Source organism: Haemaphysalis longicornis, unplaced genomic scaffold (assembly GCF_048455015.1).
Source record: "Haemaphysalis longicornis isolate Haplotype H1 unplaced genomic scaffold, Haemaphysalis longicornis Haplotype H1 scaffold_5, whole genome shotgun sequence".
NCBI classification, from domain to species: domain Eukaryota; kingdom Metazoa; phylum Arthropoda; class Arachnida; order Ixodida; family Ixodidae; genus Haemaphysalis; species Haemaphysalis longicornis.
In genome coordinates this window covers 157,992,021-158,064,109 of record NW_027526385.1, presented here as the reverse complement: position 1 = coordinate 158,064,109, position 72,089 = coordinate 157,992,021, and the positions used below count along the sequence as shown (strand labels likewise).

At 46.2% G+C, this 72,089-nt stretch overlaps 1 protein-coding gene across 1 annotated transcript; it reads left to right on the top strand.

Annotated features, from left to right (window-relative positions):
* The first annotated feature begins 28,465 nt into the window (after window positions 1–28,465).
* LOC144139977 (dermonecrotic toxin SdSicTox-betaIIB1aiii-like) lies at window positions 28,466–67,131 on the top strand. Its single transcript, XM_077672195.1, has 6 exons — window positions 28,466–28,498; window positions 29,177–29,414; window positions 35,725–35,856; window positions 45,337–45,462; window positions 54,427–54,670; window positions 66,967–67,131. Exons 1-6 carry the CDS (start codon window positions 28,466–28,468, stop codon window positions 67,100–67,102), a joined length of 909 nt encoding a protein of 302 aa, XP_077528321.1. The 3' UTR covers window positions 67,103–67,131.
* Window positions 67,132–72,089: the final 4,958 nt, after the last annotated feature.

Sequence of the window (72,089 nt, the reverse complement as noted above, 5' to 3'; positions counted from 1 at the left end):
CGCTGTAAACAACTTCGCAATTTTTTGCGAAGTTGTTTGAAGCCATTACTGTCCGTTTCATGCTGAAACACGGTAGTCTGTAGCATTTATGTATGCCGGGCCATGCCATTACGCATATTTTTTTTGGTGACTCCGGCAAACAAACTGCTGACTTATTTCGAGCATCGAACCATGCCCGAAGGTTATACTGGCTCTGTACAACTGCCCAATGCTCCGTTTTCTGGTAGACCATGGAGCTTCCCAACATTACTTCCATTTCCCGCGTTTCCAACGAAAACTACAAAATTCATGTGCGCCCTATATATTCCAGAGCCTCCCATGCTCATACTCTGCAAAAACTGTTTTATTGTTCAGTTGTAAAATCGGCAGTGTGTACTGGGCTGAACAATGGGAGCGCTCGCGTTAGCTAAAAAGAATGTCCGTTCATTAAAGTTTGAAACCAAAATGGCAGGACCTCATTATAACTCGTTCCTCAGATTTCACGACAAAATTCCAAACGCAGCAATATTTTGCCCGACTTGCACACAACATGCCTAACCGCAAGAGCATGATCAAACACCACCGTCTTTGCGTTATTAGTTTTTTTGCCAAGTTTAAAGTTGGATACAGCATTTAATAGTGAACTTTGCAGTAACGCGCTCTACCTTATCTCGGAGTGGTACCTACACCTAAAGTGGGTGGCAACCCCAGGTAAGTTATTGGATAGTACACGCCTTCAGGCAGAGAATATGGCATTTATGCACAAAGCATTGAAAACTTGGCAGAGAATAATGCAACTATTTCAGTACACGAAGGGGGTGCTCATTACAGTAGACTCTACATTTGAGCTGTGCCGAAATGTCAACCAGATTCCTTATGTTACAGAGCACCAGCTTCTCATGTCCGCCCGGAGTCCTGATAGAAGCTACTAGATGGACTGCGCTAAAGACTCAAAATAGAAGCAGAAATTTTAACTGACATTGCCTGACAATACCGGTGGCTGAATTATTCCGCTTTGCATGAGGGCTAATGCGGCCATGTTTGTGTAATTTTCGCAGTTAACAGCGCTGTTGTTGTGCTGATGTCTCTGCTGGGTTCGTATTTGCCAAAATATTGCTAGTGATATAACCCTTCTTGTATGGATAATACGTAGCCTCTCATTTTTAAAGGTAAGGCCTGCGGTACACATGACGTAAGTGCATAGGTTCTGGTAGACTGCACAGAATGAGCTCCATTGGCCTTACAATGCAAGCTGCTGTACGGGCGTAGAATGCTTATACGCAAAAAAAAATTGTTCTGCATTTTGGACAAGAACAACTAAACAAAACAATCTCATTCTTACGGCCTACGCCATTTTATTGTGGGTGTCACAGTCATCATACCCCAAACGTTGAAATAAGGCAAGTAAAAACATGTAACTATGGCAATTTAGTGCATGCCTACACAAGGTGCCCCGTGCGTGCAGTATACGTCCCTTATCACGTGCATAGATTTCCACCACGCGGCCTGCGGATTTTCGCCCAGTTTGCAACTTCATCTGGCACAAATATCATTATAATCAACACCAATGTCATGAGAGAGACAAAATACAATCTTGTTCAGTTTGATGGAATTGGCCTTCTGTAACTCACACAGATTCCTTCCACGCACAGACGTTTTCCACAGAAACCAATGAAACAAATATGAAAAATTTTCAAAGTTAGAGCCGCAGTGACGTAATATTGGCTCGAGTTATGTATATATAGGCCAGCAGTAAAACGTAGTTGTGAGTGTGTTAAGAGCACGTTAGAATTCAAATGATAGGATCAGTGTAAGCCCCCCTATAATCGCGCAGTCATGTTACTTGGCGGTGGACTATGTCGTTGGGCGCCAATCGTACACACAAGGTCCTGTAATGTCAGAGAAATCGTTGGAAAGCGGGCGGGAAGTCACCACTGCTTCATATGTTGTTCTTAATACCTCGATTATTCCTTTGAAGTTTGCGATACAACCGGTATCATTATTTTAAGAACAATGCAGTCATTTTAATGAACCAAACATGTGTTTAACCTTCATAGACTTGAAGGGCGCTTGCAAGCTACTACGCTTTTTTTTCTTTCGGGTGAGGGGGGAAGAGGCGCTTAAGAACCTTAGCCCATCCCGAAAAAAAATCCTGGCTACGCGCCTGTTGAATATGGTTCCGTCGTTTGGAATCTTCACAAAGCATGCGACATTGAAAAATTAGAATCAATACAAAAAAAGCAGTCCGTGTTATCTGCCGAAGGTATGACCGCAATTTTTCGCCTTCATCTATCTTCTACCTTTGCGTTTAACTCCATTACCTGCTCGGTGCCACTCAGAATGCTTAAAATTCCTGTAAACCTTGATTATTTCACCGCGCTTGCCGTTGCTTCTCAGGTATTTGCAGCTTGCAACAGCATCCTCTGTACACACCACAAGCCAACATATTACTCCATTTCACCCCAAAACTAAATTTGTTAAAATACAGCTTTTTTCCTTTGACTATTGAGCACTGGATCGCTGTACCCAGTGATACTCGCGGGCTCCCTTTATATCAATTTCTGAGTGCAATATCAAACGCGTGTTAGATTTTTTATGTACTCTTAATTTTCTTGGTCATGCCTTTGTTCATTGTGTAATTGTCTAGTATTGTGAACCAGACAATTTGTGCCATGCGCCCGTGTTTTTGTTCATGCTTTTTCTCACTTCATCATTTGTATGTCCACACCTGCAATAGCCCTGAAAAGGGCTGCAGTATGTGTATATAAATAAATAAATAAATAAATAAATAAATTAATTAATAAATACACAAACAAACTCGAAGCGGACCCAACTACGCCTATACCTTTACGGCTCACCTCGAATCAAACTTTCTTGAGAGTGAAAATTTAAAGCCACTGTACTATAAAAAGTAGATTGACGACATATTCGTGATCTGGGAGCACGGTGACGCGGAACTCGTCAACTTCATTGAGGCATTTAACCTAGCATATCCTAGTATTTCCCTTGCTCATTCCCAGTCGAAACACCGTGTAAACTTTTTGGGCGTCACCGTCACTCTTTCCCAAGATAGGCTTCAACTTAAACTCTACTGAAAACCGACAGACACGCTGCCGTATTTGCCCTTCCAAAGGAGCCGCGTCAGACACTGCAAGACAGCAATACATTATAGCCAAGCGCACCCTTTTAGGAGAATTTGCACAAACCAAGGCGATTTTGACTCAAACCGTCGAGAACTTAAGACCGCCCTCCTAAATAAAAAATATCCGAAACAAGTTATCGACGACGCTATTCTGCCATCCAAAAGTTAGACCGTAAAGAAATCTTTTAGAAAAAAAGCCCCGAATGATAATGCGCAAACAAACTTAGTTTTAACCCACTCAGCCTCCGCTCCAAGAGTGTCAACCATACTAAAAAAACATCACAATATCCTAACCCAAGTGAACGGTTAAAAAGTATGTTTCCCGAACCACCAGGCCTTGTCTACGGGAGTAATAAAAATTTAGGCGACTTTGTTACTAACTCTCGTATCAGCCGACCGGAAACTACTGGTTGCGTTCCCTGTAATAAACCTTGATGCAAAGTATGCCCACACATGACCACCCCACAGCGTGCCACTAGCACGGCTTCAGACTACTACGTAAATATAAAAGGCAACTGTAACTGACACTCCGCTTATGTCGTATCCTTTCTCGGGTGCAGTACTTGTAGGCAACAATATATCGGCCAAACGTAAACGCCCTTCCCTACGCGGCTCAATAATCACCGCTCTCATGCAAAAAGTTGTCCTTATTTGCTTCTGTCAAGACATGTGAACGGTCCCGATCATGCATTTAAACATCTGAAAGCAACAATTTTGGAATCCGCTTTTAAAACTCATAACGACCGCGAGGTTCGGTAATCTTATCTCATTTATAAGTTTAGGTCAGCGACCCTTCGTATCAATGAAAGTTACGGGAAGCTAACCTGCTGATCCCTCGAATAAAACTGGCGAGCTCATTATTTTTTATCACGTTCATTAATTTGCTTGGTCCAACCGAATTTACTTGGCCCAACCGTGGGCCATCAGGCATTGGCCAACCTTGAAGACGTTGGCCCGGGATCGGCAAAATAGGTTGGGACGACCATGGGGATTGACACTGGCCTCCGGCAGGCCAACCTATGGCCCCAAACGTTGGTCCTACCTTATTGGCCAACCCGGCCAACCTCGGGCCACAGCAGGGCCGCATTTGTTCCGATGGCGGATGGCCGTCGGTTCTTCATCGGCACCACCATGGCACTTCTTTTTGCTCGCTAGTATAATAAACTACCAATAATAATTTCTTTTTTTTTACCAAGGCCAGACTGGTAGCTGGTGAATGCAATATGCAGTGTTCGCAAGTAAATGACGAACAAAACTTTCCGTTTAGCATGTTTATTTGTGCAACTTTGAAATGAATGGGCCCACGCCCGCCAAGCCGAGACTCCACGAAGGCGTATTAGATCTGTCTTGTTCTTGCACCTTTTGTTGGAGCCTTTGGCTGCGACTTCCCACCCGGTCTCGAGCACCAATGAGCCATCGCCTGATCACAACGTTGGTTGCATGGTGCGACACTTCGCGGTGGTTGGCCCTCAACCAACCTGCAGATTCAAGACATTTCACAGAAAGCATTTTTCTTTAGTGTCTGGTAGGCAAAAAATATTTTATGCACCCCAACTTTACCCAGAAGTTAGACGTAATCAGAAACTAGCTCCCTCCGGCAAAATAATCGATTTTTGGGCAAGTTGGTATATCGCTGCTGAAAATTTCCAGGTGCAGTGCAGAAAATATAAACACAACAAAAAACGCAGAATATTTGGCTTTACATTTACTAAATACCAACAGCAATTATTCTGTCCGCCTAACTCCAACCTGAATAAAACCATCTAAATGAAGCAACAGTCACACTTACAATTTCCTTAAAGCCAAGCATGGATAACAACAGCAATGTGTCAAGGCAACGCTTAGCTGATGTGCCTGCCCCTGTGCTGCAAGCTTTAGGAGACTGCCGGCGACTGCATGCATTATTTATGGTGCTAAACAGGTGCAACAGCCCGTAGCTACCACCATCCCTTACTGGCCTTAAAAGTTCAGTAGTTTGTTTTTGGATAGAACACAAGATATTTTGAGGGGGAAACGCTAAGTGGCTGAGGAATACCAATGGATTATAGTGGACGAATGTACTGTATGAGATCACGACCAAAAAGTCTTAGCAACTTAGTCACTCTTACTGTACGTCTTCCTGCGCGAACCATGCACTTCCAATTCACAAATGCAAGTTGCATCGCGATTCTGTGTCATTCGGTTGGACTAGACTTTACGAAGCCAACGTGCAAACAAATATTCCGTAGCTAACGACAGACCGTGTGCATAAGTAAAAACTTCACTAAATGCAATAGACTTGCTCGGAGGAGTCATACAAGTAAATTAACAAATACTTGGCGCCAAAAGCATTTCTACATGGTGCGAATTTCGCCAGCGAATTCACAACTGCGGCATCGTTCCTGCGGCAAAACGATCTATTCTCGTTGTTTTGTCAAAGTGCCAAATGTTTGAAACAGTCAGATTTCTACCGTGAATGCCGCTTGACATTTGGCAATTCGTCGCAGCACTGAAAATATGAAAATAGTTTGTTTTGCGCACGAGCGGCGCCGCAGTTGTGAATTCGCTGGCGACATCCGCACCATGTAGAACGGGCTAAACGTGACACCAACAAATGCCCGAAAACGTGAATCCTGTGAATCTAAGACACGTCCAGAACCGAAAACGAAGCAGACGTCAAACACTTAAGGCCTGTCAGTGAGGTAAACTAAGCTCTCCTCTTGAGTCTCAGGATTTAATAAAGTTTATCCCTCTAAACAGGTGCTAAACGGGTTTTGTTGTAAAGGAACAAAAAGAAAAAAAAAATCGTAAGGCTCAAACGGGTTACAGCGCAATCGTAACCAATCCGCAGAAAATATAATGCTCCGGAACCACCTCAGCTTCTAGAGATTTCGCCTCCGAGTATTATATTGATATGTGCGGTTATTTTAAGTGAAAATGAATGGGAAACTAACCTCAGCAGCAATAAAGAGGGACGCGGAAAGAACTTCTTCCCGCGACCGCGGATTGCTGATGCGGAAATGCCAGTGACGCCAGCGATCGGCGCGAGAGATAGTTGTACCAGATTAAAGGGACACTGAAGTGATTTGTAAACAATGCGGGATTACGAGTGCAAATTGGAGTCTGGAGTCCCTAGGCCCTGTTTCGACCACTCTGAGCACGTTTACGCGAATTTATTTAGTAGAAAAATCAATTCGAAAATGCTGACCTCCTCTTTGAACTCTCTCCCATTTTCTGTGGCGTTTTCGTGTGACGTCAGCAGGAGAGGAGCTGGCAATTGGCTGCGCTACTGCACGGCTCGCCGACCTTCCGCGACCGAGTCAGTCGACCGAACGTTTAGTCCGCCGGCCGCCGACGGGTCGTCGCAATTCGCTCGATCAGTTGAAACTAAGCCACAACACGTTTGGGAATGGAAGAATGCGCCTTTCTTTACTTCGTTAGTTTGTACACTGTATCTAGCTCCAAGTCAAGGTCGCTTCACACAAGCGCTGCACAAGCGCACATGCGACGCTTCGCTGACTGGTACGCCAGTAGGAAAATATAAGGCCTCTTGAAGGGGGAGAAGAGTCAGCGAAGTCAATATAGGTACTAAGGAAATAAAATCAACTGATATATTTACCGTACAGCGTAAACCTAGGGTGCGGGAAGCACTTTTTTGCGCTGGGCGAACAAGCACAGCGGTCCGCAGCACGACTACGCATCTGCGAACGCTTTTCCGTCTACGAAATGCAATTCCTAGACGGGAGCTATTGTGGAAGCTCGGGGGACGCTTACTGTACGAGCGCAATACAATAAATAGTCACCTAAGCTGCTTGAAATACTAAAACTATATAAAAGTGTAAACTGGTTCTACATTATATACCTTATATTTCGGCCGCCTGCTAGCCCCCGCCTGCGGCCTAGTTGTCTAGAGTGCTAGGTATGACGCCACAAGTGTTTTGCCAGTCGCAAGTTCGAATCCTCCCTGGTACCTGCTTTTCTTTTTTTATAAGTTAACTTTTTCGTTTTTCGCCGATGTTTTCTATACTGACTTCATCTTTTTTTTTTTGGGCCGCAACGTTCATTGCTCCACGAACTAGTCCACAGAACTCGCGCACGCTGGCACTGGCGCGCTAGCGAGTTCTCGTTGGCGCCCTGTTGCCATAAGCACCGACTGCTTGCGGGCACAGGCCAGAATCAACAGATCCTTGGCCTGGTGCGAACACGCTTTTTACGATACAGGCATGAGTGATGAAAGCTCCAAATATGGAGGAAAAGCGCATGTATTTGAACGTCTGCGGGGATGCGGAGGGCGTTCATGCACTGCGTAGGCCTCAGCTAGTGAATGCTACAATTCCAAGCCGTCCTGGGAGGCTTATCTTATGCATTTTACAGCCGACAACATGGCAGAAGCGCGTCACTACGATTACTGGGATATTGAGAATGCCCATCCAACGACGCCATCGGATGTCAAACATGTTGTTTTAGAGAACCGAAACCGAAACTTGTTTGATTGCTAACCTTGCGCATCGTCCAATCACGGTGCCCCCTCCTCCCAACGTCACAGCTTAGTTGGTGCGGCCGCCGCAAACCGCGCGTGGCAGTTTTTCTTCTTTCGCGCTTTGTAAAATAATTACCGATTTGTCAACCGGATAAACGATGAAAAGTGTGCTAATTTGAGCCAGTCTACGCAGTGCAAGCAAAAACGGGAGCTTGACAAATTCACTTCAGTGTCCCTTTGAGGCCGTTGCTACAGCCGCTATTTCCACCGATGTTCTCGTATTTGACAGAAAAAAAGATAAAAATAAAAACGTCAGGTTTTATTTGCAGCTATTAACTATTTTGCATGTATGATGTATGGAGGACGAAAGTCTAATTTTTAGCACCAATGTTTACACCATCAAATATGGCGTCGCATTCTGCACGGATGAAAACCGCAAAAAAATAACCTTCCTAAACTTTTCTTTGCGCCACCACCAGTATTTGAAGCGTGCTACTATTTCAAAAGAACAAAATAAAGCCTAAAGGCTAGTGAATATTTGGGGCTTTGCTTGTGGCGGTTGTACATGTGGTTGGCCGCGTAGCTGCCCGAGGTAAGGTTAACTTCTCGCTCTTACACGTGAAGCACCGTGAAAAAACTGAAGAAAAACGACTGAAGAAAAACGGCCAACCTAAAGCCCGATTGGTTGGCCACAGACCACAGCCCAACGTTTGACCTGGACCGGCAGGCCGACTCCATTGGCCACCGACCAGCACCCGTTGTGTTGCCAATTCGGCCAAGGCTGCTTGGGCCTTGAGTTTCCCATGAAAATTCGCACAAACGCTATTCCGCCACTAAACAGTTTCACTTTCATTGTCCAGTAGCTCATTCGGGCCTTGTCAGGAAGTACAGCAGCTTTATTAGCCTAGTCCGCCTTGACAACGCGATCTCTCTTTGGGAAAGAGGTCGTATTCCGCCTCCCCCCACCCCCCCCCCCCCCCGCCACTTTGCAACATTTAACCCTTCGTGATTGGTGCACCCTACCCATTTTTCTCCCATCCGTCAAGCAGGGCGCACAAAAAGGCGACCTTCTTTTGTTGCCTGTATGTATCCCTCCGCGCCTGACTCCCGTTCCAGTAATGACTCCTTTGCATACATTTCCCTTCTCTTTTGAAACCACATCGTCGCAAGCTGTACGCGCACTTCCCTGGTGTATGCGGGTGCAGGCCACATGCAGGGCTTCCCTACATCCTGTTCGGTTGCTAGCTCATTGTGCAATGCTCTTTTGTGTACCGCATCTATTCTTACCATCCGTGGAGGGCAATCGAGGGCGATTACGACTCAACACATCCAACGAGCCAGTACATCGAACGTGCCACTACATCCAACGTTGGATGTGTTGGCTCGTTGGATGTAATGGCACGATGAATGTGTTGACACGCTTTTGGATGTAGCTGCACGTTGGATGTAGTTGCCGCTGTATGTGATGGCGCGTTGGATGTAGTGGCACGTTGGATATAATGGCACGTTGAATATAGTTGCTAACCCTTCTGAAGAGGAAAGATGTAATGATGGCTGCGTCGATAGACCCATGACCCCTTCTCTTCTCATTGCTTTGTTGTGTACCCCTTTGTCGGCGGGGGCAGTGAGTGGCAACCCTTTGTATCAGCCTAGCCTGCGGCTTTTTACGCGGCTTCAGCGAAACAAATTCCTGTCCTCTTCCTGAGCTTCGGGGAGGGTCTTGGGTGGGAGCGGAGGGCAAACCCCTAGTGCGCTGCAGTGGGGAGGCGGCTTTTCTTACTACCGCTGGCGCATTCTTCTACGAGTTCGTCCGGAGCTGTGACCTAGATCAGTCGCATCAAGACTTGCTCCCGTGGCCGTTTCTGAACGCCTGAGGATTTCTGAGGAACCTTCTGAAGAACTTCATTAAGCAAATATGTTGGACAAGTTGTTGCATTATTATTCAAAAAATAGAGCGCGACTTGGACAACGACGGTAAAGAAGGACGACGGGACAAGCGCTCACTTCCAACTAACATTTATTGAGGCATCGTATCATATTTATACATGAATCATCAGGGGCATGTGCACGCGCTTTCGGTACACTACATGAAACGCATCAACCAGATAACATGATCACAGCCTGTTTTTCATAGCTAAAACGCATAGAGATAAGATGCCCTTTCGGTATAATATTAGTGAGCGCGGAGCTTGGCAGTCGCATTTAAGCCGGTTTTTAAAGAGGCATCTCGGTAGCCTTAACATCGACGGCCTATTTATCACCAAGAATTCTCTTGAAGTAATAGATTATATTAAAAATGACTACTGGGTGTGGTTTGCCTTTTCTGTTGACGTTGAAGATTTATTCTATTCTGCGCCGCACTCAGAACTGTTTTAGTCTGTTAGGCATTGCATTGATGTAAACGGCGTGGTCAAGTTCCAGAATTCTTGTGGTATGTCGGTGGATTGTTTTATGTGTTTGTTTTATTTTTATCTGGACGCAACATTTGTTTCTTTCGAAGGACGCACGTATATATAGAAACAAGGTATATCAATCGGGTCATGCGTTGCGCCAGCCTTATGCAATATTTTTCTTGCTAGTGTTGACAAGGACTTGCTTTTAAGTTTTCACAAGGATGTTGTTCCGCGTGTGTTTACATATGTCGACGATTTTTTAGTTGTTTAAAAAAAATTGTTCACCTAACTACATTGCAACCGCAGAAGGAATTTTAGAGAATTTTAGCCGCCATGGGAAGGGTCTTGCATTTACACACGAGGTTCCCAGTGATGACATCCTGCAGTTTTTAGATATTAATTTTAAGTTTTCATCCGACCATGTTTGTTGGGTCTACCGCCCGCGTGCCCGTAAACAGCTTCTGGATTTTCATCATCTCATTCAAAGACTGTTAAAAGCGCCATAGCGTCTCTGGTTTTAGAATCTGCACTGAAGAAGTCCTATGCGCATGCTGTTCAAGAGAGCTTTGACTCTCAACTGAAGAGACTTCTGTCGGTCGGTTACCCGAGCTATGTCTTGGTGTGTGTTGCGGAAGCCTTGCTGCGGAAAGCCAAAGGCCAAGTAGGTGCGAAGCGGCCAGAACAACCTAAGGCGAAGCTTGTTGTTCTGCCCTATATAAATAGAGTTACGCACAACCTGAAGAAAGTGGCAGAACGGTAGCAAGTGCCGGTGGTGTTTTCTGCTCCACAAAAACTTGGCCGCCTGTGTGCGCAAATTTCCGGCAAGCCCAAACCGAAGAAGTGCGAAAAGAAGCATGCCAAGCGCATTTTGCCCTGTGACGTAGGGGTAGTCTACGAGATACCGGTTTCATGCAGGGAGGCCTACATCGGCCAGACGGGCAGATGTGTGAATGACCGGGCACGCGAGCATAGTTCTTCTCTTAACAATGATACGCGCGCGCATTTACCCGCGCATTGCCAAGATTGCAGGCCTCTCAGTCCTTTGGAAAAATGCGGAACTTTCTTTGAGCAGATTAGAAGTCACGGCAGGAGTGATAATACAGTGGCGAGGGAGCTCTTGGAAGCGTTTTATATTAAACAGAAAGGTGACAAGTGCGTCAGCCATACTTCTGTGTTTTTGCGTGCCAGCGAGTTTGAGATTTTGAAAACGTCAATTTGATCATGTTATCTGGTTGATGCGTTCCATGTAGTGTACCGAAGTGCGCGTGCGCATGCTCCTGATGATTTATGTATAAATATGAGACGATGCCTCAATAAATGTTAGTTGCAAGTGAGCGCTTGTCCCGTCGTGCCTCTTTACCGTCGTTGTCCAAGTAGCGCTCTATTTTTTTAACCTTCTGAGGATTTTTTTTAAATCTACACCCTCGCCTTTTTAGGTTTAGGTCAGCGACCCTTCGTATCAATAAAAAGTTACGGGAAGCTAACGTGCTGATCCCTGGAATAAAACTGGCGAGCTCATTATTTTTTATCACGTTCATTAATTTGCTTGGCCCAACCGTGGGCCATCAGGCGTTGGCCAAAGTGGCCGACGTTGGCCCGGGATCGGCAAAATAGGTTGGGCCAACCATGGGGATTGACACTGGCCTCCGGCGGGCTAACCTATGGCCCCAAACGTTGGGCCTACCTCAATGGCCAACCCGGCCAACCTCGGGCCACAGCAGGGCCGCATTTCTTAGAGTGCCATCGGAATTCCGATGGCGGATGGCCGCCGGTTCTTCATCGGCACCACCATGGCACTTCTTTTTGCTTGCTAGTATAATATACTACCAATAACAATTTTTTTTCTTTTTTTTTACCAAGGCCAGACTGGTAGCTGGTGAATGCAATATGCAAGGGACCCAAGTAAATGATGAACAAAACTTTCCGTTTAGTATGTTTATTTGTGCAACTTTGAAATGAATGGGCCCACGCCCGCCAAGCCGAGGCCTACATCGGCCAGACGGGCAGATGTGTGAATGACCGGGCACGCGAGCATAGTTCTTCTCTTAACAATGATACGCGCGCGCATTTACCCGCGCATTGCCAGATTGCAGGCCTCTCAGTCCTTTGGAAAAATGCGGAACTTTCTTTGAGCAGATTAGAAGTCTCGGCAGGAGTGATAATACAGTTGCGAGGGAGCTCTTGGAAGCGTTTGATGTTAAACAGAAAGGCGACAAGTGCGTCAGCCATACCTCGGTGTTTTTGCGTGCCAGCGAGGTTGAGTTTTAAGTGCAATGCACTTCTTAAGCGACCCTGAACCTGCGTCCACCAGCGATGTCCGCGCACGTGGAAATGGGCGCGCGCAGCCTGGCCGCTGAAATGGCACATACCCACGTGGGGGATTGGCCAAGAATCTCCTCGTCTTCCTTGGCAACGGGGGGAGATGGGCGCGCGCTGCCTGGCCGCTGACATGGCACATACCCACGTGGGGGATTGGCCAAGAATCGGGCGTGAGAAGGGCTAATGCACCCGCTTAAAGGAGTACTGACACGAAATTTCAAAGCTGAGATCCGCTCTAGCAATCAAGTACAACGACAACACAACTAGGTGTCTGTGAATAAATGCATCTTTCTTTCTTTGTAGTTGTGTGTGTGTGTGTGATCTCTCTTTCGCGAACATTACCGAACCGCGCAAATTCAACTCGTGCATTCGCACTTTCACATTCTTCCCCTCGGGGAAATGCGGGGAATTTTTTTGAAAACGTCAATTTGATCATGTTATCTGGTTGATGCGTTCCATGTAGAATACCGAAGTGCGCGTGCGCATGCTCCTGATGATTCATGTATAAATATGAGACGATGCCTCAATAAATGTTAGTTGCGAGTGAGCGCTTCTCCCGTCGTCCTTCTTTACCGTCGTTGTCCAAGTCGCGCTCTATTTTTTGAACCTTCTGAGGATATTTTTAAAATCTGCAACCTCGCCTTTTCCATTCCGTTGTCACCCACGTAATTTTTTTTGCACTTCCGCGCGTCCTGCGAAAAAAATAGTGCCTTTGCACCCCAAGTGGGTTGCTTTGGTAAACCGAAGCTGCAGCGCGTAATTAGCGTCAAGAAGGGCACCGGTAGCCCGATCCAAGGGCGAGAGATTTGGGCGAGCTCCCGCGCAAGCAGGCGCAATGTACGCTCGTTGCCAACTTCCCGTGCGTCGAGAGGAATTCGGGAAAGACAGGTGGCTGACCCCCACGGCGAACGCCCATCGGGACTCGGCAGCCCCTTCGGTCCAAAATATCGGTCCAAATTAAAAAATTACGGATTTTAAGGAGCTTTCGGTGCATGAACATTTAAATGTGTGTCTTTCTTGTTTTTATTTTGATTTGTTTCTAGACAGGATCTCCAAGATCTATTTTTTTAAGACGTCATCTGTGCTCTTGTGATTATTTGACGTCTACTTATGAATCCGCATAATTTCAAGCGAATTCGCACGCAAATATTTCTTAAGGATAGTTTCTCAATCCTCTTCATTAGCTTGCTTTTCACTTAAATGTTATTCATGATTATTTAATTACTTTAAGACGTATATTAAATTTTTTTTGAGTAGCGAAGTTCTTTTTACAGAAGTACTGAATGTGAGCCGTAGAAGTACTAGTCAGCCGTGATCCAACCTCGCTCAAATTCGGGTACGCTGCTCTGACGCGCATGATTGCTGCGGAAAATATTTCCTCCGTTGATAAGCGCTCTGTCGTGCTCTTAAGCACAGTAAACACCTAACTTATAAATGAGAATGCGATGGTTAACGCTGCAGTTAGAAAAAAAAAATCAGTCGGAATTGTAGCACTAAATTGTTACAAAAGTCGATGTTTTGTTTCTTACAAAACCCAGTCTCTCAAAAACCCGGCTGCACCACCTGCCGTTTTCACGGCGGCACTCTAATTAGGATTGATTAACCGTAGCGGGGCAATTATTCCTCGTACCAAACAACAGGTACACGTGCAAGGAAAGGGGTAGCGTAGATCACGCTGTCCGCTACGCTAAAACACTCCATTCGCGGAGTTCAGTCAGACTGCGTTGAGATGAGCCTAGAAATGTAGTTATGTTAGGCTATACAGGGTATTACGCGCTGGAAGCAATGAAGCGTTGGATGTGGTGTCGCATTGGATGTGCTGGCCGAAATTGGATGTAATGACACAGCTTTGGATAAAGTTCCTCGATGGATGTAATGGCACGTTGGATATAATGGCTCGCTGGATGTAATGGCACGTTGGATGCAGTGGCCAAAATTGGATGTTTCTGCTGGTTGTATGTAATGGCACGATTGATGTGCTGGCACGTTGGATGTAACGGCACGAAATTGGATGTTTGTGGTCGTTGGATGTGATGGCACGATGGATGTGCTGGTCCCAAGTGGTGAAGGGCATACCCAAAATACAGTCTTCCTGCATGCTTTTATGAATCTGTCCGAACCTGTCTCCCCACCGACTAATTACCTTATTGTGTACATTCCCCTTTTTTTTGAAACCGCAGTTGTCCACGCATCCTCGGTACCTGAACTTGCATCCTATAGCGCGTGCGTTGCCATGTCGTCGTGCAATCTTGAGACCTGCCTTGTTAATTCAACGCCTTTTCTCTCTCTGGTTTTTTTGTAATTGTTCCACGGGCATAGCCCGACTGCACGCATGCTCTCCCTTTCCGAAACATCTTTCTCTCCTTCTAACAGTTTTCTCCGCACAAATACATGAGAAATATGTTAAAAATGTTTGTGGAAGTAACATCATGTAGGTGTACTCTGATAAAGGCAAGTCCCATTACTGCTACGTGAGTAAAACTGTTATTCGTCTTGGTGTGTATCGACTGTTTACTTATACTATATATTTAGAGAGGGAAAATGAGGGGCTCGTTGAATGCAGTAGGTCATTTGTTGGCGTTGAAACAGGTACAGATTTTTCAAACAAAGAAAGAAAGAAATTGGAGAAAAAAATTACACCATCCTCCCACGTGGGAACCCTGAGTGGATGCAAAGCCTCGGAGTAGTAGCGTGTTAATTGGTTAGAGTAAAGTCACGTGTAGTAGCGTATTAAATGTCTTCTTTATTTATCGAGTAGTGGGGAACCTTTGGCAGCTTCTCGTTCTCGAAGCGAGGAATCCGCTGTTCGACGCTGGCGTTTCGAAGCGTTGTCATGTTACCAAACGCCATGTGGATCAGCTACTCGCCGCTGCCATTTCAAAGCGGCTTCTCGTTCTTCAATCGAAGAATCCTCTGCTCGACGCTGCCGTTTACGTTCGGCGTCGCGAGCTCTCCTCTGTGCAGCCTTGTCTTCAGAGGCACGAAACAACGAGCCGAGCGGCGAGGAGGAGAGCGGCGTTATCCCATCTGGTTAGGGCTCTTGGAGCGACAGTGTCGCTGGTGTCTTCCTGAGCCGGCACAAGACGAGCCGAGCGGCGTTATCCAACGCCACCTAAAGGAGGTTTCAAGGCCGGGAGAGGTGGTTTCCCCTTGATTTGCTACCAAGACAGCAGCAAAATCGCAAGGAACAATGGATAAGATTGCGTGAAAATACGCCGAAGTGGGGTGGAGTTTTGCGTGGCCACAGCCTATCTGTATTGGCTCGTGCCACCGTCTGCGACATGGTCTTCGATGCCAAGCTATGCCTCGTACTGCAAACAATAGAGTGTTCGCGCGTTACGATGCACAAATTACACGGTATTTTCTCTGCGTGTATTTGAGTTCCTCAAAGGCAGAGAACCAGCGGTACGAATATCTCGGAGAATACTATTGGCAGTGGTAGCATTATGGAACTTTTTTTTGCGGCAACTTTTCGGCAGCATGCGAGTGATCCTGTTCTTCGCACACATCCGCAAGGTCTATTAATAGGTGCACTACCGCAGTTTGTTCTTTCAAATGTGGACGATAGTTACACCTTCAAAGGTTACCTGAAGGAAGCGGTTAAATCTCTAAAATTGCTCTGTAGCAGCTTTTATCTCTATTATATTTCTAGTGTTTCAAGAAAATGTCGATCAGAAGATTTAAAAATGTTCTTTTCCCACTCTCGCTGGACCCAACTACGAATTGCAGTGACCCAGGGCAAGATGTGTCGCGCCAAAAAATGGCAGTCCTAGTATGCATAACAAACAACTTTCTTTTCAAAACTTTATTGGTAACTGCCAGTCAAAACATAGATGGCTGAAGAATTGTTGTTCGTAGCATGGAGAACAGTTTGCCTTTTGTGTCGGAAACAGAAAACCATAGACCGCGTTTTCATAGCTGGAATGCAGTATTTTTAAAGCAAAGCTTAAATAACCTAGTCGAGCCGAAATTCGCCGTCACGAGCGATTTGGTCTTCGTTTGGCCGCAGATGCACCGTAGCCTTGGCAACGCATCACATGACTCGCCACGTCCACTGCCGGCTTGGCGCATGCGCTCTCCACAGCTGATTCGCGGCATGACCACGCGACTCGTCTCGCGCCTGGCTAAGAGAAGGGTCGGGTTCGTCTAGTCAGTGCGATCTCCGTTGTGAATGAGAACCAGGCCGGGCCGTCGTGTTTGAGCTTTGCGCGGGAGCTGGAGGCTTTGAGTCGTCGCCAGCAAACGCCGTCTGACCACCCTGCGGATATCGCCTGGCGATCTGCTTCACAGGAGAGGGTCCGGAATTCCAAGCGCGAAGCTAGCGTCGGAGACCGAAGAAGATCCACCCGTTCGGCGTAGTCTTTTAGTCTGTCTAAAGATGAGTGTCCACACAAGCCTAACCACTGACATATCTAGCTACCGGCCTAGGCACAACCATTACACTTGGCTTAACGACAACTGTACGACTAAGTGTAGCCATTACAGGTAAATCAAAGTTTAACCAAGTGAAACGAAGACTTAACCCGTCTAGACCAAGCTTTCGTTTGGCATATCCCGGGTTAGCTGGGCTAAGCCGTCGCCATTTTTGGGGAACGTAATTAGGCAGGCACAGAAAAACGGCTAACCCGTGACACCGCATTTATTCTGCCTAATTCCAGTCGACAAACATGTCAATGTACCGTACTGTCGAATAATGCTTGTGGGCCTACATGCCACATAGCGAGTTGATGGCAATGTACCGTACTATCTATTAATGCTTGTGGGCCTACACGCCACATGGCGAGTTTATGGCAATGCGCCACCGCCATGATAACGGGGAAACATTCGGCAAGTACTTTGCTCAGAATGTCAGTACGCTGAAAGATGTAATTTATATGCAATGGACGAAGATTGTGTGGTTGCCCATTTCGGGAGAACTGCCGGTTTTCGATGTTTACAATAGCATCCACAAGCAAAGTTTGTTAAGCGGTTTTTGAACCTACACTGACGGTTGGGATTGTTCAAATGCTCTAAAGAGAAAAACGGAGCTTGCACAGTTGCTAGAGCACTGGGCTGCTAATGCCAGACCCGAGTTCATATCCCATGGGATCACACATGTCTGTTTTATGTATTTACTCTTTAAAGTTGCGGCCTGTTTCCTTACAGACAATAACAACGACGGTTTTTCGCAGATTGGGGCAGCTAAAGCGTTTGCCTTAATAATTGCCTAAAAACATTTTCGGGCACATTAACAGCTATTTTTCGTCGGTAGCAACAGCATTAACTCCTCCGCGTTCGTTCGCCTTCCGAAGACATTTATCAAAATACAGAACCTGGCTGAGGGCCAGATAAGTGCTTAGAAAAGCCTCGAGCAAGAGATATCGTTGTACTCTAAGTGTCACTCTTCGTTCAACTATGATATAGCGTTGTGCTCTTTTTCTAACCCCTATGCCGCTATGTTATACCCATTTACGGGCCCTTAGGGTACTCAATTAAAAAAACTGAAAATGCTCGTCGTAAACAGCCACTGGGCAACGGCTAAACACAAAGGCATTTGTAAGAACCCTGAGTCTGGCTATCGGCCAGGTAAGTGTTTCAAATACTCGTCGCAGACAGGCACTGAACAACCATGTTAACTCAAGCCAAAGGAAACAGTGTGCAAAGGAGACAATTACCGATACTGGCGGCGGTTGGCGATAACATGCGTTAAGGAAAAGAGACCGCTCGCCACGAACAAAGCAGAAGCAGCTTTGCATTTGTGACTCAAGGAATCAGGAATGGCGAAATGAAGTGTGCCGTTTGACCCAGATTGAAAGATATGTTGACAACGTTTCTGAAACCCTTTCCGAGGGGCTACCCTGAAAGGATAAAAACCCCGTGGTCGTGCAAATAAATGCAGTTTGTCGAAGGTGAGTAGTTCGACCGGAGATTCAGGGATGAGGTCAGATCCTCGACGCTTTGTTGCTCCACTGAGAAACCGCAGCAAATGAACCTAGTAGCTTAAAGTGCGTTGTTGAGCTGGTTGATGATTAGACATTATAGTTTTTAACTATCCAGGAATTTGACGAAGGCGAAGACAGGACTACTGCGGTGTGTCCTGTCGGTTCTTCCGTTATTCCACTGTTTATTTTTGCGCAGTTGAAACCATGTTGTATAAACATAACTAATTAACGCAGTCGTACAAATCTCCTTTGTGAAGGTAACAAGAACGCCAGTCAAACGAGAAACCAACTTTATCAGCGCTAAGCCGGCGCTGAAACGGAATGAACGAGGTCGACCCGAGAGTCTGCTGAACAAGAAACCGGGAGAAGCAGCGCGGAAACGGAGTACGCATCTGACAAAGCTGAACCGTCACTACAATATCGAAACGATGCCGGTCAGTATCTTGTTTGATTGTAAGTTTGCGGCTCGCCGTGATATCTTAAGGGGCGCTTTTTGCACAGCTGCGATACAATTGATCAGTATCAAGGATCGCATGGTGAACATATGTACCTGGACGTAAACGTTTTTGTGACAATGTATTCCGCAGAGGTCAGCGATGTTTGTGTCTGTCGAGAACACTTAACTGTAGGTGTTTGAGGATCCGTGAGGCATAATCAACGAACAAACTCTAGAGAAACAAAAGTAATGTCGCTGTCACGCATGGTGCAATGAGCACCGCTGATCAGGTTATACGCGACCCTTCACGTGGTTAAGGAAGCTGTTACTCTGGAGTAGCCGCCACGCTACCGATTACCATAAAAAATCTGGAGTGCACTTAACTCTGCTTATGTGTCTTGAAGACAGCGGGCTGGTGATACCCATTCCAACTTGCCTAAGGGGTAACTTCATGCAGCGACGGCGACAAGCGAATTACACGAAAAACGTAACTCAGTGGGTGCAGCAAACAGTGTGGGCGACAGCAACAAATGAAAACAATACACTGGCATCAACTTCTTCCGTCGCTGTCGCTCGTCGGGGTCGCTTGCTGCTGGGCCGGATGGTGAGCTCGCTGGATCGCTCACTTCTGACCGGGAAAAAGGGAGTGACGGCGACGGCCCTTCGCTGCCTCGGTCGTCGCCTTCGGCGGCCTGCGCAAATGGTTTTTCGCTCGTCGCTGCCGCCCACACTACTAGCTTGCTGCGGCATGTGGCGCGCGGCCCTTTTCCTGATACATCGTATTTGCCTTATTTTGCTTTCATTTGCGAGTGTTTTGGCGGGAATTACTTCGAGCGGCTTCTTTTCTGCTACACCGTGTTTGTGTCTTCTGTTACGGCGGAAATTACGTCAGCAAGCATACTGCTACCAACTACAGCTTCTATAGGATCAGGGTTATGCGCGGCTGGTGTGCACCTACCGCAATCATGTGCCATCACATTCGGTTTTCACGGGGGGCGCATCATTCTTCCAATTTTAAGTTTCCAATTAATTGTTTTGTGAGTTTTGTCAAGCGGGAACATCAGCCCCTCCGAGTCTCAGATTCTTCGCCAATCCCTCAGTGGGTTTGTGCCACAAGAAAAGAACAGCGATAACTTTGGTACTGCTGGCAACGTGCGCAGGCAACGCTGGAGGCAACATTACACAGTGAGATGTCCAAGAAGTGCACTCTTCCGGCAGTGTACGAAGACATGTTCTATGGTTTCGGGTTGCTTGCAGTACATAGATTTTAACAGCGAAGCTGGTGAACCAATTGTTTACTGTATGCTGTCTGCAGTTTCAAGAATACAAAGAAAATGCCGAGGGCTCATGCACGCTTGCCTCGAGCGCCTGTTCGTCAAGCCACGCATACCCACTTAGAAAGGTTGGACAACATTGGCCAGAAAAAGTTCCAGTGTTCATCGTATCGTGGCAACAATTGCTCGGAACGACAAAGATGCCATAGCGTAAACGCCCCTTTTTCATTCGCGCTCGTGTCGTCGTGCGCATGCGCTCTGTACTGTAGAAGAGCCCTGACTTGAATGTAGAAGCTGCTGAAGGTTTCCATTGAATCCTTATAGTGCGGCAGTAATAGGCCGCGCTTCGAGAGGCTCAGCGGTCAAAGCACTTGCTAGAGACGATAAGCCGCGCTTGCAGAGTGATGTACGAAAACGTTGACCAAAACGACGAACACCAGAATTGTTCAACATAAGGTCATTGAAATGCCATGCCGCCGACGTCAACCACGACACCACAACGATACTAAACTCAACTTTGTGTGCGTCAATGATCACCGACAACAGCTTCGCCGTTCAAGTCTAGCCCGTGAATGCAAGCTTCTCTAGTTTTTTTCCGTTCGATCCGCATGGCATTCGGTACCTCCCAATAGAAAACTAGGAGGGCGTACAGTGCGATCTCATTTGATTGATTGGTTGTAGGATTTAACGCGCCGACGCAATGGAGGCGATGAGGCGCGCCGTAGTGGAGGGCTCCGGAATAATTTGGCCTCCTGGGGATCTTTACCGTGCGCCGAAATCTCGTGCACACGGTCGTGTTTGCTTTTCGCCTCCATCTGCAGTGCGATCTGCTAATGGTTCTCGGTCTCCACAGTATTTGAAGAGTACCCAAGGAATGTCTTTATGGTGATGTGTGTGGTCGGCAGGCGCGGCAGTTTTTTCGTGAGACTGCGTTGCTGTATGTTGAAACGCTCAAAGTCTAAGAGCCTACGCCTAGAGTAGTCTAAGAGCCTAGGAATAGCGGGTTGGCACGCGTCGAAGCATAGACTGCTCTGAAATCTTTTGGGGCATTGTATTGTGGCATTGTATTGTCTCCTGTTGTCCCGTGTTGTCCCGTGCTGATGTTTGTGAATATGGCAAAGTCCGGACAAAAAAAAAAAAAACAGCGCGGTGGTAATGCATCGCAGTGCTACTGCAAACCAACAGCCGGGTGCGGAAAACGCTACTCACGTACTCTTTCTGAGTTTCTCAATACCGCAATTACTAGCCGACGGGGTTCCGCCGGAAATCCTGCATGCCGGCCATTCATGCGGAATTTCCACAAGCTTTACAGCCTTGACACAAAAAGGGATCCTAGGGCACCCGAATAACATCTTGAAAAAGCCAAGAACACAATTGTGCATTGAGTACGTGTCTTTGTAAGAGTGCGTTGCGAAATGTCGCAGAAAGAAATTTGCCGCGTATCTGCTTGCTTCGCTTCAAATGTCAGGCAGACACATACATGCGGAGAGACCAAAATTTCCCCCGAGTTTTTGGGCATGTGTTCGCGTGTAGACTTGGCACCTTTGACGGCTGCCATGGTCGCTGAAAGTGGAAAACCGACGATTCGCGTTTCGCGCGCCTGGTTTGCGTCGGGTTGCTTCCGGGGGCACCTCGCCTCGCGGTCTTTCAGTAGCCGCTCGGCACATTGATCGGACGTCGTCTGGGCACGCGTGAGATGACGGGGGTCGGCACGCCGGCGCTTCTCCGCCACGACGTCCTCTTTGGCATTTTCCTCGAGTTTTGCGGTTATGTTTTCCCATGTAGACCTGGGGCTTCATGACCACTACAATGGTCGCTCAAGGGTGGAAAACCGCGTGATCTGTCGTCGTGCTTTCGAGAGCTTTGTGTACTCTGCTACAACGTATGCATACTATCCACAGAACGCACCGGCGAAGATGCTTCTGGTTACACGATGGCGTCAGGGGGCAGTGGCCCTGAGAAACACACAGACGTGCGCACCCAGGGCCATTGCCAGGTGGCGCCACCACTGCCTAGGCGTTGTGCTTAGCCCAGAGTCTGCAGTATTCCTTATTTCATATCGCAAAAATCGAGTAGCCACTTGTTTTTCTAACAAAGAAATGCTGCAAATATCACCTGTTAAATATGCGCAATGGCTTGTTTTTGCCTAACAATGTTGACCAGTATGAATATTTGCACCAGATGTAAACATTTAGAAATGGCTTTAAGTACGTAAACATCTCATTCAGTATTTGCCTAAACTTTGGCCGGACGGCTGAATTGAGGGACCCACAGACAGAAGACAGACATAGGGGCCATTGAAATTTTCGCGTCCAAAGAGACCCCAAAAAAAGCTACCTTTAAAATTACCGGGTCACAACACAACCCCAAAGGTAATCAATGGTCTCTAATTGGTTGCATACGCGACAACGATAGAAACGGTGATTGATTGATTGATTGATTGTGGGGTTTAACGCGCCGACGCAACGCAGGCGATGAGGCGCGCCGTAGTGGAGGGCTCCGGATTAATTTTGACCACCTGGGGATCTTTAATGTGCGCCGAAATCTCGTACACACGGGCGTTTTTGCTTTTCGCCTCCATCAGAAAAACGGCCGCCGCGGCCGGGAATCGAACCCGCGACCTCGTGCTCAGCAGCGCAGCGCCTTAGCCACTGAGCCACCGCGGCGGGTACAATGATAGAAACTTAAAAATGGGATTCTTTATTGCGAAGCCGTGTTTCAGCCTGAAGTTTTCATTCATTAACCTTAAGAAATTAGTTTCGTATTGGGCCCAACGCACTTTGGCATAACGGGATTTAGAACACTTCTCTTACAGTCGTCTGAGAAAGGCTGGCGATAAAAAGCCTGGAGTAGAGTCTCAGATCTGGTGTTCGTCACAAAATTTCTTGAAGGACTCGGCAGATATTTCGATGGTATCCGCACAGTAAGAAAGTTAAAAGTGTCTACAACCGTTTTGAGAAAACCTCATGGCGGCATCCTGTCCACTTTACCTGTTGAAACCAGGCTCAAAGATAATAAGAAGTTTGGCAGTGCAGCCTTCTAATTAGAGACGTGTGTTAAAGACATGAATTGAGGTCTACATGAGTAATAAGAGTATGGTAATTACAGAAGCACCGAAGCACGCTTACGCCTATAGCAAATACGTACAGCTTGCAAGAGCGACGATAAAATACGAAGGGAGGCGAAAACGGCGTAACGAGAAAAAAAATAATGAGGACGGTAAGAATTGTACTCAACTGCACCACTGATAGCCTCGACGTATTCAATAGGTTCACCGTGTTTTTCAAGGCATTCAGCTTACTACAAACATTGCTACTTCGTTATTAAAATGGGATCAAGAACTGAAACCCTTCCCGTTCCACCGAAGTATTACACGTTTTGCCAACCGCGTTCTTTCGAAACAGGTTGCGATCAAGTAGTATATTACGAAAGACTGCCTCTTACACCCGTGTTAGCATTTGATCTAGCATCTAGCCTAAAGAACACACAGGTCAAGGAGTGCGAGGTCTGTCTTTATCTTCTTATAAAGGTAAAGGTCTTGCTTGTGCGGGTGACATAGCGTATTTTTGCTGACAGACGTGGTGCTCAAGGTGTCCGCATATAAACCTAGCAGTTACGTGATTTGTTTGTATCAGGCGTGCACGTGGGGAAGACTGATTTGCAAGGAATTCGCAAAACCGGAAGCTTAGGCCAGGCGGTAATCGGAGTGGTTAGAAGCGGAAACTAACGACTGGGACAAGGGAAGGCAACGAGAACGAAGACGACACTTCCATGTCTCGCTGAACCGAACAATGAAGCATGGTATCATGATAGTAGACCAGGTAGGCAAGCATGGTAGGCACCATGATAGTGTGACCGCTTCATGTAATTTTTGTTTTGTTCTATTGTCCCCGCCCTTAGCTTGCGGTTCCCATCACAAAGATGTCAAGAAACACTGAACTCAAAATACAAGGTGCCCTATATTGACTGATTAGCCCCCCGGGAGAAAAAAATGTGGCAGTCTTATGGAGAGGTTTAAAAAAATGCAATGTAGAAAATAGCTAAAACATGAAGACACGTACCGCTGCCAGTGGCTATACAGCGCAACTTTCACCGGAAGTGCTTGAATCGTCTGGCATGAGCAACGTATTTCCTGGCTTCCGCTAGATGGCCCTGCTAGGCCATACTTGGAGCGGCGGTACCACTTTTCGATGAAGGGAGCGTGCGAGCTACGCTTGAGTGGTTGGTTCAACGCCAACATCCGGGGGGCCTTACGAGGACATGTTTTTCTTCAACAAAGCGTCAATGCTGATCACGGGTTTCATGACGGAACATTTTGCTTAGTGGTCGAGAGCTGCAAAGGAAGCGGAGTTCGGGAAAGCACGACTGATTTGACCGAAGCTGACCAAACACCGCTGCTCCTACACCGCTGTTCATAACCGCTGCCTGGCTTGCTTCGGATTTATCGCGACGCACAGCCGTTATTTGTGTGACGGTTCATCAGAGTTTTATTAGCAATTTCTCGGCAATTAAAGCATATTTCGGCACCGAATCAACGCTTAACTGGCTATGGGATGGTAGGACTTTCGTTTGAAACCAACTTGCCGGCTGATTACAGAAGTAGCAGAGCAAGTTGACGCTATAAGAATAAGTGCAATGCTAACAATGGCGGTAAGCCAAGCCTCTAGTAACGGAAAAAAAAACACCTTCGGGAAGCAATTATGAATATTGTAATAAGAGGACACAATCGTTACACTGGGGACGTTTCTGTATTTCTCTTCGGTCTCTAATACGATGGACTCTGAAGCCTCTTCCTCAGCGCCCGCTCTGAGACGTGGTTGCACAAGAAAGTACACCTAAGAATAATATTCAAGAGAACCAAATACGGTCGTACGGTCTTTCAGAGGTAGCGCTCGCTGCCGTCAGAACCACGACCTCAACCCTTACGGCGCGAAGATTACACGCCAGATGTACATAACTCAGGGGACGAAGGCATTGTCGCAACAGTGGCTGACATAATCCCAACAGACTGCGTTAGAGATAATGGTTTGCACAGCGCAAAATCAAATTTAAAGGTTTCTTAACGCCTAGTTTTATTTTTATAGCGCTTTCCGTTCACAAGGCACGTAGCTACGCAGCTCCGAAACGCTGATTTGGCTGTCTTTTCTGAATGGACGAAACAGCTGCAGGAACCGAAATCTGCCGGAAGAACAAATCGTAAGCGGGGAACTTAAGCTTTACTTCTGGGCGAATAAATGCCCCTATCTCTCTCTCTCTCTCTCTCTCTCTCTCTCTCTCTCTCTCTCTCTCTCTCTCTCTCTTATCGCACCAACTTCTAGGCGAATCATCAAGAGCTTTATTTTGACAAGCACGAAGGTCTTCCTCTCTCTTTTATCGCGTGAAGTCCAATCACCGCCAGCATCGCCTGGTGAACTCTACCATTTACGGCATGATAATTAAAGTTTGTCATTCCTCTAAACGCTTGCAGCCTTTCTCAATACGTTGGTCACGTGGCAGTGCGGTGGCTCCGCATGCGAAAGACGTGGGCTCAGCTGATATCTTTGTTCTGCTGCTTCAAATCAGTTCTTTTTTTTGTAGGGTTATCTCGTTGAGTGTGCGATAGCACTTCGAAGTGTTGCGTGTGTTGTGGTGGCCTCCTTTGACTTATTTGTCAAGACTGGATGGCTATGCTTACGGTGCGTTCAAACAGACGCTTCCTTCTACTGCTGATTACTGCATTTCTAACTCCATTGTACCACTTATGAGCTCATACAGAAGCAATAATTTCCACTGACTGCAGGGGTGACTTCTTGGTTAGTTGCTAGCTTTTTCTCTGGAAAGACGGTCGGGCCGACGCATTTGAAGCAGCGAGAACACACAGGAACACATAGAAGAGCGTCTATTATGTTTTTATAGCTTGTCGACGGTGTCGTGTTGTTTTCTCTCGCAGAAAGGCGTCGAACTTTATGGAACAGTTGAGGTTTCTCGGAAGTATTTCTACAAGTTATTTTACCAAGTTCACGTACATTGCAAGTCTTGCCGAATTACAATCGCACTGTATAGTCAGGCCACAAACATTGCACTTTGCCGGTTTGCGAATCGACTTTGGTGCGTTCGCATGCGTGTGTGCGTGCGTGCGTTTATTGACGCGGCGCGTAAGCTTCAACAGAGCACAACGCGACGACGCGCCGTTACACTTTCTCGCAAAGTCTAGCTGATTGATGTCAGGCGAAGAAGACCAAACACAGAGCTGAAGCGCGCGAGCCGGTGCATTCCGTGGCGCTAGTGCAACACCGAGAATGCGGCGCTGTTCGCGGCGGCTGCGTCATCGCATCTCCGACTTCGTGAGACTGCTTCTAAAGACGATAGTCTCGCTTGTGCTATTTTGACGCACAAAGTTTGGTCTGTCTTTATGTCTGTATTGTGTCCCTCGATTCAGTCCCTCGATTCTGTAGTATGTCCCTCGATTCAGCCACCCGGCCAAAGTAAGTTCAGAGGCTGAGGGATACGTTTATTTAGACGCAGCCATTTCTAAACATGTACACCCAGTTGCAGTGTTCATGCTTGTCAACGGATACCTGGGGCAAAACATCAATGCATAAGAGACATTTGCAGTTCTTTATGATAGAATACATGGATACCAGATGTTTGTGTTAGCAAATAGAACACTTCAGCCACTGCATAAAAAATTCCCGTGGATTTGCTAACGGAAAAAACCGCAACACCGACCACGCCACTGCAGTACCGCTAGCGTCACCTGGCAGAGGACCTGGGTCATGTTGAAAACGCATATGACCATGTCTTTACCACGGCAAGCGCGAGGTGGCTCCAGAAGTAAGTAGCCAGTTTTTGGAGGTGCGTTTTGCGTTTCTATTGTACTCGTATTGAACTCTTGGGGCCCTATTCTCGACTGCACAAATTGCCGGCATTTCGCCCATGTTTTTTTGCGTAAGCACGACGTAAGCAATCAGTGACGTGCTGCACTTATAGCTATGACGACATGCAGTGTAATTTGACGAGTCACTCATAAAGATCGCTACCAAGGTATCAGATATTGTGCAAGAAAGATATAAAACCACTTGGCATGTACTACAAAAATTAAGATGGTAGCTGAGGCTGACAAGAAAAACACATTTCTGGAGGCCAAATTTGGCGCCAACACCTCAAGGCGATCGAGCAACGTTGATCCAAAAGCGAGTGAAAGGCGGATGTCGAGGTAAAGAACATCACACAATTTTTTTATCGAATCTATTTATTTCTTTCAATCGCTTTTATTAACATAGCTGGGCTCTCTGCTTCAATGCAAGCTTTGTTGCGTTATCATCTTCCCTGCCGCCACCACCGCCACGCCATCTTCTGCTGCTATGTTACAAGTTTATGGCGTGATCACAGAAAAACACGGCCGCGACCATCGCTTCTATGACACATCAGGGCACCGAAGCACTACGCCTGATAACAGCGGAGCGCACCGATGTCGCCGATTCACTCATTCGTCAAGGTCGACTGAAATCAGCGCTGTAATGAACCAAATAGTCACTTTTCATTGTTATTTTTCTTTCGATTTCGATCATGTGACCCAACAGCTTACTAGGACAAGTATGGACAAATGCCATGCATTGGCCTCTCTTTGTCATGGAGAGGCTTGTACTGCCCTCTTATGTTGCGGTTACGCCAAACAAATAATTTTTATTTTATTGCCAAACATAAAAGCGAAATACTGCATGTTACTTGTATGTTCCATGATCACTGACTTGGAAGCAGTTGAAACTATAATTTGTTTCGGTATGAAACATGCTTTAAACAGCGTGCATGCGAAACTGCGCCTGCTGAAAATTGCCGCACATTTCGCGGCGCCGTAAGCCGGGGCAATTTTTTGCCTTATTTTGCGAAAAAAACAGCCGCCATTCTCAAGCTGTTACGTAACATTACGTCACTTTTAGGCAGCTGAAGTTGCTAATGCATGACGTAATCGTTCCCGCCAACTGTTCAAATTACGTCACGCCTTCCCAGCCAATCACAGAGAGGGTGTGTATTACAAGCAGTATTGTTGTTGAATAGCAAAGACAGGCTTACGTTGTCATATCCACTGCATTTAGTCAGGTTTTTCATTGCCGGCCAAGAATTATGCGCCTTTAGTAACGAGAAATAAGGCAAACCTTAGAACTGGTGTCCGTAAACGATATGAAACGTCAAAATGACGACAGCACACACAACCGCTTTGTCAACCGGCAGTACGTGACCAAAATTGAAAGCCAATCAGCAAAGACTTCGGGAAAATTGCCTGAATTGCCGGCAATTTGTGCAGTCGAGAATAGGGCCCTTGTATTTATTTGTGCATTAGTACCTACATTGTGCGCTAGGGCGTGTGGCACGCGCATGGAGAGAGTAGAGAGGCGTAGAGAGGCGGAGCGCGCTAAAATTGAATAGATTTACGTGAAAGGGGCGGCAGACGGACTATCGTGTTTATACGAGATTTTGACCGAAGAAAGCAGACGCTTAGACAGTTTTTGCTTGCGTGTGTTTAACTGATTCGAATGTGCCCGCGCTCGTTTTGGCCGTTGCAATGGAGAACATAGACTCGCTTTTTGACCAGCCAGTGAGTGCGTCTTTGGGCTCCGCGGAGAAGTTTCTCTGTTCGTTGGAGTTGTCACGTTTTAGTCACGTCAGTCTTCTTGTACCATCGCTTTTCTCTTGTAGCTACACGCATTAAACAAGCTAACTTTTGCTTTTGCCTCTGCCTCGTCGGAATGGAGGCAACTCCTGCAATTCGCTGTTCCAACCGCGCTACCAAGACAGAACAGGAATCATATTTGTAGTGCTTCGCCTCTGTAACAGCCTTACTAGCACCACCCTGAGCACCCAAATAATTATTGTGGTCGGCCCACTGCTCCGTTAGCAGTGGTCCTCTGCCTTTACTTTTCCCTGTTTATTTAAATTGTTCTAAAGGGTCCAGGTACCTTTATTTTTTTGTGAACGTTTAAAGGAAAGACGGCAAGGTCGAGTTTGCTCTATATCTGCAACGAAACGTTTCAATGTGACTAAATCAGAGGGTAATTTATTTCCCCTTTGCCGCGATTATTTCGTTATAGTCGGGAAACTGTCCGCCAATAGTTGGCTCGCAAACCGCCTAGACAATTTTCGATCTGCCTATGGCTTCTGGGGGGACATACGGGTTGATAGCTCATTTAACAGCAATCTTTCCGCATAGCGTAAGCCTTACTGCCCGCATGGTTGCAAAACATACGCAGTAAGAATCTTTGCTTCTTTCTCGCAGAGGGTGTGGATGGAAAGGCGGCCCTTCTTCATTATCGGCCACATGGTGAACTCGCTGTACGATGTCGACGTCTTTGTGAACAGCGGTGCCAACGCCCTGGAGGCAGACATACAGTTTGACGCCACTGGAACGCCCACTTGGGTTTACCACGGCATTCCTTGCGACTGTAACCGTGAGGGCAGGAGGTACGCCGAGATCCCCGAATATTTGGACTACTTGCGAAACGTCACGGACGTCGGTAAGCATCCGAGTCAAGCCTTGAGTACTCAAGTTTGAGGCAAGGCGGAGCATATCCGCAGTATATTTAACTACAGTTCACTTGACACAGAGCTGGGGTGTATAACTGAACCTGCAGCTTGGAGCTGTCGGTGAGATGAAAGTTGTGCAGGGAATTAGATGTGGTACACCGGCCACATGACAGCGACATGATAGTACCAGCCCTGGGAAACGGGAGTAGGGTAAGCAGGCAGTTGAAAGAATAGGCAACCAAAGGTGGAAGTTTTGGCGTAGACTTGTTCTGTGGAAAGGAAAAGTGGTTTAATTTAAGTTTAGAAACACCTTTACTCGGCAGGAGGGGAGAACGTCGAGAGGTTAATCGGACAAGCTTTCACATATCCAATTACTTCGCTTCCTTATGGCAATCACTGTCGACCTACCACTGTACCTGTTTCATCATAGGCGATTTTCGCGATGTTCCGTTCCTGCTAACTTATTTAACTATTGGCCGGGCGGCTGAATCGAGGGGCAGACATACAGACAGTCCAAAATGTTCTCTTGTAAGCAGCCGAAGAAACACTGTTTTTCTTTAAAACTTTGGTAAATTTGGGCTTGGTTTAAATTAGCGCCCAGAGCTTTCAAAATACACTAGTAGCACGCAGCCCCATAGCTGGGACTGGTCGATGGACGCAGCAAACGAAATGTGGGCCTATTGAATGCTTTGGGACCCTGGGGTTAGAAACTTTCCTTTCGGGAACCTACTGAGGCCTACATGTGTGCTTTAAGCGCGTTGATTACGGAAGTAGAAGTAAGGCGAGAACGCAAGCCACTTTTCAATAAATTTATGGAATCATTGCTTCGCGACTGAAATGCAGGCCTGGGCTAGTCTGACGGAACGCATAACGTTACGCTTTGAATTCTAATGCGGTGGTCGGTGCCCGTATCTTTGTGTACAATGAGTGCGGCTTTGTTTTCCACGTCGTCAGGCTCAAGATACCACCTACTGAACCTTAACCTAGACCGAGAACTTAGGCTGTTGGCAACGGCTCGCAGTAAAGTTAACGGAGAGAAGAGAAAATTTGGAGCCGTAACACTACTTTGAAGATGAAGCAGCAGCGGATCCATGTTGGTGGATAATATTGAGCTATGTACGGTGAGTTACTACAGGGGTTGACTGAAGAGATAAACCAATAACTTCCCTGGAATTAATGCTGAATTAATAACCGTATGATTTGTCTTGGGAGCTTCGATAAAACAAGAAGTCTAGCAGTTTTCTACAACTAGAGTACCTCCGTCGATGGCCATGTAGTGACAGCAGGCGGTAATTCTGCAGCGCTTACATATTGACTGTGAACTAACAATTTATAACAAGGAAATGAAAGAAGGAGAGCTGATACAGTCGTCTTCGCGGCTAATTTCAGTTTGATTTCGCTGGAACGAGTGCAAGTGGTTCTTTGTCGACGCGACCCGATGGACGCGCGCATTTTTGGCCAGAACTTGTCGAATACAGTTTCGCCTTGAGTGACGTATCAGGGAAACTTTGCCAGCACGCGCCTCTTCGAGTTTCAAACTCAAGCTTCTGCCTCACTTAGCAGAAAAGCACTCACCAGTTATATCCCGTGCTATGGCAGTTCCAACAACACCTGTGCATCCGGAATTTAGGACTAAGGCGCTACTGCTTTGACATTCACAACATAGAAGCAGTGCTTATAACACTATGAAATATTTCAATTTTATTTCAATTTTAGATGAAAACTGTGCTCTCGATAAAATTGATGGACGCGTAGCTCGGCCTGCCGATGAAATTCACGAAGCTTTTATAGCTGGAAAAACGCAGGTGAAAGTGTTTATTACCAAGTAATATAGATGTCAACGTATTACCGACATTAACGTTTAACGCCCTATCCACGTGCAGCATCGTCGGATCAGACAAAACCAGAAAAAAAAATTACGCCCATCTTCCCGCGAGGGAACCCTGATGTGATGCGACGCATCAGGGGGGAGCGTTTGGACTAACGCTGGTATTGGATAGCTTCAGTCCACACGCTGAAGGGACTGTCGCTTCCATCACGTCTTCATCGGAAGATCTTGCACGAAGGTATCGTCAAGCAAAGTCAAGTGCGAGAGCGAGTACTGGACTGATCCGGCGCCGTGCGCTCCCCAGCGTATATTTCCGCTTTTGAAAGGAGAGGAGCCAGGGGGGTGGGAGGGGGGAGAGTCGCGCGCATGCGCACACATGCGCGCACGCAGAGCAGCGAACCGCACACGCGCAGCTGTTGTTATGATAATGAGACGGAGTGAGAGTACGCACACATGCGCGCACCCAGAGCAGCGAAGCGCACAGGCGCAAATGTTGTTATGATAATGAGACGGAGTGAGAGTGTTGCGCACAGCTGTCGGAGAGAAGAACGGAGGAGAGTTGCGCATGTGCAGTGAGCGTGCGGACAACGCCGCGACAACGACAACAATGGAGGGACAAACCCGAGAGAAAGAGATGCGTCGCATCTAAAATGGTCCCGTATCAGCTCACTTTGCTGCAAATGTCGTCGAAAAACGATAGTGTCCTGCCTACTCTACCACGTAAACGCCTCTCTTCTCTTCCCCTCCCTCTCGATCATCACACAATAAACACGGAAGAGGCTTGCTGAGGTCACTCCAATTTTCACGCATCCCACTGGTCGCGCCATCTACTGGAACTTTCTGTTGCGGTTGAACGTAGAACACTCCCACGAGGTACAGGCTCGCGCGAGCTACTTTCCTACTTTTGGGCCAAAATATGGTTTTCAACGTGTATATTTTGTTCGCTTCGAGGAATTTACACATTCTCTAAGGTCAGGTTTGCACGCACAAGTTACATCTTTAGTGTGGGGCACCTAGTGGTTATAAACCTGTGGGTAACATAAACCACCTTGGAGTCTTTACGCTGGGCCTTGTAGTTCCCAAAAATAATTTTAAAGGCAACGTTTTTAAAGCTCAACAACCCGGTGCATCAAAGTTTGAATGGTTGTTATCTATAATGGCAGACACTGCACAGTCTAGAGCAGTCGTGTTGCCTGGTGACCTTGGTTTGGAGTCGGATGCAAGATGACGTCTATGGAACAGTGACGCTCTAGCTGCAAACATGCGCGTCCGCTGTCTTTAACTTAATATCGTTCCTGATAACGAGGTTACGGTTCGTCGAAATTGACAGGAAATGTCCTAGTATAACTAAAGCGGTACCGCCTTCCCCTTCCTTCCGATCCAGTTTATCCTACTTGCATATCCGCCATTCAACAATTGGTATGGGTCGACCGCGTGTGTCGGATATCGTTACAAAAATGCAACTAAAATATAATAAGAAAATTGTTAATCCCGCTTTGAGTTCAAAAACCTTGTTGGCGATGATTTCTAAAAGCAGCAGTAAGGAGACAGTCGCACAGAATTCCGCAACTTTTATTGACTGCCCGGCGGCGAAACTCGGGGCGGGCGTGGAATATTAGTAGTATCAACACGGTACGAACATTGGTAAATGAAGGGAAACGTTGTTCACGCATTTAGTCACGAAAGACAACTGGTTAAGTGAAGAAAATACTTGGTCCGTACTTTGGATCTGCGCAGTCACCATAACTAAATTACTGGAAAACCTTAACAAGGATTGCACATGGAACGTTTAAGTAATTGGCAGACGAATGCTGGATTTTTCGCTACTAGCTAGCCTTGCATTACATTGCGATTTCGTTCATGTGTCCACATTCTCACCAATCATGAATGTAATAATACAAACCAAAAATGCATTTATCAATCATAGTGGTGATTCTTTTGTCGGGTGGTGAAGTTCTCCCATTACATTGGGCGTAGGTGCACTTGGTATGGATACATAGTTACAAGGAAGCAATAAATGGTATCGTCGACGAAATATTAAACAGCCCGCACCTTTCATATAACAGCCAACACTGTAGAACCGGGCTCACAGAAGTCGTGCACTTGACGACGTGGCATGTAGTGATGTTGAAATACGGCTGTTCTTTCCCATTTGATACCCTGAATGTCAAATTACGTGGGTACTACCGTCGTTTCGTCTGCGAAGGGGGTAGGGTGTGGTGAGCGAAGCATTTCGCATCGAAATAATTTTCACAAACGAGCGGCGCTGTTACGAGGCGCCACGAAGACATGATGACAACTGAAATTTGTTCAGCTTGAAAGAACTAGGACTTGGAAACTTACTTGGCTGCATCCCAGCCACGAAGGACGTTTTGTCAGCCAGAAAACGTCGGAAATATTTAAAAACTTCCAAATGGTCCGCTACATTGATGTAATATGGACAGGAGGGGCGTAATACGGGCCAGAATTAAAAGCATGCTTAGTGTGTAAACTGCCGGTTAGCATTGAAGTCATTAAAGCCCGTCAGCATGCAAAGGAAAATAAGAGACCCCACTACAATCGCCCGATCATGTTTATTGGCCGTGACGAAGGTTGGAGGCCGCCATTCGCAAAAACAAGATTATCTGGCGTCATGGAGAAATTTTCTGAAAGGATGAGGACTCGCCACTGCTACATCTGCACTAACTAGTGTATTTGCTTGAAGTTGGCGATAGAACCTGCACCATTGTTATCGAGACGAGTTTTTTTAGGGCGCAGCCCCTTGGCGGCCTCATCTGTGGCTTTGCGGCGGCGATGGCGTTGTAACCGAGCGAGCGATGGGAAGACAGAAGATTGAAAGAAAGCAGAGGAGGCGAGTATGGCCAAATTCTGAGGGAGGGCGGTTCACCGAAATTGTGGGGGGTGGGGGGAAACAGTATGCTGAGCACGCACGAGGCGCTCTTCCGCCGCGACGCATGGCGAAAGGGTGAGGAGGTGGCGTGCGCTCGACAATGATGAGTGTTCACTTCCTCTTACGCAGTTCCCGGTCCCTTCCTAAGACTAAAAGGGGGCGCTAAGCAGACGAAGACGAAGTAAGACACAAACACTACATACAGGCGCCTGTATGTGGTGTTTGTGTCTTACTTCGTCTTCGTCTGCTTAGCGCCCCCTTTTAGTCTTTCCAATAAGCATGAACCAACTAGCTCAACAAGTTTTGTTAAGCCTTCCTAAGACGCGCTGCGCTAAGCATACGAAGACCAAGTAAGACACAAACACCACATACAGGCTCCTGTATGCGGTGTTTGTGTCTTACTTCGTCTTCGTCTGCTTAGCGCCCCCTTTTAGTCTTTCCAATAAGCATGAACCAACTAGCTCAACATGTTTTGTTAAGCCTTCCTAAGACGCGCTGGCGCACCGAAACTACGTGACATTTGCGCGAGAGGTTTAAACAGGATTGGCAACAACATGCGCCACGGCGGCGACCCGCTGCAAGATAATATCAGAGTAGCGCACGCCGCCGAGCGTTCACTGATGATGCCATCACGTCCTGACACGCAGCAGATATGTGCCGTAACCGAGCAGACTGCGGTTTGCGCTGCCCACGCATTTCGCGTAAGGGAGCATCTTAATCATGAGGTATTTCCTTTAATGAGCCGAAGTTACATTTTGCCTTCGTGGCCCCTTTAATGTTACGATCTCCATAAGTACTCCGTGTGCTGCGCCTGTGCAGCCTAACAGCACTTTTTGGTACCTGAGCCACTTAGCCCTCTTATCTCTTGAGGCGCCATGAAGACAAAATGCAACAAAGGTTCACTATAAACACCGCTCTGTGCTGATAATAACAATATGCATTTTAACGCGAACCCGAAACATATATAATGCGAATTTTAAGAAAAACAGAAAAAGCGGTGGCGACTCCCCGGCAGCTTTCCGGCGATTTCTCTATGACGACGCTGAACCTTGTTCAGGTGACTTGCGGCCGCCTACCTTCGTCGCCTGCGTTCATCCTCCTCGGATTTCGGCAGAAAAAATTATAGCGGAAGAACGACGCAAGGAAGACCTGTGCCATGGCTGCCCTTAGCGGGGACGATAAGTTTAATGACAGGGGTGCTTTTATTATGATTATGATTAATGGCGCATACCCAGCGGGAGATTTAACGACGCGTGCACAATTAACCTTGATTACATGTATAAAAGATTCTCATAAATCAGCTACTCGTTCATAAATCGTTCACAGCTACTAAAACTTAGTAGCTGTGAACGACAGAGATGAGCGCGCAAAAACTCGCCCAGCTTCCCAGGTTGAAAATTCTGTTTCTTAGTATTCTGCGTGATGGCCTTTCAGTTTGCGAAAATATAAATTTTATGGTGTGACGTAAATTTCATGGTGATTCATATACATTGACATTATTATGCTTCTCAAGTAACCTTCACCTTCTTCAATGGGGCTTTTTTTGTCCTTTTTTTGTTTGTTTGTTTTTTGCTTGATACAGACAGTGGCAAGTTCAGGGGCAAACTCAGGCTCCTTTTCCTCGACCTGAAGACTTCGAGCATAACTTCGGGCTATCACTACAACGCCGGCCAACTCATCGCCAATCTTCTGTTTAGGCACCTCTGGAAAAATGGTGAATACGCACTTTTTTGCAGTCGGTTTGAAACGAGAAAATGTTCTCAAAGAAAACATCAAGAGCAACTCATTTAAACACCTGAAAGGAGCGTAATGGCGAAAGTTAGTGGGGTCACCTAACATATCACGCTGCTTCGCATGCGCGTTTTATTGAGATCAAAATTGAGTTTCACCAAAATTGAAATTAAGCTTCGGCGCACTAAACCATACAATCAATCAAAATGTTAATGCGCATGCCGAGAGATTTTAAGTGCGAACGCCGTGCCCTTTCCGCTGGCTTTCGTCTGGGCACCATGATGGGAATCGCTTTAGGTTGATCTTGCCCCTTCCAAGCGACGAACCGTTGCGGCAGTGCAAGCACGCTACAAGTATTCGTTCTTCCCTCACCGCCACCTCAGTTCCGCCGCTACTCGCTCTCCATTGTGCCTTCTCATGTACTTTTTGACACGAAAGTGTTTTATTCCCGAATACACAAACATTACAGTGACGTCGTATCCGTCACGGAAGTTACGCCAGTTCCACGAAGCAAGCGGCCTGTAAAAGATGCACCCCTGCAGACAGGGTCTTCTTGCGGGGAAGCAACGTTTACTACTAAAGTGTATCTTATAGTTAGGGTTGTTTGCTTTTGGGTTTTATATTTTAACACGAAAGTCTTTTATGCCGGCATATACCAAGATTTTACTGACGTCATATCCGTCACGGAAATGAAGCCAGTACACCTTTGCCGAAGCGACCCGCCAGCGGGACGTCGCTCACCAAGCACACCCACAAGAGAGCCGCGGACCCTCAAATCATGCTGAGCTGCAGATTTCGCTGCACATTTCACTTTCGTGTTTTACCGACTCCTATGACAGAGGAATCAGCCACGATTTTTTTCCCGCACTGCTGTCTGCCAATCTGAAGCGTTGTGTGACAATGACGACACAGGATGTCGCAGAGCGCCGGGTTACATCTTAAAGCTCACGTAGATAAATAATCCTGATTTAATCATTGGCTGATATTTTACAGTGTGTCTCTATTTGTGGCAGTTTATGCTTTGTGGCACTCAACAGGTATTGAGTGATTAAAATCAAAGCCGTGTTATATAGTGGTGCTAATGAAATGCATCTTGCAATATATTCAAAACGATGTGCGCGTTGACATTGCGATGGGACCAAAATCATGCTATTGGCGGTGAGATCTTTGAGTGGCGCCCCCTGGCTCTGACGTCGGCTTAGGGATTCGCGCCGCTGTCGTCTGCTACACTCCGCTTGTGAGGGGCAACAGTGCCTCGGCTAGAAATCGCCCGCTTCGTTGCTGTAGTGCGTTAAAAAGCGTATTTCTAGCGACTCAGTTATTTTGCCAGCTTCTGACGCATCTGAATAATTTGAAGCTGTATCCCCCACAAGTTTGCAAGTCACGAAGAGATAGAGAACAACTTTCTTCAGAGTATCGGTCAGAAGATCGTGTGTAACTCGTCCTTTCTTGCTTATTCGCGAGGATCAGCGATCAGAGCTTCTCGATAAGTATTTGAAATGAGTAGGCTTCCCTGCAGTATATGAAGACTCAACAGTCTAATACTACGTACCAAGCAGCGGCCTCTACACGCTCATCGCACAGCAGGAAATAAAGCGGCTTTCTTCTGTTTCTTTCGTTGTTGTCTTGTATCGGATTAATGTTCCTGGCTTTTTTTTTCTGCCCAACGCATTAATTTTTCTGCGCCGTAACCAACTTCTTATTATGAGGTTTCGGGATGTTTGGGAGCCTCACAAAGGTCGTGTGGATATTTCCTTCATTTTGTATGGCATACATTCCCTTCTTCACAAATTGGCTTTCATTACGGCTGCGTGCAAGAAGGTGCATATCCGCAGCGTGCTTTGTTTATTCACATGCAAATACAATGAGAAGGTTTGTGCTACGCCACCGCGATCGCGCCCTAAACAACGTGGTCCAATGTACTCGAAGGCAGCTTTTGTGCTCCGAATTTCTATCTTAATTATATCGTTATCATAACAAACTGACTATCAACTCGAACAATGATGACATGATTACGGTGTTAAAGGCATGATATACTCGCTAACTAACGTAATAAATAGTATACCTGCATATATTACAAGACTCGAAACCGAAGAAGAATTCCAAGTAGCTCTTTATTGCTTTTCAACCCTTCCAGGCGCGAAGAACAATTCCTATTCTACTCGGGATGGCGTTCTATGATTTGAAGAAAATTACTTTTACTCTCTTGTCCTGGATTGAGGACCCGGCCCACTAACCAGATCGATTTAATTGTTAAACAAAGTTTTCCCCTCCTCCCCTTACTCCTCCTCCTCCTCTTGAGTGCAGTTTTCCTATAACGCATATCCGAAGATCGGGAAGATATGGCTATGCAAAATGTTCCGAAATATCCCTCCAGGTGTTAACAAACATATATGTGTTACTATAAATTTAACGAAGACGTGACTCGTTTTGCTCAATAAACCTCCATACTGGTTAGATGCCTGGTATAGAATCAGCGCGCGTGTATATACACACTGGGTGTTTTGGAACTCAACCTACAGTTTTTGCAGTCTATAGTGCATGTCGGCAAACTTTCATGCCTTGAAAACGTAAAGTGATGTGACAAAACGCGTTGGAGCGTTCGGCAAGGTTGCAAAAACTGTTTTACCTTACATATGATTACCGGGAATCGTGATGCATTCTGCCAAAGCCGACAGCCCTGAAGGCCTAGAATTTGTTTTGGTCTTCCATTTTCGCTGTTGTCGGTTATTAGCAGCTGAATGTTCCTTTTGTTCGAATGCTTACATGAGAAGCTGACGCCTAGCTCCGACTCTTCGCGCTCCGCACAGGACCGGCTTCGCAAGGAATGGGGTGGCGCCGGCAATGTTACTCCCGTAGCGGTATCCAAAACTATACTTTAATTGACACCATGAGCTAGTGTATGCGATTTTAAGCATAATATTATGATAAAAAGTTACCCACACGCCAATTCTGGTGCGGACAAGCATCAGACGTTGACCGAGCGCAAAGAAACAGCAGGGAGAGCGATCCTGAGTGAAGCAGACGACAAATGCGAGAATCCCTGAGGCGCCATAGAGTTAATACTACTGACTCTAGAGCAAAAGCTGCCCGGCCAGCCCGTGCATTGAAACCGTGCTACACCCGGGCGCTGACATGATGCCACCCTCACAGCGTTGCCCGCTGCCTTTTTGCCTACTAGAGTTGGCGGCAGTAGTCGGTATTCACCTAGTAACCAACGCATTCCATCATGGCAGCCACCGTTGCTGTGAGTGCGCCGTGAAAACTGCTGTGCACAAACGTTGTGTGAAGTTTTTCCTGTAGTAGGTAGCGAACTTTTGTGCCATGCTGCCGCGTTAGATGCAGTTTTGCATTCTCCGCAACTGAGAAGGGTAGCGCGTAGATTAGCGGGTACTTCGTACGCTCGGAGAGGTAGCTTTTGCCGGTGCGTCGGGGGAGTTCGGTCGTCGCTTCGGAGTTGAGCGGACGTGTTTTTTCGTGCTCCGGTGCTTCGGAGGGGCTTCATTTCGGCGGCCCGTTGCAAGCGCGGGCCCTTGGACGTCGCCCGGCTTTCGCTCTGCTGGTGTGGGCGGTCAAGTGCCAGCTCCCCCCCCCCTTAGTACCCGTCTCCAAAGCGGTCGGGACCGCCGCAGACTTCGCTCTTCGTCGCACCATGCTCGCCTCCACGCTTCACTGTTCCCTTCGAGGTTTCTCGTCTCCCGGACGCAGCATTACGCCAGCCAACAGTGTTTGTGGTGTGTTGTGTGCGACGGAATCGACCACAGTGGAACTACTCTTCTCTACTCTTTCCTCACCTTTCTAATATTTACTTTTCTTTCTCCTATCCTATTTCCGTAACTATTCCCGCTTCCGGACTGTGTTAAATGCAGGTGAGCTCAAATGAGAGCTTAATAATATCCCCATTCCATTTATTTTCCTGCTTCCTTTAAAAAGAAATCACTTCCCCCTGATTGCTTTTTTCCCCTGATTTTTTTTCCTGGTGGCTTCCCCTGTATTCGCGCATGCGCTGTTTCTGTATATATCATTTTGTGTGTGCTAATAGAGTTCAGTTGATATGCAGCGCTAGTCTTGTGTAGTCTCTTCTTTGTTGTCCCGTCTGTACAGCTCTATTTTAACATGTTTTACACGCCTCCCCTCACCCCCCCCCCCCCCCCCCCCCCTGTATGCGTCAGCTGATTGTTTTCGCCATCTATTGAGGTGCTCTTTACAACTACTTGCTGTTCTAGCGAATGGAAGTTCAAACTGGACAACGCTTCCAAGAAATGCATGTAAATGGAAATCGTATTTGTGACTGCACTTTATGCTAAACAAACATGCTTTCTGTGCATGTTCCTGTGCCTGTCTACGAGGCCCCTGCAGCACGTGTGTCAACTTTTTTCTCCAGTTGAAATGCTTTTAGGTAGTGGCCCTTGCATTAGCTTAGATTCAATAACCGTGAAATACCCAAGCCTAATATTGATAAGTTATGTGCATCAAGAAACTCTCTTAAGAGATTTTCCGTTTTTCTAGGTACGCTTAGAAGATTTGTCATTGATTGTATGCTTGGGGACGTCACACAAGGTACATGATTAATGTTGTCAGGTTAGATTAGGTCGCAATAATTCTATTTAATAGCAGCTTAAACAAAATCTCGACAAAAGCAAACCAGAGACTAGAAGATATCATGTAGAACGCGCATTTCCATTCTGGGTTTGTGGAACTATAGCTTTCAGTACTTCCAACTACAAAGAAAGTAGCGCAAGTGTTCATTAGTCGCTGCAGGGCTCTTTACCTTTTAAAATTTCATGCCCCCTCTCCCAGAATAAAGAAAGAGGAAAATTGTGTGAGGAACTAACTATTTCCAGCAAAGCTATGGCAGGTTTAAAGCCAAAAAACAGGCAGGGTTAAAAGCCAAAAAACCTTTTTGAAGAAAAAACAATTTCATGATAAAAAACCTAAGCACTGCAGAAGAGGAAAAGAACGAAATAAACAAATACAAGCAGATGCAGCATAAAATAGCAAAAAATGAACAAAGCAAATGCAATTCTACGAGGCAGTTAGTCACGAAAGCTTCCACGAAGGAGCAGACACTTCAGGAGAAATTTTAAAAAATTAGAAATTATGTACCCTATTTACATTACGTACACAGAAAATCAGACATATTTCAATGGTTTTAGACAAGATGGAGCTAAAGTAGCCAAATCAGTTCTTGCCTTGAAGAAGCAGATTGCAGTGATTAAGAGAGAACAGTCACAGGTGCTGTAGGGGTGTTACCAGTATGCAGCATCCTTCGTTTGCCCATTTTGTCATTTTGCCTGCTTGTTTTATACCTATCTTTTTTTTCGCCCATGGTGCTGTCTTTGTACTGGCCATTTCCACGCCATGTTTTTTTTTTCTCCCGAATTTTTTATCCTTTATTTTATGCCAGTCCTTTCCTTTTCTTTCAAGTTTCCTGTTCCCATTTCCACATGTAGCACAGCCAGCTGGACAGTTCTTCTTCTTTCCTTGGTTAACCTCCCTAGCTTTCTTCTACAGTTTCTTCCTTTCTTTGAAGTCGCACATTAAGTCATCTTAGTCTTGCTCTTACCATCACAAACTTCCCTAGAGGTCTGCTGGTATTACTGGTGTGGAAATAAAATTTGTTGGATAAGAATTGCTTGTACATATGACCCTCTTGCTTTTTCTGTGTTTGTTTTTGCTTGTGATACACGGACTGATGGCATTGCGATGGCCCATTATTTTTGATGAAAGCAAGAATGCTGATGACCACAATCTGAATGAGCATTAGCCAGAACTTTCATAATCAGCTACAGCATTACTGGAACCCAGCTTCGGTGATGCAACTTCGTGATCATCCTTGTTGCTGTGAGCACGCTGAAGCGTGGAAATTCTACAAGGTCTGGTGTGGCACCTTTGTGGCCACCGGTTTGATGTTGGCATAAATGAGAAGGCTGTGCTACACATATCGAATTCATTCGTTCTATCGCGTATCGCATATCGCATTCCTTCCTTTTATCTAGTGTATACAGCTGAAGAACGTCTCCAGATTGCCCTGACTGAACCGATACGTGCAGATGTAACTGTCGCAAATAATAAAATTGAGAATTCAATTTATTGTCCGCTTTCTTACTGACTGCCATATGCAATGCACATTAAGTGTCTGAATACTCTATATTAGCGATTGATAGTCTCATGCTAGGCAGTCTGATTCACCTGCTATAGTTATGTTTGGCAGCTGTTTCAAAATTAACCACTATGATTGAACTAATGAGCGGCAATAACAATTTATAGGTGCGCTCAAATTAATTTACTTTTCAAGGGAGACGTATATCCTTCGTCGTCTTCGCCTTGCACAAAATACATGACGGTCCCATCGCGACCCAAGAAAGCGCATATGTGTGTTACCTCAACACGCTTCCTAGGCGGTTTCTGTTGACAGACAGATTTCCGGCCGAACCCGCAGGCATTTCAGGCAAAACTGTCTGCAGGCGGGGTGGTCCTGATAATTGGGCGTGGACAGAAGTGGCCGTTTCCGTTCATTGGCGAATGCACCCAGGGAAGGACAGAATAATTTTTCTTAACGCCCCACCACACGGGTGCCCATCTCACATGAACGAAGTTTACTCCTCCCCCACCTCCTCTGTGCAGGTATATACATGGGCCATACGAGAGCAGAGGTGCAAGTATGCGTAATTAAACAACGTCGCTGATCCGCCGAATTTAAGAAATGTGTCATGCAAAGCATCAAATATATTCTCGAAAATTTCAGATTGCGTGTTTCAGCGATCGAAGGAGCATGCACCAATCGCACACACCCATACAGGAGATTTCTGCACCTACATTCGGGATTACCTTTCGGCTTCGCCTTGTCCTCCTCTAGAAAACCACCTTATCGTGCAAATAAAGTTACCATTATTATTATTAGCTGGCGGTTGTTTTATCTCTGACTCAAGTAAAACACCGTTCAGTGAAAGTATAACAGCACCCGTAAACAAGAGCCTAGTTATACGGTAGGCATGGTAAAATGGTTCGTACATTTGTTTGTTTTAATTTACGAATCATATACGATTAAAAGGAGCCGATCTGCCCAGACATGTTTCGCGTAACATGATATGACCGGCTGACGGCGAGTTCAAATCGGCAGCAGCCACTACGGACATCTAGAGAAGGTGTCCTTGAAGATAGGCGGCGGCGGCTTTATTCCGTATCGTCGGCAGTCTTCGCAAGCAACGAAGTGACACAGCAGACACTAAGGCGTGTTAGAGTGAACCTTTGTAAATTAGCCCCACACGACTGACGCTCCTCACAATATACCGAAACTAAATTTGGCGCCTCAGCCCGACGTCTTCTTTTTGCTTATAATTTCATTTATTTTTGTTCGTCAAGCATGAATACTTCAAGAAAACTAATAAAAAGCATACAAACTCGTAAAGAAACTCAGTTATTGCCATAAAAGTTGCCTAATTTTAGCTTAGGGCCCTAAATTTGTGCCTCATTTTCAAGAAAAATTGTTAGCCATATCTTCAACTACTGATCTGGCAACTACAGCGTGGCATCATGGCGGCATTCGTGTTTAGACACATTTTTGAGCCAGCTTTACCCGCCTGTGAGGCGCGCTTCGCAGCGCCGCCTGTGTTCGCGCTCACCGCCAATACTCAGCGAATACGTAAGTACGCCAGTCTCATGTGAACTGTTTCGGCCTCTAATTCAAGAAAGAAAAGTATTGTTGTATTGTTTTAGATCCGCAGATCAATATCATGCAAAGAGTTATGATTACAACGATGAGCGAGCTCTATGGGGAGTTATCTTCGCTATTGTATCGGGCCAGTGAAAAGCGACAGTCAAGCGTAATTGTACAGGGGCAAACATCTGTGATGGAAATTGACAGAGTGCGTAGCAGACTGCAAGATTTCGGGCTAAAAGGCCAACTGCGCTCAAAATTTCGCCAGCGTAAAAAATCATGTCATGTAGTAGTACACACGAGTTCTAACTTCAAAACACTGCGTTTCAAACCGGGACGCGCGCGACGCAAACTGCTCCGGATGATTAGCGGTTTTGGAATTGAAACTAAAAAAGAAGGCGGCCATTCCGGGCATGAAGTAGGTGATAAAACGGTAGAGGGCGCACCGGTGCTAGCGGCTGCTCGTAGGAGCCTCAATATGCGGGTAGTAGCGACCAGGTTAGCAGTGTTATTTTCACAGGCGAATTTTCACCAGCGTTTTTACAAGGCTTATGAAGATAAAAACAATTTCGAACTGGCGTTGCTATAGTATAAGCTGAAATGAAGTGCACCGCTGCCAGTTATTTTTGCATCAGAATATCAGCTCCTGGAGCAACAATTCTTGCTACTGCGGGTGAAAAGACAGGCCACAATTTACAAAGGTTTTAGCTCGCATACGATATCGAAACGCAGGTTTGTTTAGCCAGCGCCTTGGCTATCATCCCACAGTTTTTTTCTTTTGACGGGAACGAACTGCACACTGGCGCCGATCAGTCACAGACTGCTTTTGCTGTGTAATTACGTGCAAACAGGGTTGTTATTATTTGTTCAGTAACCTTCACGTCGCTAAACATCGAGGATAGAATTGTAACATCGGTTTGAAACCGCATTATAGGTTTCAATGTTAGATGACGTGCTGCAACGGGAAAAGGTTACCTACCTACCGCGGTTTTCTACTTTCAGTAGGAACATGTGCAGTTGATAACATTTTAGTTTCAGGTAAACGAAATCTATCATTCTACAAAATATAAATCCTTTATTGGGCGATTGAAAAAATGTTATGGTTCTTCGTTTAGGAGAACATTTTCATTAGCTTTCGCACTTCGCGAAGACGACGGCCGATCTTTGTGCGAGGAGCAAGGCTGGTTTTGGTTCGCTTAGCGATTGAAGAAACAATAACAGAGATGGTTATATGCCCGCCTTAAACAAAGCAAGCTATATCGTCAAATTTTTCGAGGTGTTTAGGGATCTGAGGTGGCGTTGTGCCGGCCCTAGTACAGCAGGTATTCCACGTTGTGCTCCAAGGGGTCACGGATTTATAAAGGATTTTTTTTCTGAGTCATCTGCAACGACAACGTGGCTGTTCCGCAATTATCACTTGACGCGATAGGCAATGTTAAACACACAGCGTTTGATATACAAGAAGAAAACGTCACCCTCGTTGTCAACGCTATCACTATGCACGCTGAGGGGCAAACGTGCAGCAGCGCCACGAGCACGAGACAGGTCGGAGCCAATGAAAGTGTTAAGGCGGATCGCACAGCCTAGTGTCCCAAATGGCAAGGTTACAAAGCACTTGTAAAACACGAGGAGGAAGCAAGGTGTCTCTCGCGTTTAAATGGAGATTCACGTTTGCGAATTCACAACCCATATAAACTACCAAGCGTCCTCAGACTTTTTTCGGAAATCATGGCTGAGCGTAAAATTTCTGCATTCAAAACTTTTGCCTGCCCAACTTAAACATTTTTAAACACTATCCTGCAGTTTCGCCCTCGAACGCACTCAACGTTCTTTTGTACGTGGAAAGCCTCGACGCCCGGGATGTTTTCAAGGGAGCTTTAGACACATTCTCGGCGCATCCTGACTCACGATCTTGGAGGGACTGCATCGGTAAGTGGTGGGCGTCTAATGCACCATGAAGTGCATGTCTTCAGTTAAGGGTCCTATGAAGCACGATGTAAACACGGGACTGAGCGGTGATATTCTCACAAGGGCTGAAAACAATATACGTGGTACAAATGCATTCTTTTCCCAGTATACCCCCACAGCCCCAAACGTGTAACACATTCAGTTTCAGTTTCAGTTTATTATTCGTACGAAAATATCCAATGTGTGATAAAATTTTATACAGAAAGCGGACCCAAAGTTTAGCACTGTAATGGGACCCCTTGTGACTTAACGAGTAGAAAATAAAAAATATTCTCAGCAGTAGCGAAAGCTACTGCTGAGCGTTATTCTAAAAACGTTAGTCTGAGCGGTATTCTGCGTTAATCTGAGAACGCGTAATTCTGAGAACAGCGTTATTCTGAGAACGCAGTGAAGTAATACAACAGAAATTATACAAAAAAATAACAGAATAAGTCACAGTAAAATATCGTATACAATAGTTAGCGGTAAAGTTAAATTTAATTCACATAGAAACGGCAAAATATTAAGAATAAGGTGGGAAGGCATTTCAATACAAACCTACTGCATACACCGATGTAGATGAATGTCTAAGACTTTAACACTTCAAAATGTACATACAGGAAGTTAAATGGCGGATGATTGTTCAGATATGTATGATCGCAGTAATGTTTTGAAATGGGTAAGCGATAGTGCAGTTTTTACAGTGAGGGGCAAAGTGTTCCCAAATTTTATGATAGTGAATCGCACAGTCTGTAAGCCGTAATTTGTTAGTACTTTTCGCAGCAAGAAGTTATTGTGTAGTAGAAACCGCGTAACATTTGGGCTAGTTAAATGATCGATACCAATCACATTAAGAAACTACGAGTTCTTACCAAATTATATGCGTTGATTCCCAAGTTGTACTTGATGAGTTCGTCTATGCGTAAAAGATTTAGCTGCAAGAAAAGGGGTGTAAAGCGAGCATTGCACTAACTGTGGGTGGCTATTCGGACAGCCTGATTTTGTAGATGCTGCAGAGGAGTTACATGAGAGCGGTAAGTTAATCCCCAAGACACCATACTGTATTGAAGTGACTGTGGAAGAAGGCGTAGTACAGCGTGCTGAGAGTTTGTGGCGAAAAGTCATGGCGGGCTTTTATTAGGACCCTGATACAATATGCAGTATTGTTTTTTAGAGAGTTAATGCGAAAAGTGATTTTGAGGAACGGGTCTAATTCAACACCTAAAAAGCTGCGGTGTCGTGATGGGTAGATGGCACGTGTGTTAACGTAAACCGGAGAAATGGTACACCGCACTCTGTTAGGGGAGCTGAATATCATATGATGCGTTTTCTGTGGAATAATGCATAATTGTCTTCTTCGCACCAGTCGATGCCATTTTTGAGATCATTATTGAGCTGTGAGGTTAGTATATCTAGGTTTACACCAGAAGCGAAAGCAGTGGTGTCATCACCATATCAGAGGAAATTAGTGATGGTTGATAAACAGTTGGGAAAATCATTAATATAAAAGAGAAATAAAATAGGCCCTAGAATAGATCTTTGTGAAATGCCAATGTTATTAACTGTTGTAGGTGAAAGCAATCCCGATATACTAACTGTCTGTTCCCGATGAAGTAACTGCCAAGTAACTGTAATGGAGGTCCAGTAATGCCATCAAATGTTAATTTCTGGAAAAGTATGTTGTGATCAATGGTATGAAATGCTTTAGTGAAATCAATAAAAGCGATCTAACAAATTTCCCGTCGTCAATTTTGAAATTTGAATTTATCCTGTCTGTAAAAGCAATTAAAGCAAGGTTAGTTGAATATCCAGGTCCGAAACCAAACTGTCGCGGGAATAGTAGGTTAAAATGTTGAAGATACAGACGCTTTTCTAATAATTTTTCTAGGACTTTACTGAAAAGAGACAACGAAGGAGATCGGTCAATAGTTGGGTATTATTGTCTTACTGCCCTTTTTAAAAACCGGAACAATTTTACTTCTTTTTAATTCTTTTAAAAGACTCCGGTCTTGAAAACTAACTTTATAATGTGCACAAAAGCATCGACTATGTAGTCAAGAATTTCTTTGATGTTAAACGATGAAATATTATCGAGACCGGGACCAGTGTTTTGATATTTAAGATTGTGCTACGCACTTCGCTTGGTGACGTGGGGAAGATAAATAGATACTGTGAAACGTGTCGATTGTTATTAAAGTGACGGGTTGTGGACAGGTTAGGATGAACAGAAAAGAATCTGCTGAAGGCATTTGCAATATCGGCAAGGTTAGTAAAAGCATCTTCCTTCTAACGTATTTTAGTAATAGCGGTTTTATCTGTGTTATTGTTCAAGAAAGAATTTAGTATGCACCATTGCTTCCCAACGTTATTGCCAGTTTGCGCTATCTGTTTTTCGTAGTTCTCCCGTTTGGCTTTTTTCAGCAGTACGCCAAGCATGTAGTAGTATTTTTCGTAGCGAGCTTTAAGGGTAACAATAAATGGCTGTATTTTTTTAGTTTTCATATACAGGTTATCTTTCTTGCGCATGCTCTTTAGCACAGATTGTGTTAACCAAGGGATCTGTGGCGAGGAATATTTCTTTCGGCATGATTCGACTGATGTAGAGGAAGATAAACATGTGGTAATAATGGATGAAAACATGGTGTACGCTACTTCGGCGTCCTTAATTGACATTATAGGCGACCAGTCAGAGTAAGCTATTAGGTCCAAAATTGCGCTTTCTTGAAGATTGTTTTCGTGAATCTATTATGCGCAACAACGCATTAGCACAAAAACGTATGATTGGCTGAAGTGACATATTTGATTTTTATAACAAACCGAATGGAGACAAGTGGTCGATCCAAACTTTAGAGACCGAAAGAAATAAAAATTATAAAACACCGTAATAATAAAAAAAACACCGTATACACCGCCCCCAAAAGTGAACACAAAATAAAAAAGCTCAAAAAAAAGACAGAAACACGAATTTAAAAACTCTAAAAATGGACCAACACTATCTGTATATAAAAATGCATAACTTGAGGTGGTAACACATGTAATTGTTGTAATATCGTAAATGGAGATAACTTCTCGAACACAATGATGTAAAACCTCAAATGCAAAAATAGAAAAGAGCAACAAAAACGTTGCAAAAATGCAATAACCAAAAAAAGTTGTACCTTATACACCGCGCCCTAAACATGACGATGAAAATAAAGGCAGCCCGGAAAAGATAAATGGAAACCGAAATAAAAATTATGCAATGAGACTAACCGTTAACAATGTCTCGAACCTACACGAAAACACATAATTCAGAAAGTTATTGGAGTTCATTTCTTTTCATTGGCAGGAAGAAACGAAAGAAAAACCGAGAACAGTGAAGGAAAGCGACAAATTTGGCGACTCATAGCGAAATCTGGATATAAAAATTCTCAATTAAAACTTGGGGCGCAAGAAAGTTGAGCTTTAGCAGACAATTGTCTGAATTTCCGAAAATTTTTATTCGATTATGCACCAGATCTTTTAAGGAGTTATTTCGCTGCCTACGAGGTGTATTGCTGTACAAAAAACAAGCACATGGATGAGTCGCCATTATCGACCGCATCGTTTTAGCGCATTACCTCCGAATAAAAGCCAATCTTGGGCAACTCATGCGAGGCGATTGAAAGCCATAGTCGCATGAACTACAGAAAAACGGAAAATATTAAAACGGGGGCCCACAGTTCGCTCATCGATGCTAGATTGCCACGTATATAGAACTGTTGCTTGCAAACATGTAAAGAGATGTAAAGCGCGATAGCGATACTTCGACTTACACGGAGTGTTTTCGTACGTAGTTGCTGCCTTTCCGATTAATGCTTCACAAGCACTAAAGGTGATCGGTGAGAGGAAGATTAGCCTGGAGAGTTTTTAATCGCCGTGGCTCAGGAAAGAAAAAGGCTCTCTGCACTTCTGTGCATTAAAATGTGAGCGGGAAAAGTTGCGGATGCGGGGTGTTGGTCAGTTCGAGCGAGGAGGAGGCGTCAGTGTCAGTGTTTCAAAATTTTTATTCTGAGATTTGCAAGCCTCCGGGGAGCTCATTGGTGGGACCTGAAGACTGTGGCACCAGATGCAGCACCTCTTTCTCTTACCCTCTCAATCAGTTCGCGCTGATCTTGAGGTAACGAGTTAGTCAAAGCTGGCTCCCATGTCTCGAAGGAATGGAATATGTCATGCTTGAGTTGTTCTCCCCTGACCATAAGCTTGGACATGGCTAGGATGCGCGCAAGAGAGTAGACAATTCCCTTATTTTTGCAGGGTTTTAAGTTAATCTATGCTGTTTCTACCGAACATCTTAACGCACATACATTTGCAGATACTTTTGTTGATTTGTCCTCCACGCAGTTTGTGATTCTTCGGTATTGACACCTCGTTGTAGCCAGTGGGAAATATCGTGTCCCTAAGCATAGGAGGAGTAGGACTAAAAATTTATTTATCCAGCGCTGGTGCTGCTGTTAGGGCACCTGCCCGGTGTGGGGCGTCCCTAGTCCGGGATGCTCTGGCCTTGGCTTGCAGTCCAGACCCTCTCCACCAGTATGCTCTGGGTCCAAGGGATTCGCCTTTTGAGGCAGGCCACCCACTGCGCGTAATAGGGAAGAAGATTCGGGGATGGACCTGGGGTTTGTCGGCACTCCCATACTTTATGGTGCAGAGTTCCGGGTAAGGGACAGAAATTACAGGTGGCCGGGTATAGGGTCGGCTCCACATCCCGAGTTATCTTGGCTACGGATAGGGCTTGGCTACGGATAGGGCACACACATGCAACTCACTGGTATCTGCTCACGAGATCTTCAGGACTCCTGTGCAGCAGGTGCGGAGAGGCCCTATGCGTAGTCCACAAACTAATCACATGGAAGGCACTTGACACAACAGGACACAAACATGCCCCTGGATTATACAGACAACACAATCCACTCCACCCATCATTGTTTTTGGGTGACGATGCCATGGTCCCTGTCAAATGTGTTCTTAAGTATTTGTCAGATATCAAGTTTGTAAACCTAATTTCCCATCACGTGTAATAAAAACTGACCAAATACACCAGCCACCACCATTGTATTTAATTGATTTTATACTTGTCTGAATTACACGTTTTAATACCTAACTTTCTGTGGTGATCACTTTTGGCGCTCTTTGCCCTAGTTGGCTTTGCGCCAAAAAAGGAATCCAACAAGCAAAATCAATCATTGATGTCCCTATAATGCCCGGCTTGCGTCACAGGCATCATCATGGGTATGGAGAGGACCAAGGCGGCCGGTGAGTGTCTAAATCGGTGGCTGCTGGTGCTGAGGAGCTTCTTGGCAGACGCAGTCACGACCGAGGGGTCGCTGCAAATGCCTACTTCCTCGATGTCATCCCCAGCGGCGTTCATGGACGACGGGGTCCATTTTCGTAACTTTCCTCCTCTAGTGCTTCTGCATAATGACCGGTGGCACCGATGGGGGCACTGCACACGAGCTACCACGATTGTCTTCAACTCTTTTTACTCTAGGCCTTACTGAGCGATTTTAGTGTTTACATATTCACCCCCATACATAACGACTGATTTGGCGCTCTTTGCCCTAGTTGGCCTTGCGTCATAAAAATCCAACCATCATCATCATCTGATTACGATTCGTCGTGGCATACTTCCAAGATTTAGTCGCGTATGCTCTCGGGAATTGCGACAATATGCCTCGTTCTCGTTGTAGGTTCGAAGTTCTTTACAGGTGCCGAATGTTTCAAGCAGAATGCAGCGGTGTTGCGCTTCAGAGCCATTTGCACGGCAATATCGCGTACTTCCAGATGGTAGATAATGACGCGCAGCTCGTGAACGGCCCGCTGCTGGGCGGCTAGGGCGCTTTCCGTCACCATTCCGAGCAACGCGGCGTCTTCGACTTAGTCCGTTGGCGGTAGGTCGACAGGGGCGCGTGAAAGGCAGTGGGCGTCCGAGTATTTCCTGCCCAATTTGTAGACTATGGTCACGTGGAATTCTTAGACGCGCAGGGTCCCGCGCACGAGACAGCCAAAAAGGTTCTGCATATCGGCGAGCCAACTCAGCGCATGATGGTCGGTCACCACATTAAATGGCCTGCCATACGCGTACAGGTAGAATTTAGAAATGTCCACATGGTAGTAGGACGCTCTTTCTCAGAGGCCGAGTAGTTTTTTTCTCTTGCTTGGAAAGGCCGCGGCTGGCACACACGATTACTTTTTCGCAACCGCTTTCCTTTTGGACGACGACTTCACCCAGGCCTATACCGGCGACTGTGCGCACTTCTGTTTAGGTGTCTTTGTCTTAATGAGCGAGTACTGGCGCGCTTTGTAGGCGTCGTTGACGTTCGCGGAATGCTTCCCCTTGGGCTTCTCCCAGCGGAAAGCGGTTATTTCTTTCCTCCAGCGCGTGAGTGGCTCTGCAATGCGTGCAAAGTTTGAGGCGAAGCGCTGATAGTACGCGCAGAGTCGGAGGAATCTTTGCACGAGGAATACTCGCTTCAGCGGGTCGGCGTGATCAGCGGAGAAATGGACTGACTTTGCCTGAAGATCAGTAATAGTCCCGTTGTCCGACAGAAAGTTCAGTCCAAGAATTACATCGCGGGCAGTTTGGAAGAATGACAACAGCAGGGTACGTGGTGCCATTTATGGCGGCGCGCGATGTCACGGTCCACTCGGCGTCACGAGCTGGCTTCCTTCTGCGGGGATATGCGGATTATTCCAGCTTTTTCAGATTGGTCGCGAGTGATCCGCTCATCACTGAGTAGCCCAATCCCGTGTCTATCAGAGCCTGCACTTCAAGGGAATCTTGGATAGCCGTACGTCGGAAGTAGTCTTCGAGTTCCTGGTTCGTCGGGGCGTCGTATCACGGCTGGTTCGCATTGATGGTCAATGGCTACGCGTCGTAGTTGTTGTCTTGCTGATTGCGAGATTGGTGACGTCGGGGAGGCGGCGCGCCGTGTGGCTGTTTTCGTGTTGCAAGGTCCCGTCAGAGTTCAGTCCAGACACCTAGCTGTGGTCGGTCGCAAGTCTTGGTATTCGCTGCGTCGTTGCATCGTTGGAGAGTTTTCGACTTTTCGCGGTGGTGCAACTTCACCTCCAGAAGCTACTGCTTTCAGTTTCCCCTTCGTGGGCTGGGGGACCTTCCACGTGCGAAGTAAGCGTTAATGCGGCGGATCGGCCATAGGTATGGGTAGGGCAACGGCGACCGGTTGAAACGGGCAGGGCCGCGGGTGTTCTAGGATAGATACTCGTCGATCTCACGTGGTGGTTGGCGGGGGGAGGGCGCGATTCGTCGACGGAGAAACTTTGAAGGCCGAGTCGCTTGTAGGTGCAGGAACGGCAAATGCCGCCGGTTTCTACGCTGTGGTAGCAGAGCGGTGGTCGGGGGTTCGCCAGACGTCAGTCTTTCTCGGCGTCTGGTTTTGCTCCATATGGAGTCGGCTGGACAACAGTGGACGAAAGTCACTAATAAAAGCCTCATAAAAGTCACCTTTAATTAGGCAACATAAATAAACGGAGGACGCGAAGGTTTTAAATTTTAAGAGCCTATGATTGCAGTGGGCGAAAGTCCATTGTAGATGCCATTGTCAGGCTGTGTACTTTAATAGGCTGATGGCGATGTTATTGGTGATGATGATGATGACAATGAGGATGGAGTGCAGCGTACACCATTTTGCCGCGGGTATCTTTGATCCGCCACGCACTTACTCATTTCGGTATCTCACCGTCTCCCGTGCTGTCCTCGCAGATGGCCATACTGGGTTTCCCTCCATATTCTGCCAGACTCTTCCTCACTGCCTCCTTCACCGCTTCCTATTCTTGATTTATTTCCTTACATAGTTTTCGCGGCTATCGTTCCTTCTTTGCTTTCATTTTGTTTAGTTTCGATGTTATAATCGTTTTAATAATTTTTGTTCCATGTCTCAAATTCGGGTCATATTTATTTTCTTGCTTTTTAGTACGCAGCACTTACACCTCCGTTACTGTGGATTGGCGTCTTTGTCGGCCTCGTAACTGAGCGAACGAAGGAAACTCCCAAGAGAGAAGAAAAACGGAGGAGGAAAGTGTGGTGAAAGCGTGATTGAGGGGGGGTATGCTGAGGCGGCGCCACAGCAGCAGGCAGCTCACTCTGCGTGATGCACGCACATAGGTCCTCCGGCTTTCTCATCGTTGCACCTTTCTCTTTCAGTAAAACAACTCCCCCTCTCTCCTCCTTGTAGCGTTTCTTACATGAACCACGTGACATTTGTGCGGAAGGTTCAAGCAAGATTTACAATAACATGCTTGGCGCCGGCGACGCGCTCACAGATAACGGCAGAGTAGCGCGCGGCGCCGTGCCTTCGCTGATCACGTGATCACTTCGTGAGACGGAGCAGATATGCGCCGTGATCGAGAAGACTGCAGTTCGCGCTACGCTCAAATCTCGCCTTAGGGAGAGTATAGTAATTATCAGCTTTTTATTTCGGTTTCTATTTTCATGGTTTATCCTAAACAGTTACTTTAAATGCATTATAAATATATTTCTTTGAATACTGATAATTGCTTTCCCGTGTTAGAGGCTATTTCCTGGCCTGTCCCCCCATTAGTGGGTAGAACTGATTGATTGATTGTAGGGTTTACCGCGCCGACGCAACGCAGGCGATGAGGCGCGCCGTAGTGGAGGGCTCCGGATTAATTTTGACCACCTGGGGATCTTTAGCCTGCGCCGAAATCTCGTACACACGGGCGTTTTTGCTTTTCGCCTCCATCAGAAAAGCAGCCGCCGCGGCCGGGAATTGAACCCGCGACCTCGTGCTCAGCAGCGCAACGCCTTAGCCACTAGTGGGTAGAACTCACTCTTTTCGCACCTTGACCACCACCACATATTTCAGTAGAATACACGTAGTGGGGTCGTAAAGTGCACCTATTTGTGGAGGGCTCTAAATAAGCAATACAATGCTCTTTTTTTCACAGGCTTCGACTTTGGGGGAATGGATCCCCTTGAAGAAGTAGACCGAACTTTCGCGGCACTTGGTATCTCTGACCACCGATGGGCAGGCAGCGGCAACACCAACTGGTTCGCTTACATGGCTGGCCGGTACGCTCGACTGGAAAATATTGTAGCGTGCCGTGATGGTCGCATGCCAGGGTGTGACTTCGTTGACAAAGGCTACGCATGGACTCTCGATAAAGTATCCAGCATCGCCAGAGAGATCAAGTAAGAATTCTTAATTGTAAAAGATGATGTTTGGATGGAAATATTAACTTCGTCTTAATTGCAGCGAATGTTAGCTCCAGCATCTCCACATTTAAAATTTATGTTTTAACCTCATATTTTTTTCCCGCGCTTTGACGCTGCGCACGTAGAGCAATTTCAATCTGCTGTACTCAACCTGATTTTTAACAAAAACACAAGCACCCACATTTAGCTCTTCTTTTGAACATGTGCTCTTAATACACAAAAATCGCGAGTGTATGCAACAATGCAGGGTAAAAACTAGAACACCTGGTAAAATACCACACAGGCTGTTGAGCAGTTTCTAGAGCCCCCTTAACCAAAACAATAAGCACTTTTTTAACTCTAATTAAAATGCATCTAAAAAACATTACAAAGTGACCTTCCAAAGGGCTCTGCAACAGAAAAATTCTAGCTTACAGGGCAAACAGCCATGGCGACAGAACGGAGGAGGGCATGCTCACAACATAGCACAGCGGATGACAATTGCGTTCTTTTTTTTTTTTTGCTGAGAAAATACGGCCACATTATACATAAGACGCAGACATCAGGACATGGAGAAGTTGAGTGCCGTTTTACTCTGACAATGGGGATGACCGGCAGAGCTGGTGGTGGGTTATTTGGTGGGCCACAAACTCCCGCTCAAACCACGTCGTCGCGTCGGGGAAGCGTTCAGGGGGTTGTTTGCCATGCCGACGTCTTGCGTTTTCCGCCTCCCGGATGGGGGTCCCGACGGACATAGTGCCGACGCTTGGCTTTTGACGCCCCCCGTCAGTGGTCTACTTGAGCCGCGTTCGCGCCCATTGCCTCCTCTTTTTTTGTTCGTAGGTAGGCTTCAGTGTGCAAGACACAAGGTAACGGCCAAGCTTACACCAATATTTTTTAAATCGGCTTCCCTCTAAACACAAATGCAGTGGTGGGAAGACATTTTCCCAGTGGATATGTACGGCTTATATCAAATAATGAAGCGTTGAAGGCGATAAGATAACCGGACGGAGAGAATGTGCCGAAGTGAGGGGGGGGGGGGCAGGAGCGGGCTTGTGTCGGTGAACGCACGCAAAAGCGGGAGCGTTAGACAATGTGACACCTCCCCTGTGAAAGTTAAAAGCAGAATCAAAATATCTGCAAATTGGAAGTGATGAAACATCTTGATGGGGCTTCGTAAAAGGCGAATACACGAGGCAAGGCGTAGTAAGACGAGCAGCTCTAAACTCGCAATTTTATTGAAAGGCAAGCACGTACATGAAATGGTGCCGCCACCGTCGACATAATCTCATGCCGAGGACGTCACCCTGAAAGCATATGAGAACAGCCTGCAAAGATTACGCCGTGGAGACAGGAACTAGATTATAGAGCGACTCAAAAGTAAAACTTTACTATTATGCAGGGCAATTGTGGGTACGCTGACCCACAGCATTTCGTTTCGTCTTTACGTGGTGTTCCAGAGAATTCTTTTGTCAGCTCATCGCCGTATGCAGCATCTTTAGAGGAACTCTCAGTGCAGAGCTCGTTTGCAGACTAGAGCTGAGTAAGCGCGAATATATGACTGGTCCCAGCAGCCGTTGCTCATTGGTCAGAAAATGCCGAATGCGTGGAAACAGCGGTATGGTGTTTCCTACTCACTTTCCGACAATATGATTTGTGACATCACCAGCTGGGAATGTTGAAGCGCGTTAATTGTAGAGCTTGCCCAAGAGTTTTTTTTTTTGAACAAATACTGAAGCAGGTAAATGTAAATATAAAATATATCTATACGAGAGCGTGTCCTCACCAAACGTATTTCAAAATGGCACGACGTTTATCTCACAAAACATTACTAAGCAGGTTTTTTTCACTGCAGCTGCTGTTAAGATTATTTCAGTGTAAGTTTTGGCTCAAAATATTGCGTAGTCATAAGTACTGTTAGAAGGCTTATGCGAACTAGCAAACGCGTAAGCTATTGGCTCTTTTCCCGGTCCCCTAGTCTATATAGTACCAGAAACTAGCGGCCCAACTGGGAGGTTTTTGCCCCGCCTTGCAAATCACGCCAGTTTTTTCTACGGCTCCTCAAAGGTGGAAGGATCTCCTGAGCTCGAAATGCCTTTAAACACTTTTTACGCGATCCCTTTCACGAAGTGTGACATGTTCTTTTGCACCTTGTAAAAATAGAATAGAAGAATGAAGGAAAATTGATTGTTGTAACTATTATTTCTGGACGGATGAAAACATCATGTCACTACAAATTATTTGAATAACAATCTTTGAGTGAAGAAACCATTTCTACCTTTAGCGTTTCCTTAAAATCAGACTTTAACCCTGTGTTAGCAATGCCATGAGACGCGCGAGCATGCTTGCGGCGAGCATTTGTTTTTTCGATCTGATATTTACACAAGGATCGATTTTGCCTACGTCAACGTGACCGCAAGAAAAACTTTGACGAACAACCCCCTGTTTTTATACGTACGCAGGGGACTTCGGCTGAACTTCCCAGATTTTGTTTTCGAACCCAAGAGCAGACAACCAACCTTTATATTTTTGCAAATTTTTTTTTCATCTTGAGAAGGCCAGCAAAGAGAATCCTTACAGTGTAACGGCTTGCTACATTTCTCAGTGCAAGTGGCTGTTTTCCTTCATATGCAATTAAGGCCCCATTTTTTGTTTGAGCCTGCACTAATTATGTCTACCAGCATAAAGAGCTCTTCACGGTCATGCGGGCAGCGCCCTACGCAAGACGTGTCTGTTCTAAACTCGCTGGTTGGGACGAAAAGGTGTTATAAATATTACAAAAAGAGGATTTCCAAGGTGCACAGAGAAGGAAGGAGAAAGAAGCGCCACAGTTTTACGTTATATGTGCGTAACGACAATGTAATACCCATTTTTCTGATCGTAGGCTTTACTCCTAACTGGCCTGTGCATCCAAAATAATCCCGAGCCATCTTCACTAACGTGAAGCCCAGTTAGGGGCGAAGCATGCACTGTATAAGTGTATTCTTGGCGCCTTGGCGTTCTTGCCAACGGAGATGACACCGTTGGGGGGTACAGGTATACAGCTTTGCTGTAAAAGTCTCTTGTCTGTGAAGCATAAAGCTCTCTAGCGTGAGGCGTAAACGAGTTTTCCGGCGTTTTGGTACCGTGGCAAGATGAGACGAACGACGATTACGATGACGACGACAGGAGACGCCAACAGCCTCAGACTCTAAGAGGCTTCGCCCCTAAAAGTTGAGCTTCGAATCTAAATGATATGGTTCTATATCCATAAATGATATAGTATATAATTTCTCAATTGGAAGGGCTGGCGGCAGTTGTGTAAGACTGGAAAAAAGTGTCCGTTAAGAATTACATTTCCTCACAAGGAATGAAACGCAGTCCACGTACTATACCACTTCCAGTTGACCTCGTACTGTCTACTTCCTTCCATATATAATCGCTTTCTGCGCCGCCAATAAATATGTTCTAAAAAATAAAGCTTCGAGCATCAGGTTTACTGTCTTCACATTCAATCTTGAGAAGAACCAATGATGCCATGAGTAACTATGTTTTCAGAACATCGCAATCATGCCGGTATTTAGACTCATTAAAATTAATATATTTCATTCCGGGAAGTAGACTCATAAAAATCAATATCTTTAACCCCAAAGTCAGTGCATGATATAATACGTTTTGCTCCAAAGGGTCCATGCGGACAAAATGCATGTTTGGCTGATTCGAAAGATTGCTTAGTTAGAATTACACCGACATCAGTTTTAACGCAAACTTCACTCAAATAAGCTATATAATTAGGAAAAAAGAGAATGGCCATGCGACCCACTCGCCCATTTTTCCCACTAGAACTTATGACATGTTACGGCAGCTGTGCGATTGGCTGAGGGCGGCAAAAGCAAACGCAAGTTAGGCAGAGCTTATAAGCTTGCAGAACCAGCTATTGCTATTGCTAATCCCTATTGCTAATAGCCATTGCTAATACACATGCATTTTATAGCAGTAAGAATGCTGGGTTAAACAACAGAAGATGCGACAGCCCACGTCCACGTAGAAGCACCAGTGCGTGCTACTGTTGGTACTGCGCGGGCTATACTTGTTATAGCTGCACAGCAGTTCGGCCCTTCGTTGTTCTCTCACAAGACACTGCCCAATTGGCGTAAGTGGCATTGTCTTACGTGAGCCTGTTTGTCGAGCTTACACAATTTTTATATAACCATTACTTCCAACGGTAACAAAAACAAGCCAGCTGAAAATACAATCAGAAACAAAGCAATTGCGGACAGCGGTCTGCACAGTACGGTGGCGTCAATTAGGAAGGTTGACGGTAAACAAGGCGTTCCACAGTGCGTTGCAGACTAAACAGCGTAGTGACGTTCGCTTGAGGACCTGCCCTGGTTATGTCATCGCAGGCGTCACGAAACCCACAGTTGGGCGGCGAATAAAAATATATGGTTAAATTGATTACTTTCTAAGTTAATAAAGCATCGTTTGCTGCAGGACATGCGCTAGTGGCACCATAAAACACCAAATCTTTTGAATAAGACAAAGTTGTATTTTGTCAGCATGGCCCCTTTAAGTTACCTAAACTTATTCGACATGATATCAGTGAAACGTGTTTATGCCGTGCTTAGAAGAAAAGAAATTAGGCTTGGTTAAATAGTTACCTAAACTTATTCGACATGATATCAGTCAAATGGGTTTAGTCTGTGCTTAGAAGAAAAGAAATTAGGCTTGGCTGAGTAAATTAATAAAACAACGTCAAAAACTGTCTGTTCGTCAGACAATAAGCTCATATTGAACGGATGTTGCGTTTTCGTCCACTGCCCAAAGAAAATTGCGGGTTTTGTGTTTTTTTACAGCAGCGGTGTAAGCTTGAAAATTATTTACGTAATTGTAAAAGTCCTACATGCCCTATGGTATTGTATCGTGAAAGCAAGTATTCGCCTATTGTTGGAGTGCTCCAAGTAAAATATCCTCAATTATGGTATACTCGAGAAAATATTTTATTCCAGATGCATCGCTCATCAAGACACCTTTCACTTCAAAGTCGGTGGAATACTTTTAAACAGAAAGAAGCTTATATCGCGATGAAAATTCAAGAATTAGGGCTTCCGATAAAAAAGAGGCCGGCTACAATTTCGTTATTCTATTGCGTTGTTTGCATCTTACGCGGGACGTAAGCGGAACAAGACATCTGTTAGTGACTTTTTTGTTTTGTCTGGTGACTATGAGTGGGATAGTAAATTACACGCGATCCATTTACTGTGTGCTGCACGAGTACTCCGAAGGTAAGTTCCTTTGAGGTGTTAGAGTACGGCGGACACGTAATGACGCAGATTGATTTCTGCGTTTTTTAGAACAGCTGCACAGGTGAAGTCGGTTCAATTTCTTTACTTTTTATTTCGTGTCTGTGTAATGGTCTTCGCCGTTTCTTGTGGCTTTTAAAGAATGTATTCGTATAATGTTTCCCCATATACACCTTCCCAAGTGTTATGTTTCTGTTCGCTCTTTTTTTTTCCCTGGTTAGCACGCCCCCATCCACCCCTCCGGCTTGCAACGCAAGGTTTACCCACACGACACAAAATGAAAATACGTAAATATTGAAACGGCGTTTCTCAGCATTTAGTATGTTTAGCGGTTTCGGCATGCACCTTCTGTGGTAGTTGAAGAACCTCAAGAACTAGTATTGCTTGCTCAAAACTGCTTCAAAATTGAGTTTTGACTGCCCCACAATAACTTTTTTCACGCTCTAAAAATTGCTCCAAAATGTTCATCAGAAAAAGATGGATATTGCGAAAGCCCCCACTCTGCACGAACGCCCAGAGAGGTCACGGACCCTCAGCATCCGTACAGACGCTTTAGTCTTGCTGGATGCTCAGAGACAAACAGCTGGCAAAAGTGCAGATCGAAGTAGGGTGGTTGCGAGACCATTCAGTAATGGAGGGAAACGAGCCTTCAAGCCCGACCACTCGCCCAGTGGGACACAGCCGTGGAAGTCAACCAGTGGTCACCTACAGAGACATACTACCTGCCACCTACAGTAGCGACAGCCGATGGCTCCCACCACGAAGGCAAAGCTTGCGACGGAGTAACAACCACATGCAGGCAAATTTACTGAGGGTCTTTTCCGTACCCCTGCAACCCTACCGGGCGTTATACACGAAGTAGCTTGCCTAGTGTGTCAAAAATTAGCCACCTTCCAGCACGTGATAGAAAAATGTTTGGAGCCATAGTCATCCCCCCAACCTATCTGTTTCTTCCCTTCGACCACTTACTGTCCACCTCCACCTGAGAGGAAGACCTCTAGCAAGTTAAAAGAAGTGAGGTGACGACAGCAGCAGATAAATTCTACTAGAAAGGGAACCGCCTCCCTCCGGTGCAGAGGACGCACTGGAAGCCTGTCAAAGTTTCTATTGCCTACCTTTCATTGCGTTAGTGGTATCAATGTAAACCCCAAGCACACAAAACATCTCGCCACCAATTTTACGGTTGCATGGAAGCGTTTATAGCTACTTTCGTGCTTTATAACAAATAAAACATTGCAAAAAGGTCATTTCTGTTAAGAGCATTTTTTACCTATTTATCGGAAATGAGGTTTTTTACAGTTCGTCACTTATCATGAATACACTTAAACCTGTATGTAAGGAACCGCTATTTAACGAATTCCAGGATTTAACGAAGTTTTTTGATTCCCCATTGCCACCCCCATTGAAGCCCATGTGTTCGCGACCTCTATGTAACGAAACGTCGCGGCGGTTAACCGTTATGTAACGAAGTTGGCGAGCTGATCGGTAGTTGTACTTTGCACTTTTAGTAAAACATCCACCGGAGAAATGAACCAATCTAGCGAATCCTGGTTCTACCGTAAGGAGCCAGCAGCACTGAGGACGTCTGAAATCGCCTAAACAAGAAATTCGTCATTCTGATTATGATGATGATGAATGGAGTGGCTATCACCACCCCTTGGCGAACGTTGCAGTCACTTCTGGTCTTGTTTCTGTAGCGTAAACCTCACACCAGCAGCAAGAGTAACTACCCCTCACGTCTTTTTTTTTTCGCCCGCACCGCAAACTACCGTGCGTTTCCACGTGTGAGCGCCGTTTCGGTTCCAGACTTAAGTTTTGAGGTGCTAGGCCGTCCTGCCGGCGTGTAGTCACCCGTCTCCACTTCTCTCTGTGGTATCGGTGCTGCTTCAATAAAACGAAAAGTGTATTTTCAAGAAAAGCGCACAGTTTGAAAGACGTCCCCGCTGGCGAAAAATAAGAGGGTTGCCGCCTGGTGTAGTATCCCATCTAGGCTGAGCTAACACCCCCTCAAAGAGCATCAAATTCACAAAAAGGCATCCTTTCAGCATAAGGTTGGTTCTGGAAACGCATTAAGGCGCCGAAAATTGTCAAAAGGGAGAAGTGATACCTAAATTACGCTTGTTATTACGGCGGTGAGTGACCTTGCTTCTTTAGAGCGCCGTGTCCTGCCTAGGCTCGTGCGAAAGCAGGAGGCAAAACTCGCGCAGTTCTTCGCTATGAAACAAGAAACCCGCACGTAACGAAAACCCGGGTGTAACGAAAAATTTCGAACTTTTGCCAACTTAGTTACATCCAGGTTTAACTCTAAACATTACCTGCCTCTTTACACTAGTGCTTTTTAGTAGTTTTCTAAGTTGCACTCGGTAAAACTTTAAGCCTCTTTTTCTTTATATCCAATTCCGGAGCAGGAATTTTCTTGGCGCCCTTTGCTGTACTTGGCTTTGCGCTACTAAAACTAATCAACATCTTTTCGGTAGCAGGCGCTTTAAACAAAACACCGAGAGCGAGACAGACAGGCAGACAGACAGATAGATAGATAGATAGATAGACAGACAGACAGATAGATAGATAGACAGATAGATAGATAGACAGATAGAAAGATAGACACATAGGGAGAGAGAGAGAGAAAAACCCTATATATTAAGAATTCACTATGGCTTGCGCTACCATTGGCGTCGTCAGCGGTGGCATATGCGCACCCTGATGAAGTGGCTCTAGACGCGCCCATCCCGCACAGGTGAATGCAGAGCACATCAGAAGCAGAAGGTGCAGGGATAGCTAAGCGAGTGCAACAAGGAACCCAAAGAGCAGGGTACAATGGTAGTGTGAGAAAAAAGACAGGAAAAAATAGCTGGAGAGTGAAAGAAAAAGCCAAAGATTGCATTGTTATTCTACCAGTTCATGGTGGTGCTTTTCCGGAGCGTAGACAACAGTTGACGCCGTCACACGAATAAAAGACATGCGGGCGATTGTGAAGCGAGACTCAGATTTTCGCTGTTATGGTAGCAGGGTAACTCATTTAAACTCAAAAGGTTACGGGCAAATGCAAACCGCCACGATATGTAGCGGGTCGAAAGCAAACACAATAAATTTATATCGTCTACATATCCAAGATAGCGAGGTTTACACAAATTTCTGAAAATACCGCATTTAAAGGGACACTGAAGTGAATTTGTCAAGCTCCCGTTTTTGCTTGCAATGCGTAGACTGGCTCAAATTAGCACACTTTTCATCGTTTATCCGGTTGACAAATCGGTAATTATTTTACAAAGCGCGAAAGAAGAAAAACTACCATGCGCGGTTTGCGGCGGCCGCACCAACTAAGCTGTGTGACGTTGAGAGGAGGGGGCACCGTAATTGGACTATGCCCAAGGTGAGCAACCAAACAAGTTTCGGTTTCGGTTCTGTAAAACACAACCGGTGACGTTGTTGGATGGGCATTTTCAATAACTCAGTAATCATCGTACCGCGCTTCTGCCATGTTGTCAGCTGTAAAAATGCATAAAGATAAGCCTCCCAGGACGGGTTGGAATCGTAGCATTCACTAGCCGAGGCCTACGCAGTGCATGGACGCCCTCCGCGTACCCGCAGACGCCCAAATGTCATGCGCTTTTCCCCATATTTGGCGCTTGCCTCACTCATGCCTGTACCGTAAAAAGCGTGTTCGCACCAGGCCAAGGGTCTGTTCATTCTGGCCTATGCCCACTGCCCGCAAGCAGACGGTGCTTATGGCAACAGCACACCAACGAGAACTCGCTAGCGTGCCAGTGCCAGCCTGCGCGCGTTCTGTGAACTAGTTCGTGGAGCCATGAACGTTGCGGCCGAAAAAAAGGTGAACTCAATGTAGTAAACATCGGCAGAAAACGAAAAAGTTAACTTACAAAAAAAAAAAAAGCACGTACCCGCGGGGATTCGAACTCGTGATTTGCAAAATACTTGCATACCTAGCGCCCAAGACAACTAGGCTACGGGGGCGGGCTCGGGTGTCCCTGGTAATATAGAGTATATATTGTACAACCAGTTTACACTTTTATTTAGTTTTGGCATTTCAAGTAGCTTAGGTAACTATTTGTTGTATTGCGCTCGTGCAGTAAGCGTCCCCCGAGTTTCCACTATAGCTCACGTCTAGCAATTGCATTTCGTAGACGGAAAAGCGTTCGCAGATGCGTAGTCGTGCTACTGACCTCTGTGCTCGTTCGCCCAGCGCAAAAAAGTGCTTCCCGCACCCTAGTTTTACGCTGTACAGTAAAAATATCAGTTGATTTTATTTCCTTAGTACCTATATTGACTTCGCTGACTCTTCTCCCGCCTTCAAGAGGCCTTATATTTTCCTACTGGCGTACCAGCCACCGAAGCGTCGCATGCGCGCTTGTGCAGCGCTTGTGTGAAGCGACCTTGACTTGGAGCTAGATACGGTGTACAAACTAACCAAGTAAAGAAAGGCAGATTTTTCCATTCACAAACGTGTCCTGGCTTCGTTTCAACTGAGCGAACGAATTGCGACGACCCGTCGGCGGCCGGCGGACGAAACGCTGGGCCGACTGACTCTGTCTGAAGGCCGGGGAGCCGTGCAGTAACGCAGCCAATTGCCAGCTCATCCCCTCCTGACGTCACACGAAAACGCCGCAGAAAATGGGCGAGCGTAAAGAGAGGAGGACAGCATTTTCGAATTAATTTTTCTACTAAATAAAATCGCGTAAACGCGCCCAGGGTGGTCGAAACATGGCCTGGGGACTCCGGACTACAATTTGCGCAAGTAATCCCGCAATGTTTACATATCACTTCAGTGTCCCTTTAAATAGAAAGAGATTAGTAGAAAGCATTGACTGGGCGTTTGTGCCAAAGGTGTACTGTTTCCTGGCACGCAGTAAAGTTTTGAAGAATTTAACAACCACGCAAAAACTGAGCCCTCTGATTTGTTCCTTAAGTCATACCTCACATCTGTTATTAACATCCCCCAACCTCCAACTTTTCTTCGGAAATTGATATCGAATCTTCCGATATTCAAATGCAGGTTGCACCCCTGACCCACCGTCAACGTTACGTCTTGCGTTAGGTTCAGGTCCCTTTCAAACACTGTCCTCCTGCGGCACAAACTGCACGCGGTTACCGCCTACCGCAGTTTAATCATAAAACATGCCGCACAAAACGATTTTTTTGTTTACTTTTAGCTTTCTTTCGGAATGTCGCTGTCGTGCTGCTTCTGCGTGTGGGAAGGCCTTTGAGTTTTTATTTTGACCACCCACGAACAAAGAAAGAACATTGTATGCAATCAATGAATGCCGAAATCCTAAAATTTGATACACCAACATTAACTTAGGTTTTTGGGCTATTGTAATTCCTCCAAACAGGCACTGCCCAACGAGAAAATTAAGACTTATGTTGCTTTCAGCCATTTCTTTCAGTTGTTCGCTGTTTCGAATTAAAAGTTCAGCAGGAGTTTTACATCAATGAATTTTTTTAGAAGTAACCTATGTTGTATCTACGACCCCTGTGTTTTTCATAGCATTTTCATAGAATTTTCATAAAAGTGAGTAAATTGTGGCGTAAAATGCAAAATGCCCGCAAATATGTAAGGCCGCCAAAACAGGATTAAAGGGGCACTGGCACAAAAATTTTGCATCTTGTTTTTTTTTTGTTGTTGCGATAAGTGGCTAGTGATCTACTTATAACCTGTAGAAACCTCATTTGCTTCAGGGTGCGACGGTTGTTTAATTAGAGGCATTGTAAATTCGGCCAGTGGCAGTTTCGGTTTCAGCGAGTGCCGCGAAACGATGGATTTTGTGGATTTTGTGTGAACAAAGCTGACCACGTGACCGTCGGAGGGATATCACAGAGCAGAGCCGCCGTAGCACTGTCGAATCCGCATCGACGGCAGTTTCTGCGAATGCCCTCATGTACTGATCTCGTGAGGCGCTTAATTAAAAAGCGACCGTGGATGTGACGCAGGCGCTGCGAGTGCAAATGCTACCGCGGCTAAAGAACGACGCGCGACGCTCGAGACGGTGGGTGGCAAGACGCGCGCTGGGAGCAGCGGGCCGGTCTGCCTACAGGTCGCCTACAGATGTGTTCGGCTTAGCACTGCGGCGGATATTCGAGTGCCGCTCTAGTAAGCGGTGCAGATGACAATTTTTAAAGCAACCCGCCATGGCATCATTAACTCCTTTCTCATGTAAGCCACCATGGTCGGGACTTGGGGACAATTTCGTGCAGTGGTAACAAGCTATCACTTGAGCAACTGCGCCGGCCTGGGCCACTTCACGGCCGTGGCCGCCGCCTGCATAGCGACCGTGCGGCTAGCTCAGTGGGCTTTTCGTGCCTCCGGCGCGTTTTCGCATCCAATGGTAATAAACAGTAATAGAAACAGAGTGCGTGGAATCGCTGTAGAACTTTGGTCGCGGCCAGCTGCCCGATTAGCTGACGAAATCCCGGCGCCTCCGCCGCCAACGATCGGGTCGTTCGTTCTCGAAAGCAGAAGCTCCGCCCTTCGGCCCTCCGATTGGAGCGGCTATCCCGGGCGAGCCGGCGAAAAACGCCGGCAGTGCGGAAGCGGCAAACACAAACTCGTGACGTGTTGGATGTTGTTTATTTACACAATATCCTCGGGATGTCGATTGCGCGTGGTCCTCTGCTGGCTGCTCGGTTGCGTTTCGCACACTTTAAAATTTATTTCAAATATGTTCTAGGCTGTATTCGCCGCTGATATTTTGCAGATGATGTATATGTGTTCCCACCAATCTATCTCCGAAGTTATCTCGCCTTCAAAATTTTGTGTCAGTGCCCCTTTAAGGTCCACAAACGGGCTTGCTCGAGTACATCACTCAAGTTTACAAAGCGCAAAACGTGGCAGATATCGTGTCGCAGTATGTTACTGTTATTTCGTTCGCTTCCCTTGTCTTTGGTGCATTTATAAGACTCCAGGTAGCTTTCTTGTGAATGCTGTTATAAATTCGAATCGGGTTCATTTACATAGGTCCTACAAATTATATAATTCGATATTTTATTTCGCAGGCTTGGACTGGACGGGGTCATCACGAACTATCCCGACAGCGCCCTTGCTGCCTTGAGAATGAGTGACGTAGCAGAAATTGCTCGACTGGCAGGGCCCTCTGACAGCCCTTGGACTCGGGTCAGGACTCCACATTGAATATACACAAGGCACCACCTCAGTATGAACACGCAGATAATGTGGAGCGTGTAGGCGGAGCCGGTAAATAATAAAGGCTGCTCCTAAAGACATTTTGATTTTTAATAAAAGTGCTATACCTGAAATGTCGGTTTGAACTCTCTCTCTCTCTCTCTCTCTCTCTCTCTCTCTCTCTCTCTCTCTCTCTCTCTCCCTCTTTTATTTCGTTTAACAGCTGAAATATTTAAGGTGAGCGTTATCCGTTCGTTTCACCACAAAGCATTGCGTAGCGGTGACGTCAGCTCGCGTCCCCTAGCAACCAAGCCTCACGGGCGCCCGTCAACCCGTGCCGTGGGTGCGTAACACATGCCATAAAGGTTCGAGTACAGCGGCGTCGTGCAGGCTGGCTCGTAGGCTTGCGCCATGTAAAGTGCAACAGCCGGGCCTCCGACGGAGGAAGAGGGGCAGCCAGGTCTGCTATTTCTCCAGCCTTGCACCACTTGTGCAAGCTGCGCCAATTTTTGTACTGATGCGTAATCGCCTAGGAGTCTCCAAATAGCGTTTGAGGTAATTGGTGGAGTGAAAATTAGATAAACCGGCCTTAAAATTGAAAGTTTCAGTTATATTTTCCTTGCGATTGAAGATACCGTAGGACCGGAGTCAGCTACTCTAGCTGGCTGTGGTATCATACGACAACGTCACTGCCACCATTTTGTACGGACATCAAAACGCTGCATGCGCAAGCCTGCGGAGGCGTTATGAAGGACGCTCAGTTCAATGATCCCAGCCAACGATGCATTTCATTATTCCAGTAAATAACTGAACCTCAGTGATGTGTTATAGGCAGATGCGATGCAATGGAGTTTATCTTGTGTGTTAATGGCACCCGAGCTTAAGTAGACCCATATTACAATCGCTCAGTCATGTTTCTTAGCAGTGTCATAGTTCGGGGACAGGTAATCGCACAAACACTCTGCGGCATCACAGAACAATAGCCAAAAAGTGGTTAGGGAATCCCGTCTGCTTTCTCAATTATGCAAGACGTTTACGTAGCATTCAGATCGTCGTTATCAGGGTTAATCAGTCTTTTAGTGAACCTGTATTTTTAAACACGATAGCCTTTCGTGGGCTACCTTAGCTCAGAAGTCTTGGTCTGTCTGTATGTGTCTGTGTCTCTCTGTGAAAAGAAATGTATTAGAAACCATCTATGGGGGCGCAGAGACAAGTGGTAACAGCTAGAGTTCCTCTATAGTAACAGCGCTTCCCTAAAAACAGAAGAAAATCCATCAGTTTCCAAGTACTCCGGGCATACAACACTCTGCACAACAAATGTCTGTGGTGGTGAAACAAGCTACTGTAAAATCAGTCCAGAGAAAGTTCACAGGTGTCTATATCTACAGAGAGAGCTCAGAAGCAAGCTGAAACTCAATACGGTACAATAGGTATGCTCAGGATGTTGTTCCTGACTACTATGAAGCGCGTAGACCAGCGTTACAGAAAGGCTTCTTCGCCTAGAACTGCCAACTCATTTTCTAAATGACTCACAAGGATCGAGCGTACACACCACACAAGTGGAAACATGGACCATTGCGGTTGGGCGCGAAGACACGCGTCACCACGATTTCGCCACAATACAAAAGCACCAGCCCAGATCAGGAAGTTCACCAACACTTCATCTGAACGTGTGCTCATTTGAAGTGTGAGACCAAAACAACCTGCTTAACATAGTCCTAAACGCTGCTGCTACACGACACTGAAACAAGACATGTTCCAATGTTTCAGTGTGCCCACAGTACGGGCACCGTGAGGAACGCACAGCGCCAAATCTCGCGAGATGGCCACACATCGGGAAAACATCCCAGCCTCGCAACCAGCCGAAATCCCAAACATCCGCCCGAAGTGCCTTTGAAGTCAACTTATGCCAACAAATGCAGCTTAATCTAGCTATCTCGTTATTGTATTACTGGTTTATCGCCAATTTTTCGCACAATTCGCTTGCCGTACATTCACTAAAATTTAGGCTTGGCAAGGTAGACGAAAGGTTTTCAGTGTTCTGGCAACTTAGGCATAAAATAACGGCGACTGCTCGGCAGACGGACCGGCAATGTGTTTGTCATAAAACATTGAGCGGGAAGTTCCCAGAAAGTCGTGCAGCAGCGCTCTCCCTGGGTATACTCAGTTTCGCCTACAAGGTCGAGCACTGCGAGTACGGCCAGCACGCTGGAGACGAGCAAACCTCTTGAGTGTTTACTTCGGGGGAAGCACGACGGATGAAAAACAGCATAAGAGGTGAGAAATAAGGCAAAGCGAGGCATTTACTTGGCAAATGTCGACGAAAGACTGTAGTCTTTTGTCGACGTTTGCAACGAAACGAGCAGATACGCCGCGAATTTTGTCGTCGTTGCTCTTTCTATGCATTTCTGTTGTTTACCTGGCTCCCCTCGAACAAAGCAAATTGGTCTGGCGCTATTGGCAGTGTTGCCTTCCAATTCCTAGCTTTATCGTAGCATTGCGGAACAGCAAAACCTCAAAACCCTTAGAATGCTGCTGAGGTCAGGATAAAAACGTTTCTCGTACCCACTCGGGGAGATTGGCCGGGAAGGGCCTGCCCACAAAGAGAGACTGCAGGTGGGTTTAAACGAATGTCTTCCGGCATTTGCCACACTACGAACCAGTGCTTGAGATCCAATGAGTGCGAAAAACACAGAATGTATGATTGTAAAAATAGTAGTGGTCACACATACACTACGGCGATATTTAGGGTTAGTTCTGCTGCAAAAAAAGGCTGCTAGTGCATTGCCCAGACTAGCAGATATCTGCTGTGCTATAAAAATTCGGATCTGTCCGCGCCTGCGCTCGCACTCGAGGGTGCGAAGAGTTTCGTTAAGAAGGCCCGACTACTTGTGGTGAAAGTGAACGTTGCCTGCATCACCCCGTGTGTGTTTGTGTGTGGCGTCGAGATGAGGGTATGGAATTGTTCCTCGTAGAGCGGTGGCAAAGGTGATATGGACTTAAGATCCTACAGCGGTTGCACGGGTCTGTGTGCATAGTTTCCGTAGGATGAAGGGTCTCGATCTTTCTCATGGTGACCATTTGTAGTCGGCGAATGAACCAAGGCTTAAACAACCCGCCACGGTGGCTCAGTGACTAAGGCGTTGCGCAGCTGAGAACGAGTTCACGGGTTCGATTAACTGGCCGCGGCGGCCGCTTTTCTGATGGAGGCGAAAAGCAAAAATGCCCGTGTGTATGAGATTCCGGCGCACGTTAAAGATCCCCAGGTGGTCAAAATTAATCCGGAGCCCTCCACTACGGCGCGCCTCATCACCTGCGTTGCGTCGGCGCGTTAAAACCCTACAATCAGTCAATCAATCCAAGGCTTAAACAGCGACAACGTGTTACCATGATCATTTGTAAACCATAACAATTCGTGAAATAAAAGGTCATGCGATGCAAGAAGTTGGAAGAAAAAAGAAAAAAAGAAACCTTTTGTTGTCTCCCACTTGTGCGTACTGGGTTCAGTGCCCCCCTCGGTTGCCACGGGTGATTATGCAGAATTTGTACCTGCTTTATGGTTCCGGTACTAACCTGTGAAGCGCATGCATCGGATCTCTTGTTTCCATTGATTCCTACATGAATAGGAACATAGCAAAATTTGATTTGGCATCTTTCAGCTTCGCCTGTCACCGCATTGTGTAATATTTCTCCAATGAAAGGTTCAGCTGCATTTTTGTAATGTAGTGCTAAGGTTGTTCTCAGAAAGTCCGTATAGGTAATACTGTTCTTAAAGGGACACTGAAGTGAATTTGTCAAGCTCCCGTTTTTGCTTGCACTGTGTAGACTGGCTCAAATTAGCACACTTTTCATCGTTTTTACGATTGACAAATCGGTAATTATTTTAGAAAGCGCGAAAGAAGAAAAACTACCATGCGCGGTTTGCGGCGGCCGCACCAACTAAAGCTGTGACGTTAGGAGGAGCGGGCACCGTGATTGGACGATGCCCAATGTGAGCAACCAAACAAGTTTCGGTTTCGGTTTCGGTTCTGTAAAACACAACCGGTGGCGTTGTTGGATGGGCATTCTCAATGACTCAGTAATCATCGTACGGAGCTTCTGCCATGGTGTCAGCTGTAAAAATGCATAAAGATAAGCCTCCTAGGACGGCTTGGAATCGTAGCATTCACTAGCCGAAACCTACGCAGTGCATGAACGCCCTCCGCGTACCCGTAGACGCCCAAAAGTCATGCGCTTTTCCTCCATAATTGGAGCTTGCCTCCCTCATGCCTGTATCGTAAAAAGCGTGTTCGCACCAGGCCAAGGGTCTGTTCATTCTGGCCTGTGCCCACTGCCTGCAAGCAGTCGGTGCTTATGGCAACAGCACGCCAACGAGAACTCGCTAGCGCGCCATGCATGTGCCGGCCTGCGCGCGTTTTGTGAACTAGTTCGTGTAGCCATGAACGTTGCGGCCCAAAAAAAGGTGAACTCAATATAGAAAACATCGGCGGAAAACAAAAAAGTTAACTTACAAAAAAAAAGCACGTACCCGCGGGGATTCGAACTCGTGACTTGCAAAACATTTGCGGTGACATACTCAGCGCCCAAGACTACTGAGCCACGGAGCGGGACGCGAAGGCCTTGCTAATATAGGGTATATATTGTACAACCGGTTTACACTTTTATTTAGTTTTGGCATTTCAAGCAGCTTAGGTGACTATTTGTTGTACTGCGATCGTGCAGTAAGCGACGCCCGAGTTTCCACAGTAGCTCACGTCTAGCAATTGCATTTCGTAGACGGAAAAGCGTTCGCAGATGCGTAGTCGTGCTGCTGACCGCTGTGCTTGTTCGCCCAGCGCAAAAAAGTGCTTCCCGCGCCCTAGTTTTACGCTGTACGGTAAAAATATCAGTTGATTTTATTTCCTTAGTACCTATATTGACTTCGCTGACTCTTCTCCCGCCTTCAAGAGGCCTTATATTTTCCTACTGGCGTACCAGTCAGCGAAGCGTCGCATGT

Coding starts and splice junctions, on each gene's coding strand:
- LOC144139977 (XM_077672195.1), top strand. CDS start 28,466: ATGGAGAACATAGACTCGCTTTTTGACCAGCCA. Junction 28,499..29,176: donor ACTCGCTTTTTGACCAGCCA/GTGAGTGCGTCT, acceptor TCTTTCTCGCAG/AGGGTGTGGATGGAAAGGCG. Junction 45,463..54,426: donor ATCTTGGAGGGACTGCATCG/GTAAGTGGTGGG, acceptor TTTTTTTCACAG/GCTTCGACTTTGGGGGAATG.